Here is a 72,089-nt window from a genome sequence, read left to right as displayed (position 1 = left end):
ACTCCAAAGAAAATGGTGCCCTCCTCCTGACAAAGTGTGCTTAGCATGGCCTCTTTTTAACAGACACCCTCTTCCAATAGAAGTACAAATCCTGCCCCTCTCTCAACCATGTCTCTGTGACAGCAATGACATCATACTTCCATGTGTTAATTTGTGCCCTCAACTCATCTGCCTTATTCGTCAGACTCCTTGCATTAAAATAAATACCATCCAACCTTGACAAACATCCTTGTGCCTTAACTGGCCTATAATTTTTATGCCTTCCAGACTCACTTGCTCTCTCGTCTAATTTTGGCTGTGCATCTCCCCCTGCTGAACCTCCTCTCAGGATCCCATCCCCCTGCCAAGTTAGTTTAAACCCTCCCCAACAGCACTAGCAAACCTCCTCGCAAGGATGTTGGTCCCATTCCGGTTCAGGTGCAACCCGCCTGCCTTGTACAGGTCCCACAGCCCCCAGAAACAGTCCCAATGTCCCAGAAATCTAAAGCCCTCCCTCCTGCACCATCTTTCCACCCACGCATTCATCTGGACTAACCTCTTATTTCTATACTCACTAGAACCCTTACCTTTCTTTAAATTAATCTATTTTAAACTGGAGAAAAACACTTACCCACTACACACCAATCAGCTCTCACCTTTGTGCTGATGTCACTTTTTGAAGCTTCCCCACACTCGCGCTGGTTCTGATCTCTCCGCCGCTCTCTCACGCTGCCTTGTGATGTCACTCTTGTTATTTTCAACAAGAACTGACTGCAGGACACTCTTCCCAGACTGCTTCACCGCGATGCTGACTGCAGGACACTCTTCCCAGACTGCTTCACCGCGATGCTGACTGCAGGACGCTCTTCCCAGTCTGCTTCACCGCGATGCTGACTGCAGGACGCTCTTCCCAGACTCCAAAGAAAATGGTGCCCTCCTCCTGACAAAGTGTGCTTAGCATGGCCTCTTTTTAACAGACACCCTCTTCCAATAGAAGTACAAATACAAAACCACATAAAGGCATCCTAGATCAAAGCATTGGCATCTCCTGGATTATGTCAGTGTTCAGGTCAAAGGTCTAAGCGATGTCTGTATCACTCGATCCATGCTGGGGACTGATGCGTGCTGGGCAGATCAGTGACTTCTTTGGATCGGTGACAAACATCCACCTAGGATCAAGACATCGCAAGACCCAAAAGTCCAAGAGGAAGAAGATCAGCCTTCAACAACAGTGGGATCATATAAAGTCAGCTGTACTAGACTCCTTGTCTGGACCATTGGGTTCGAGCATCACCCTCACCAGGACTGGGTCAATGAAAACGATGCTGAAATATGTGATCCCCTACAGCAAAGCTGGTAGGCTTTTGCTGACATCAAGTCTCCATGCACTCATCCGACAGATTTGAGAGGGAAAAGGACTCTCCCCACTCCCTCCCCCACCACCCCCACCCCCACCCCCACCACCCCCCACCTCCCTCCCAACTCCAGGAATGTGCCAATTGTAACTATCCTCAAGAAGGGAGATGGATCATGCTGTGGAAAGTGTCGGCGTATTTCCCTCTTGTCCACAGCAGGAAATCTGACACGCATTCTCCTGAATCACCTCCTTCCTGTGGCTGAGGAAATCCCCCCAGAGACAAGGCATCTTCAGCCCTTACAGAGGAAACTCCAACATGGGGCAGAATTTTAAAGTTGGTGTGCGCGTGCATGGCTGACCCGTTCGGACGCGAAATCGTGCGAGACAACGTCCGGGGAGCATCCCAACATCGGGGGAGCACCCCAACGTCCGGGGAGCACCCCAACGTCCGGGGAGCATCCCAACGTCTGGGGAGCACCCCAACGTCCGGGGAGCATCCCAACGTCCGGGGAGCATCCCAACGTCCGGGGAGCATCCTGACATCGGGGGAGCATCCCAACGTCCGGGGAGCACCCCAACGTCATCCCGCACTCCCGCCATATTTTGGTCAGCGGGCGCGCACACAATGAAGAGGAAAATTAAAGTTGTTAAAGTTCCAATTGTCCGCGATTTTTCGTGGCCCATCCAACCTTCCGGTTGGTGGGTGGGCGAATCGGCCAGGCAGACTTTGCATTTTTGATGAAACCTCATCCAAGGGCGGGATGAGGTTTCCGTTATTAAATTTAAAAAAATAAAAATCTATGGACAGCATTTTTATCCTGTATATGTTCAGGTGACTGATTCTGATGCTTGGACATTTTTTGCATGATTTATAAATATTTATTTAATTGTTTTGAAGCCCTCAGTTCCCCGAGGCAGCTCTCTGCCTTCAGCGAGCTTTCTCTCAGCGCTCGCCCCGCATTGACCCCAGCACCAGCCCTCTCCCCGCCCCCACCCTGGCAGCGCTGAACGGTAATTGGCTAGCCAACGTTCGGCCAACGTGAAAGTGTGTTCGGGGGCTGATCGCGGTTGGTGGTCCGCTTCCCAGCTGACCCCGGGCCCACCACTCACGCCCGCCCTGCCGAACTAAAAATTCAGGCCACCGAGTGTCTTTGGACCTCACAGAGAAACCTCCAACATGACCTTTGTTGCCAGACAAATCCAAGAACGACACCCGGAAGTCTTCATTGCATTTATCGACCTGGCCAAAGCATTGACTCAGTAAATCAGGAGGCTCTGTGAAATACGCACCAAAGGTTTGGATGTCCCAGAAACTTTGTCACAATCCTGCAATGGCTTCATGATGATATGACTGCAACAGACACCTTCAAAATCCAGACTCGTGTCAAGCAAGGCTGTGCGATAGCCCTCATATTCTTTTACAATCTACCTGACAGCCGGCATGTGGAATGTTGGTCTTTATCGTGAGGGGAATGGAATATAAAAGTAGGGAATTTTGCTACTGATGTACAGGGTGTTAGTGAGGCCACATCCGGAGTACTGTGTACAGTTGTGGTCTCCTTACTTAAGAAAGGATATAAATGCATTAGAAGCAGTTCAGAGGAGGTTCACTCGCCAAATTGCAGAGAGGAAGGGATTATCTTATGAAGAAAAGTTGGACAGGTTGAGCCCATACAATTCTCTCATAGATGTGGGCAACACCAGCAACTCCACCATTTCTCATCTATCCCTAATTGTCCTTGAGCTGGTGAGCTGCTGCAGTCAGGTACGCCCACAGTGCTTTTTTCTGCAGCTGTTTGACACAACAGAATAACTTGCTGAGCCTTTTCAGAGGGCAGTTAAGAGTCAACCACATCGCTGTGGGTCTGGAGTCACATGGAGGTCAGACAACATAAGTGTAGCAGATTTCCTTCCCTAGGTGGTGTTAGTGAACCAGGTGGGTTTTTACAACAATCCAATAGCTTCATGATTATTATGAATTAGACTGGCATTCGATCCCACATTTATTAATTAATTGGTTTTAAATTCCCCCCAGTGCCATGGTAGGATTTGAACTCATATCCCCAGAGCATTAGTTCAGTAACATTGGCATTTTGTTACCCTCCCTCTAGCTAACATCTTGGGAATGGTCTCTGAGCATCAGTTACCAGCTAGTTACTATGTTAGGGTCACATCTGATGACTGAAACTAAGATCCAAAATGTGCTGTAGCAGCAAATGCAGCAAGTTTAATCTGCACTTGTTGCCTACGGTTGTGAAGTGTCATTTTGTGGTTTGCTAATTATATCTGTCAGCAGGGAGGAAGGCTCTGTACCACAAGCTGTCTCTTTCCATTTCTGTTTCACATGTTAAAAACGACCATTTTCTATTTGTGCACTGTGGCTTTCACCTTCTCAGATTGCCAACATTCTAAATCCAATTTCTTTTCTTTCAGGCCTGGGAGGAGCTCTTGTCCTAACCCTCACTTCAGACCCTCAGTTAGATTTGGAATATGGAGATTCTGTCACCAATGTCAGTGGCTGGAAACACGATTTTCCCAAACCCCACACCATGGTCACATCCCCGGCATCCCATCGCGTGGCCAAACGTGTGGCTGGCAGGACAACCTTGGGATTTTCCCATCAATTAACAGCAGCAAGTGGGACAGCTGCCCAATGACATAGGAACATTGGAGCAGGAGAAGGCCATTCAGCCCATCTAGCCTGCTCCACCATTCAATATGAACATGGCTGATCATCCACTTCAGTGCATTTTCTCACACTATCGCCATATCCCTTTACGTTATTGTTAATCAGAAATCTATCAATCTCTACCTTGAACATATTCAATGACTGAGCTTCCATGGCCCTCTGGGGTAGAGAATTCTAAAGGTTCACAACCCTCTGAGTAAAGACATTTCTCCTCATCTCAGTCCTCAGTGGCTTCCTGCTTATTTTGAAATTGTGTCCCTGGTTCTAGACTCCCCAACCAGGGGAAACATCCTACCTGCATCTACCCTGTCTATTCCTTTAAGTATTTTGTAGGTTTCAATGAGATCACCTTTCATTCTTCGAAACTCTAGAGAATACAGGCCCAGTTTCCCCAATCCCTCTTCATAAGACAGTCCCACCATCCCCAGAACAAGTCTGGTGAACTTTTGTTGGTGAACCTCCACCTATGGCAATAATATCCTTCCTATGGTAAGGGGGCCAAAACTGCACACAGTATTCCAGGTGCAGTCTAACCAAGGTTCCATACAATTGAAGCAAGACTTCACTACTCCTGTTCTCAAATCCTCTTGCAATAAAGGCCAACATACCATTAGCCTTCCCAATTGCCTGCTGCACCTGCATGTTAGCTTTCAGTCAGTTATGGACAAAGACACCCAGGTTCCTTTGTTCTTTTTTATTCATTCATGGGATGTGGGCTTCGCTGGCTGGGCCAGCATTTATTGCCCATCCCTACTTGCCCTTGAGAAGGTGGTGGTGGGCTGCCTTCTTGAACTGCTGCAGCCCATGTGGTGTAGGTACATCCCCAGTGCTGTTAGGGAGGGAGTTCCAGGATTTTGACCCAGCGACAGTGAAGGAACGGTGATGTATTTCCAAGTCAGGATGGTGTGTGGCTTGGAGGTGAACTTCCAGGTGGTGGTGTTTCCATCTATCTGCTGCCCTTGTCCTTCTAGATGGTAGTGGCCGTGGGTTTGGAAGGTGCTGTCTAAGGAGTCTTGGTGAGTTCCTGCAGTGCATCTTGTAGATGGTACACACTGCTGCTACTGTGTGTCAGTGGTGGAGGGAGCGAATATTTGTGGATGTGGTACCAATCATGTGGGCTGCTTTGTCCAGGATGGTGTCAAGCTTCTTGAATGTTGTTGGAGCTGCACTCATCCAGGTAAGTGGAGAGTATTTCATCACACTCCTGACTTGTGCCTTGTAGATGGTGGACAGGCTTTGGGGAGTCAGGAGGTGAGTTACTTATCATAGGATTCCTAGCCTCTGACCTGCTGTTGTAGCCATAGTATTTATATGGCCAGACCAGTTCAGTTTCATGGTAACCCCCAGGATGTTGATAGTGTGGGATTCAGTAATGGTAATGCCATTGAACATCAAGGGGTGATGGTTAGATTCTGTCTGGTTGGAGATGGTCATTGCCTGACACTTGTGTGGTGCGAATGTTACTTGCCGCTTGTCAACCCAAGCCTGGGTATTGTCCAGGTCTTGCTGCATTTGGACATGGACTGCTTCAGTATCTGAGTCGCGAATGGTGCTGAACATTGTGCGATCATCAGCAAACATCCCCACTTCTGACCGAAGGAAGGTCATTGATGAAGCAGCTGAAGCTGGTTGGGCCGAGGACACTACCCTGAGGAACTCCTGCAGTGATGCCCTGGAGCTGAGATGATTGACCTCCAACAACCATCTTCCTTTGTGCTAGGTGTGACTCCAACCAGCAGAGAGTTTTCCCCCTGATTGCAGTTTTGCTGGGGCTCCTTGATGCCAAACTCAGTCAAATGCTGCCTTGATGTCAAAGGCACTCACTCTCACTGTTGTCATTTCCTAGTGCCTAGGTCGACCAGCTGGTTTCAGTCCTTTTTTTTTGAGGCTTTGTAGTGGTTTAATATAACTGACTGGCTTGCTAGGCCAATTCTGAGGGCAATTAACAGCACTGTGGGTCTGGAGTCACATGTAGGCCAGACCAGGTAAGGACGGTCTAAAGGACATTAGTGAACAACCGACAATAGTTCCATTCCAGATTTTTATTGAATTCAGATTCCACCATCTGCTGTTGAGGGATTCGAACCCTGATCCCCAGAGCATTACACTGGGTGTGTGGATTACTAAACCAGTGACAATAGCACTATGTCATTGCCTCCCCATTGCCTACGCTTTCTAATCTCTCACCATTTAAAAAAATACCCTGTGCATCTGCTCCTCCTACCAAAGTGGATAACCTCACATTTTTCCACATTATGTTCCATCTACCAGCTCTTGCCCGGGCAAGGTCCACTTTTCAGGTGAAAAGGAATGAGCTGGCTCCCCTTCTTTATTCAGCCTCCTCGGTTTGTTGCTATAAGGTTAATTTAAAAGGGATCCCTCTGCCCCCACCATCGATACCTTTTCCCAGTCCAGGTACATTTATTTTTTAGAAGGAGCCAATTTAACCAAGCTTTCTTCAGTCAAAGAAAGAGTAAGTTTGTTAGTTACTAAAACCTGAGAAAAATAATAAAAATGCAACATGCATACACACAGATTTGAAATGAGAAGTTAAAAGTCAAAACATGAATCAGTCTTTGGCTTGCCCGTGAGGGGTAGATGACAATACGTTGCGGCCATTAAGTTGGGTGATTCCGGTAGAGCTGACTTTGGCAGATTCGCAGTTGGTTTGGAGATACCTGGTTCTGCAGGGTGACTGAAAGGCTGTCCTATTTCCTTTAGATTGTGGTTTCTCCTGAGCTTTGCCTCCAGTAGCAGAGAGAGAGAACCTTTTTCCTGCAACCTGCAGTGGAGTGACTAGCTTGTTTTTCTACTTGCTGTCACACGCACTCACATACAAGTACACCAGCTTTTTAATTTATTTTTTCCCTGTCTATTCTGGAAGGGGAAAACTATGACTCACACCCAGAGTCCATGTTTTTTTTACCTCAGACCATTTACACATTCTGAGATATAAATCAACAGGAGATGGATTTTTGGGTGACTGCTGAGATATGCAAATCAGTCTTTTGACTCTATAACCACAGGAGATTAAAGCTCAGTCATTTGCATCTTCCCTATCTTCCTTTTAAGTGTCTCTGCTTGAAGATGGCCTTATCATGTGTGACATTCCATCTTCTCTCAGGACAGGTCTTCCAGTCTGTCAGGCTGCAGGACATTCTCCTGGGGAAGGGTGATCAGCCAGAGGTTGTGGTCCACATTGGCACCAATGACTATGATAGGAAGGGGGATGTGGTCCTGCAATCAGAATTTAGGGAGCTATGTAGAAAATTAGCAAGCAGGAACTCAAATGTAGTAATCTCCAGATTACTCCCAGTGCCACAGGCCAGTGAGTACAGAAATAGGAGGTTAAGGCAGATGAATGTGTGGCTGAAAATATGGTGCAGGAGGGAGGGCTTTAGATTCCTGGGGCACTGGGACTGGCTCTGGGGGAGATGGCACCTGTACAAGCCGGATGGGTTGCACCTGAACAGAGCCGGGACTGAGTTCCTTGTGGGGCGTTTTGCTAGTGCTGCCGGGAGGGCTTTAAACTAACTCGGCAGAGGTGTGGGAACCAGGAGAGAATATTAGAGAGGAATACCAGAGTGCACGGAATGCTGGGAGAGGCAGATAGCACTAAAATAGAGAATAGTAAGTTAATAGATGGAGTCGGGATAAGGGAGCAAGTAATGAAGTCTAAATCAGGGTTACTATGCATGTCTGTGAATGCAGAGTATAGTGAATAAGATTGGGGAGTTACAGGTGCAGATTGCCATGTGGAAATATGATGTTGTGGCGATAACAGAGATCTGGCTCAAGGAAGGGCAGAACTGGGTGTTAAATATTCCCGGGTACAAGGTGTTCAGAGAAGATAGGAAAGGAGGAGGGGTGTCGTTATTGGTTAAGGAGAGCATTGCAGTGCTGGAGATGTCCCCAGAGGGTTCAAGGACAGAATCAATTTGGTTAGAGCTCAAAAGGGTGTAATTACATTGCTCGGTGTAGACTATAGACCCCCAAATAGTGAGAAGGATGTAAAAGAAGAAATCTGCAGGGAAATTACAGAGAGATGCAGGCATTATACAGTACTTATAATGGGGGACTTTAATTACCCGAATGTAGACTGGGACAATGGTAGTGTAAAGGGTGGAGAGGGACAAGAGTTCCTAGATTGTGTTCAGGAGAATTTTCTACAGCAGCATGTGTCCAATCCAACAAGAAAAGACGCACTGTTGGACCTGGTTCTTGGAAATGAGGTGGGCCAAGTAGATCAAGTGTCAGTGGGAGAACATTTAGGAGACAGTGATCATTGTATTGTACGTTTTAGGATGATGATAGAAAAGGACGATACCAATCCAGAGTAAAAATAATTAACTGGACAAGAGCCGACTTCAATGGGGCAAGAACGGAGCTGGGCCAGATAGACTGGAACGAAAGATTGGCAGGAAAATCAGTAGCTGAACAATGGGCTACCTTCAAATAAGAATTGGCTGGGGCACAGTCAAGGTATATTCCATCGAAAGGGAAAGGTAGGACAAACAAATCCAGAGCTCCCTGGATGAAAAAGGAGATTGAAATTAAGATAAAGAAGAGTGTGCTTGTGACAGGTGTCAGGTAGAAAATACAATTGAGAACCAAGAGGAATACAGAAGGTTCAGAGGGGAGGTGAAAAAACATATTAGAGAAGCGAAGAGGGATTATGAGAAAAGACTGGCAGTCAACATAAAGGGGAATCCCAAAGTCTTCTATAGACATATAAATAGTAAAACGGTGGTAAAAGGAGGAATAGCACCAATTAGGGACCTAAAAGGGAATTTACACATGGACGAAGGGGCCATGGCTGAGGTATTAAATGAACACTTTGCATCCGTCTTTACCAAGGAGGTAGATGCTACCCAGGCCGTGGTGACAGATGAGGAAACTCTGTCATAAGAAGGGTTCAAAATTGATAAGGAGCAAGTGTTTAATAGACTGTCGGTACTTAAAGCTGACAAGGCACTGGGACTGGATAAGATGCATCCAAGGATATTGAAGGAAGTGAGAGTAGAAATTGCAGGGGCACTGGCCATAATCTTTCAGTCTTCCCTAGACTCAGGGGTGATGCCAGAGGACTGGAGAATTGTAAACATTATGCCCTTGTTCAAAAAAGGTTGTAAGGATAAGCCCAGCAATTACGGACCAGTCAGTTTAACTTCAGTGGTGGGCAAGATTCTAGAAACAATTATACGGGATAGAATTAGTAGTCACATGGAAAAATATGGGTTGATGAGGAAGAGTCAGCATGGATTTCTAAAGGGGAAATCATGTTTAACTAACTTGCTAGAGTCTTTTGAAGAGGTAACAGAAAAGGTCGATGAGGGTAATGCTGTTGGTGTGGTGTACATGGACTTTCAAAAGGCATTTGACACAGTGCCACACAACAGACTTGTGAGAAAAGTTATTGCTCATGGAATAAAAGGGACAGTAGCAACTTGGATACAAAATTGGATGAAAAATAGTAAGTAGAGAGTAATGGTCAATGGATATTTTTTGGGCTGGAGGAAGGTTTGTAGTGGAGTTCCCCAGGGGTCAGTATTGGGACTCTTGCTTTTCCTGACACATATTAATGATCTAGATCTTGGTGTGCAGGGGACAATTTCAAAGTTTGTGGATGATGCGAAGCTTGGGAGTGTTGTGACTGAGGAGGATGGTGTAGAACTTCAAGAGGGCATAGACAAGTTGGTGGAGTGGGCAGATAGGTGGCAGATGAAGTTCAATGTGGAGAAGTGTGAGGTGATGCATTTTGGTAGGAAGAACATGGAGAGACAATATAAAATAAGGGGTGAAATTTTGAAGGGTGTGCAGGAGCAGAAAGACCTGGGTGTATATGTGTATAGATCATTAAAGGTGGCAGGACAGGTGGAGAGAGCAGTTAATAAAGCATATAGTATCCTGGGCTTTATTAATAGGGGCATAGAGTACAAGAGCAGGGAGGTTATGCTGAATTTATATAAGACACTTGTTAGACCTCAGCTGGAATATTGTGTACAGTTCTGGGCGCCACATTATAGGAAGGATGTGAACACATTGGAGAGAGTGCGGAAGAGGTTTACGAGAATGGTTGCAGGAATGAGAAACTTCAGCTATGAGGATGGATTGGAGAGGTTGGGACTGTTCTCCTTGGATAGAAGAAGGCTAAGAGGAGATTTGATAGAAGTTTCCAAAATCATGAGGGGTCGGACAGAGTAGATAGAGAGAAGCTGTTCCCGCTCGTAAAAGGATCAAGGAGGAGAGGGCCCAGATTTAAAATGATTTGCAAAAGAAGCAAATGCGAGGTGAGAAAAAACTTTTTCACACAGCGAGTGGTTTGGGTTTGGAATGAACGGCCTGGAAGTGTGGTGGAGGCAGGTTCAATCGAGGCATTCAAGAGGGGATTAGATGATTATTTGAATAGAAACAATGTGCAGGGGTACAGGGAAAAGGCAGGGCAATGGCACTAAGTCATAATGCTCATTTGAAGAGCCAGTGCAGACATGATGGGCCGAATGGCCTCCTTCTGTGCTGTTAAAATTCTGTGATTCTGTGATTCTGTAATCCACACAGGAATTTTCCAGGAAGTGGTCACTTTCCATCATCAGCCATCTTTTGCTCAGTGCCTTTGCTTGTATTTCTTATAAAAAACACGTCTTCTTTAAACAGTTCAAATTACTCACAGGGTAATTGGCACCTGTTAGTCCGGTTTTGTGAAAAAGTAGATGTAGTATATCTGGATTTCCAAACAGCATTCAAAAAGATTAATGGGCAAGATACGGGCTCATGCAATTGGGGGTAATATATCAGAATGAATGCAAGATTGGTTAACGGATAGAAAGCAGAGGGTGGGCATAAGCAAGGCTTTTTCAAACTGACTGGCAGTGAATAGTGGGGTGTCACAAGGATCAGTGCTGGAGCCTCAGCTATTTACAATCTATATTAATGACTGAGACGAAGAGATAGAGAGTAATGTACCTAAGTTTGCTGATGATACCAAGCTAGGTGGGAAGGTAAGCTGTGAGGAGGACATAGAGGGGCTGCAAAGAGATATAGACAGGTTCAGTGAGTGGACAACAAGATGGCAGATGGAGTATAATGTAGGGAAGTGTGAGGTTATTCACTTTGGTCATAAGAATAGAAAAACAAAATATTTTTTAAAAGTGTGAAACTTATTAGTGTTGATGTTCAAAGAGACTTCGGTGTGCTCATACAGGGAATGCAGGTACAGCAAGCAATTAGGAAGACAAGGGCATGTTGGCCTTTATTGCAAGAGGATTTGTCTTGTTCCAGTTGTACAGGGTTTTGGTGAGGCCACATGTGGAATACTGAGTGCAGTTTTAGTCTCCACATTTAAGGAAGGTGCTACAAGTGGGTGAGAAGGAGTGAACTGCCTCCCCTTTATTCAAACTCCTCGGACGATCACAACAAAGGTTTTTTAAAATTTCCTTTTCACATAAATGCCTTTTCCAATCCAAATGTATTTATTTTTCAGTAAGGAGCCAATCAAACTAGGTTTTCTTGAGTCAGGAAAGAGTAAGTTCATTGGTTACTAAACCTGAGGAAAAACAATAAAAGATGCGAGACACACACACACACACACACGCACATGCACACGCACACACACGCACACGCACACGCACATGCACACGCACACACAGATATCAGAAGTAAGAAAAGATAAAGACCAAATGAAAGTTAAAAGAATATATGATTAAGTCCTTTGCTTGTCTTTGAGGTGTAGATTGTTGAATGTTGCTGGCATTTGAGGTTAGCTGGTTTCCTTTTAACTCCTGGAGTTGAACTGAAGTGCAGGTAAATGTGCATTGCTGGAATCAATCTTAGCTTCAGAGAGAGAGAGAAAGAGAGAGGGTGATTTCTTCCTGCAACCTTTAGGAGTGTTTCTGGATAATTTAGATTTTTCTCTCTGTTCCTGGCTTGGCAAAACCAATTCTTAAAACTCTTCTCTGTATATTCCAAGAAGGAATTTAATTAACATGTAGCTATTGTTGTCAAACAAGTGATCATATTTTTGATCTTTCATCTCAGAAACATTTGACACATTTCAGGACAATAGAAACCAATGGGAGATGGGGTTATTTCGCCCTCCACAGGAGGGTTTGAATGTCGGTTGGGTATCTGGCTGATTAGCAGTTCCCATTGTTTTGACAGAATTACAGTTGATTGAAGTCTATCACTTTGCATTTTAGTGCCTTCTTTTCAAGAGTCCCTTTTGAAGTGGACCTTAACGCCCCCAGAAGTGGAACGCCCCCAGGAATGAAACTGGATGGACCACCCGGCATTAACCTAGGCACCAGAAAGAACAACAGCAAAACCAGCCCTGTCGACCCTGCAAAGTCCCCCTTACTAACATCTGGGTGTTAGTGCCAAAACTAGAAGAGCTGTCCCACAGACTAGTCAAGCAACAGCCTGACACAGTCATCCTCACAGAATCATACCTTATATGATAATGTCCCAGACACCACCACCACCATCCCTGGGTATGTTCTGTCCCACCAGCAGGACAGACCCAGCAAAGGTGGTGGTACAGTGGTATACAGTCGGGAGGGAGTTGCCCTGGGAGTCCTCAACATCGACTCCAGACCCCATGAAGTCTCATGGCATCAGGTCAAACATGGGCAAGTAAACCTCCTGCTGATTACCACGTACCGCCCTCCCTCAGCTGATGAATCAGTGTTCCCCCATGCTGAACACCACTTGGAGGAAGCACTGAGGGTGGCAAGGACGCAGAATGTACTCTGGGTGGGGGACTTCAACGTCCATCACCAAGAGTGGCTCGGTAGCACCATTCCTGACCGAGCTGACCGAGTCCTAAATGACATAGCTGCTAGACTGGGTCTGCGGCAGGTGGTGAGGGAACCAACAAGAGGGAAAAACATACTTGACCTCATCCTCACCAACCTGCCTGCCACAGATGCATCTGTCCATGACAGTATCGGTAGGAGTGACCACCGCACAGTCCTTGTGGAGATGAAGTCCTGTCTTCACATTGAGGATACCCTCCATCGTGTTGTGTGGCACTGTCATCGTGCTAATTGGGATAGATTTCGAACAGATCTAGCAACTCAAGTCTGGGCATCCATGAGGTGCTGTGGGCCATCAGCAGCAGCAGAATTATACTCAACCACAATCTGTAACCTCATGGCCCGGCATATCCCCCACTCTACCATTACCATCAAGCCTGGGGATCAACCCTGGTTCAATGAAGAGTGCAGGAAGGCATGCCAGGAGCAGCACCAGACATACCTAAAATGAGGTGCCAACCTGATGAAGCAATAACACAGGACTACTAACATTCCACAAACATTCACTCCCTGCACCACAGACGCACAGTAGCAGCAGCGTGCATCATCTACTAGAAGCACTGCAGGGATTCACTAAGCCTCCTTAGACAGCACCTTCCAAACCTATGACCACTACCATCTAGAAGGATAAGAGCAGCAGATAGATGGGAACACCACCACCTGCAAGTTCCCTTCCAAGTCACTCACCATTCTGACTTGGAAATATATCACCATTCCTTCACTGTCACTGGGTCAAAATCCTGGAACTCACTCCATAACAGCACTGTGGGTGTACCTACACCACATGGACTGCAGTGGTCCAAGAAGGCAGCTCACCACCATCTTCTCAAGGGCAATTAGGGATTGTAATAAATGCTGGCCCAGCCAGCGAAGCCCACATCCCGTGAATGAATAAAAAAAAGATTCCATGAGCAACATGTCAGTGCAATCCACATGGTGACTTTCCAGAAAAGGTCAATTTACAATCCCAGGCATCAGCGTCTTTTCTTGTATTTTTAAAAAACAGGTCCTCTTCAAATAGTTCAGTATGTTTTTGTTTGTGAAGTTATAGGGAGATCTCAATCACAATTTCCTGTCATCGTGACAAAGGATAGACTTGCATTGGAGTCGGCACAGCAAAGGTTCACTGAATTAGTCCCTGAGATGAGGGCGTTGTCCTATGATGGGAGGCTGGGTAAATTTGGATTATTTTTTCTGGAGTTTAGAAGAATGAGGGAAATCTCATTGAAACTCTCAAGATTCTGAAGGGGTTGATAGGGTAGATGGTGAGAGGTTGTTTCCTCTGGTCAGGGAATCTAAAACATGGGGGCACAGCCTCAGGATAAGGGTCAAACATTTATGGCTGAGCTGAGGAGCAATGTCTTCTTCGGTGGTTTTTGAATCTTTGGAATTCCCTACCCAAAAGGGTTGTGGATGCCCCATTGTTGAAAATATTTAGTGCTGAAAAAGACAGATTTTTGGTCCTTAAGGAATTGGGGGATATGGGGAGCAGGCTTGATGGGCCATATAGTCTACTACTACTCCTATTTCTTGTGATCTTGTATGTTTAGTCCTCATGGGTGCCATTTATGACAAACAAGGCTGTGATCTTGCTATTATGAAACCCTCTCGCTTTGCCAGACTGTACCAGGTCATTGAAACACTTCTAGCGCTATCACCCATGTTTGAGCAATCAGCCCAACTGCTGCATTGGACTGCTGCTTTGAGCTGCATTAGAGTGCTTAAGTTGGAGTTTGGTGAGAGAGGGACTGTTAAGGGTTAATTTCTATCTAAAGTCTAATCTTTCTTCAAGTTAGCAACTAACTAAAAGTTGCTCTTTGGGTTGGGAGAAGGGGAGTTTTAGTCCAGCTTTAAAACAGGGGTTATACAGGCTCTGATGGCAATTGCAGCTAGTAAATTAGTTAACTGGCTTAAACAGGTTTTCAGAAGTTAGATTCACACAGCATAAAAGCAAGCCACTTACAGTGCTGCTTTTGTCTGCACTGTGGTGCTGCTCTGGGCTGCATTAGAGTGCTTCAGTTGGAGTTTGGTGAGTGAGGGAGTTCGCTGAAGAGGGAAGGAGGTGATCCTTTCATACAAACATCCAAACAAGGAGCAGGAGTAGGTCATTTGGACTCTCAAGCCTGTTCCATCATTTAATCAATTAATGTTTCAATCAAGTTGCCTCTTACTCTTCTAAACTCCAGCAATTACAAGCCTAGTCTGCCCAACTTTTCCTCATAAAACAACCTGCCAATTCCAGGTATTACTCTGGTGAACCTTCTCTGAACTGCTTCCAATGCATTTACATCCTTCCTGAAATAAGTTGACCAATACTGTACACAGTACTCCACTGGTCTCACTAGTGCCCTGCACAACTGAAGCATAACCTCCTTACTTTAGTATTCAATTCCCCTCGCAATAAGTGATAACATCCTATTAGTTTTCCTAATTACTTGCTGTACTTGCATAGTAGCCTTTTTTTATTCATGCACTAGGATACCCAGACCCCTCTGCAGCTCAGAGCTCTGCAATCTCTTGCCATTTAGAACTTGCAGCTCCCCTAGCCAACCTGTTCCTAGCTACAACACTGGCACCTACCAGGCAATGTGGAAAATTGTCCAGGTATGTTCTGTCCACAAAAAGCAGGACAAATCCAACCGGGCCAATTATCAACCCATAAGTCTACTGTTCTGAATATATATCTCCAAGAACTGTTTTTGTTTTAAAGTTGGAAGGACATTGAATTATTTGGACTTTTTCTTGTGAACTGACCTGGGTTTCTTTTTAAAAATTATAAGTTCACTTTGGACTGTGAGTGAGCTGCTTTCTCCAAGAAGTAACATGACTTCAGCTAATTGACCAGCAAGGCACCTGAAGAGATAAGAACTATTTGTTTACTTGAGTTTCTATTGCTGGATAAAAGAAAAACTACTGTTTTCAGAGACAGAGACCCGGGTGATTTGCTGCAAACCACCTGACTGAGAAGGGTACTCAACTCTCTCTCTCCCTGCCTTGTCTGAATTTCAGTGCAGTTAACAGTATCCAGCTAAAAATTCTCATCTCAGTATAACTTGTCTGCATTTGGATACTTGAGAAGCTGAGATGAAAGAAAGATCTCAAGGGCATTGATCCCTCTCTGTTCTCCTCCATGCCAAAGCTCCTTTGGAAAGAACTTCTGGACAACTACTGTGACCAGCGATCTGTCTTCACATGCAGGAACATCAGGTCGACAGTGTTAAAGCACTTTGAACTTCATCCTGTTTGTTTTGTCCTTTGGGTGTATGCGTGAGTGTGTGTGTGTTGGGATTTAAAGAGGTATATAGTTACACTCCCAGATTACAAATTGTATGTTAACCAGTTTTTGCAAGTTGTTTTTTCAAAACAGGTTTCATTTCACAATTAATCAATCATTCTGAGTTTTTTGAAAGAAACCTGGTTAAAGCCTCTTATTCTGGGTCTAACAATAGTGAAAGTAAACAATTGGCCATTTTGGTGAGTGAATTAAATATTTACACTTATGGTGTGAGCTGTAGAGGTGTGGGGCTAGAGAAACTGTGCACTCCTCCCTTCCTGGTTGTAACACTACTCATCAGCAAAGTGATGCAAGGTATTGTTAACAGTGCTATCAAGTGGCACTTACAGAGGAATAACCTGATATTCAGTTTGGGTTCTGCCAGGGCCATTCAGCTTCTGACTTCATTATACTCTTGGTCCAAACAAAGGACTGAACTCCAGAGGTGAGGTGAGAGTGACTGCCCTTGACATCAAGGCAGCATTCGACCGAGTGTGGCATCAAGGAGCCCTAGCAAAACTGGAGCCAATGGGAATCAGGGGGAAAACTCTCCACTGGCTGGAGTCATACCAAGCACAAAGGAAGATGGCTGTAACTGTTGGAGGTCAGTCATCTCAGCTCCAAGACATCACTGCAGGAGTTCCTCAGGGTAGTGTCCTCGACCCAACCACCTTCAGCTGCTTCATCAATGACCTTCCTTCCAACATAAGGACAAAAGTGGGGATGTTCGCTGATGATTGCACAATGTTCAGCACCATTCGAGACTCCTCAGATACTGAAGCAGTCTGTGCCCATATGAAGTACAGAATTGTTATGGTGTGGAAGGAGGCCATTTGGCCCATCATGTCTGTACCAGCTCTCTGCGCTTTTTAACCTAAAGCCATTGCCCCGCCTTTTCCCCATAACCCTGCACATTGTTTCTATTTAAATAATCATCTAATGCCCTCTTGAATGCCTCGATTGAACCTGCCTCCACCACACTCCCAGGCCGTGCATTCCAAACCCAAACTACTCACTGTGTGAAAAAAGTTTTTCTCATTTTACATTTGCTTATTTTGCAAAACACTTTAAATCTGTGCCCTCTGGTTCTCGCTCTGGTTACGAGTGGGAACAGTTTCTCCCTTTCTACCCTGTCCAGACCCCTCATGATTTTGAAAACTTCTATCAAGTCTCCTCTCAGCCTTCTCCTCTCCAAGGGAAACAGTCCCAACTTCTCCAATCTTTCCTCATAACTGAAGTGTCTCATCCCTGGAACTATTCTCGTAAACCTCTTCTGCACTCCAATGTGTTCACATCCTTCCTATAATGTGGGGCCCAGGACTGTACACAATATTCCAGCTGAGGTCTAACCCGTGTCTTATATAAATTCAGCGTAACCTCCCTGCTCTTGTACTCTGTGCCCCTATTAATGAAGCCTAGAATACTGTATGCTTTAGAGTCAGATCTCTCTACCTGTCCTGTCACTTTTAATGGCTTATGTACGTATACACCAAGGTCTCTCTGCTCCTGCACATCCTTTAGGATAGTTTCCTTTATTTTATATTGTCCCTCCATGTTCTTTGTACCAAAATGCATCATCTCACACTTCTCCACACTGAACTTCATCTGCCACCTGTCTACCCACTCCACCAATGTGTCAATATGCAGCAAGACCTGGACAATATCCAGGCTTGGGCTGACAAGTGGCAAATAACATTCACACCACACAAGTGTCAGGCAATGACTATCTCCAACAAGAGAGAATCCAACCATCACCCCTTGACATTCAATGACACTACTATCACTGAATCCCCTACTATCAACATCCTGGGGTTACCATTGACCAGAAACTGAACTGGACTAGCCATATAAATACTGTGGCTACAAGAGCAGGTTAGAGGCGAGGAATCCTGCGACAAGTAACTCACCTCCTGACTCGCCAAAGCCTGTCCACCATCTACAAGGCACAAGTCAGGAGTGTGATGGAATACTCCCCACTTGCCTGGATGAGTGCAGCTCCAACAACACTCAAGAAGCTGGACACCGTCCAGGACAAAGCAGCCCGCTTGATTGGCACCACATCCACAAACATTCACTCCCTCCACCACCGACGCACAGTAGCAGCAGCGTGTACCATCTACAAGATGCACTGCAGCAATTCACCAAGGCTCCTTCGACAGCACCTGCCCACTCCCTTCCTAACAGCACGGTGGGTGTACCTACACCTCAGGGACTGCAGCGGTTCAAGAAGGCAGCTCACCACCACCTTCTCAGGGGCATCTAGGCTCAGCCAGCGATGCCCACATCCCATAACGAATAAAATGCCACAGCACTGTCACGCCCTGTTGGGTCAGGCTGGGTTGGGGAGTCAATGTCGTTTGCCATGAGGCATTTTGGTGGGTGCAACTATGAGAGGTTTTGTCATGTAATGTGCTATGTCGTATTCGGACTCAATTAGGACTTCTAACACCACAGATTCCTCCTTGAATAAGACAACTGAGATCATCTGGAGGTCAACTAATGTCAGTTCTTAGGTTCTGAGAAAGGTTCCTTGTAATTGGGGAGAAGAATGAGTGTGAAATGTCTATCTTTCCTCTGACTTGCTTATTAAAATCTTTTTATATATTTGAAAAACAGTTGAGCAAGAATCCATTACACAGTCGAGTGAGTGGAAAAAGCTCTGTGTGTTTCCAGGCATCAGGAACAATGACAGGGAACTGACAGTTCATCAGTAATTGCATTTTTTGGAAATCAAATCATGTTTACCTGTTGAGGTTCACATGGCAACAATCAGCGAGTAGATTACTGTATCACAGGCAGTGCAGTTTCCATTACAAAAAACATTTCTGCTAAGACTTACCGTTAGAAATGCAGAATATCAACAATATTATTATGCAATGATGGGCATTTTGCTCAGTGTCAAATCAGAAAAAAATAAACTGCTCTTGGTTTGTAAAGAGTTTACAAAAAAATCACAATTTTTCTGTATGTATATTGGATAGGGAGCTCAAGGGCTTAAGGAAATGGAATTTTCAGCTGGTCTGCGTGTTAATGTGAGAGAGTATGTGAGTGTTTGTGTGTGAGCGTGTGTGAGAGAGTCTGTGGGTGTGAGTGCATGTGAGAGGGAGTGTGTGTGAACATGTGCATGCAAGTGCGTATGTGTGAGAGTGTATGTGTGTGTCTGAGATTGTGTGTGTGTATATGTGTGTGTGTGTGAGAGAATGAATGTGTGTATGTGTGTGTGTGTTTATGTGTTTGGTAGTGTGAGAGAGTGCATGTGTTTTTGTGTGTGGGAGTGTGAGAGAGTGTGTGTGTGCGTGAGTATGTGTGTGGGAGTGTATGTGTATGTTTGTGTGCATGTGTGTCAGAGTGTGTATGTGTGTGTTTATGTGTGTGTGCGTGTGTGTCAGAGTGTGTATGTGTGTTTGTGTTTACGTGTGTGGGAGTGTGAGAGAGTGTGTGTATGAGAGAGTGTGTGGGAGTGTGAGGGAGTGTGTGTGTGTATATGTGTGGGAGTGTGTGTGTGTGTATGTTTGTGTGCGTGCGTGTCAGAGTGTGTATGTGTGTGTGTATTTTTGTGTGTGGGAGTGTGAGAGAGAGTGTGTGTGTGTGTTTATGTGTGTGGGAGTGTGAGAGTGTGGGTGTGTGTATGTGTGTGTGTGTGTTTATGTGTGTGTGCGTGTGTGTCAGTGTGTGAGTGTGTATGTTTGTGTGTGTTTTTGTGTGTGGGAGTGTGAGAGTGTGTGTGTGTGTGTATGTTTGTGTATGGGAGTGTGAGAGAGTGTGTGTGAGAATGAGATTTGGTCGTAATGTAACATTTTTGGAGTGTTTGAGGGGTTGTTTCACTGCTGGGGAATTTCAAGCACATGGTCACAGTCTCAGGATAGGACAGGTTATTTCAGACTTTTCACTCAGAGTGGTGAAGCTTTGAAATTCTCTATCCCAGAGATCTGTCAATGCTGAGTCACTGGGTATATTCAAGACTGAGGTCCTTAGAATTTTAGACCCTAAGAAAATTAAGGGATATGGAGACAGTGGAGTGTTAAGGTTAGGGTTAGGGTTAAGATTAGGGTCAGGACAGTGAAGGTTAGGGTTAGGGTTAGGGTTAGGGCTAAGGTTAGTGTTAAGGTTAGGGTTAAGATTAGGGTCAGGACAGTGAGGGTTAGGGTTAGAGTTAGGGATAGGGTTAAGACAGTGGTGGGTTAGGGTTAGGGTTGGGGTTGGAGTTAGGGTTAGGATCAGGGCAGCGGAGGTGTGGATGAAGAGTGGCCATGATCCTATATTGGAACAGGTTCAAAGGGCCATTTACATTCTTATGTTCACTTGCTCTCAAATCCAGTTTCCAGACTCTGTGGTACACCCGCCGACCAGAATTGAGCCCAACATCTCTCAGTCACAAAATTCAGCTCCGTATTCACACTGGAACCATCTCTATGGAAACTGGAGGCCCTCAGATGGTGTCTGCAGTGCTCCTGTTCACTTCCAGCAGAGTCCACAATGCTCCCCATGCAGGGACAGCACCTGCACAGACATAAAGTCCGTCCACTAGAAGCTTTATTGAGCAGCTTGGGTTTCAGCATCTCTCACACTCAAAGGGGAAAAGGGGTCAAGCCTGCTCAGGACTTCCCGCCAGCATTATTTGAAGGACATTGTCATCCAACCTGCGGCTGAGCTGCTTTGGATCTGCCATCTGCTTTTGGAAAGTTGTTTGAAGTGCGGTGCTGTATTTTGGGGAGTTGTGGTAACTTGCTGGATTTCGAAGGGAGTGGTGCTGCTTCCTCATAGGGAGGACAGAGGATCTAGTGATCTGCCCACACAAAGGTTGGGCTTTAGTTCCTGTGATGGGTTTCCCTCACTCCCCCATTGGCTGGAGAAAAGCTGGGAGCCGTGGTCACTCTTGTGGGGGACGCGGCGCATTATTTAGCAGCACTCAGGCACTTAGCTGGGCTGAGGCAGCTTCCCGGGATGGGGGGTCAAGGATCCCGGAGGGTAGCCAATCAGGGGCTGGCAGATCTTTATTGCCAACAGTGCCACCAGGAGTGATGGCTTTTACTGGTAATACAGGGAGGCCTTGAATCGTCAACTGAGGGCTTGTTAGGCAGCCTTCGGGAGCCATGGGAGACCCCATGTGAGTCCTGTTAAATCCCTGAGCCACCATTAACCTCCAGTGGGCTCAGGAATCATTAATGTAAGATCCATAATGCTCAAGGCAAGAAAAAAAGAGGAATGGATCTGCTGAGGTGGGTGTGGGGGATGGTGGGGACAGAAAGGTCCCGCCCTGTTATGACTGGGCTGCAGTCGCCAGGATTCACGCCAATCTACCAATCAGGTCACAGCAGGAGGGACCCCACGGAAGGTCTGGTGGAGGTTAGATGCCAAGCGGTGTTGGGAATCCCCCATAAGGCCCTGATGGATTCCTCTCCAGCCACTGGCAGCTACATCGACAGCTTCGCAAGGGTCTCGAGACTGCAGCAGAGGAAGAGCAGAGCAGGAGATGGGTGGCCTCTTGGTGTTTGCTGGGCCACAGCGCTGCCCTTGGATTGACATTGTAATATTCTGCCTTTCCATTTGCTAATGTCCCCCACAGGATGTGCTGCACTCCCTCAGTCTGCTCATTGACCCCGCTTGGTTCCGATTGCAGAACATATCCGCACCTCGGATTTTCCCTCTGTTTTCCAAACACGCAGTAATGACCTGGAATCCAACAGGGTGTTGGAAGTGGAGATAATCGATGGGGCAGGGTTTTTCAGATAGCAGGGTTTTCCTTCCTGTAACCCCAAGGGTTGGCAGTGAACCCGCTGATACTTGCTACTGCGCAGCCATTTCACACCCCAATGGGTGTTTATTGGCTCGAGGTGGGACTGTCACTCCTCACTCAGGAGGCAGTCCCACCTCACAGAATTGCCGTGCAATCTGATTGGCTGGCAGAGCCGGGAGCTGCAGTGGGCTGGAACCACGGGCAGTCCCCAGAGTCTCTGCCCCGCGGATCCCGGACCAGGTCAGTTTTGGGGGTCTCAGGGCGGAGAAGGGTAGTGAGGCCCAGTGGGGGGGGGGGGGCAGAGGGGGTAGTGGTGTTGCTGGAGAGGCCGGGGGTGGGGGGGAGCATCTCCAGGAGCCAGATGCCTTGTGGGGGGGGGAGGGCCACCTAATGTTGGAGGGAGGCTGTTGATAGAGGTGCCCCCTCCCCACCCCTGAATTCCTCCAGCAACCTGAAAATTGAGGTTGGGTGGGAAACGGCCTTCATGTGGTCAATAATTGGTCTCTTAAGGGCCCCAACTGGGGCAAGGATGGGGGGTTGGTGTGCTGGGGGGGCTGACCTGGGCCTCTCCTATCCCATGGTAAAGGTTTATCCCATGCGGAGAGGTTTGGGTGGCGGGGAGCCCAGCGCCAAGGCCAGGCAAAGAATTTCACAGCCACCCGCCCGCCTGGTGGAGGAAGGTAAAATTCTGCCCATGACTTCAAAAGCAAATTGGAAGGACATTTGAACTAACTAAATGCAGGGTTGTGGGGATAGAGCAGGAGAATGGTTTGCTCTACAGCGAGCCAGCATGGACCCGATGGGCTGAATGGACTCTGTCATTGCCTCAGTGACTCTATGACACAGGTCTCTGGAAGAGATATCCAATTTAGGGGGCTCACCTTGGCAGGCAAAAGATGTCGGAAACACACATGATGTCATACCGGTTTGGTTTCTGTACAATAGAGGGTGTGGGGTGAATGATTGGTATTAACCACAAGGCTGCAATGAGGGTCTACACTTTCTAAACATCAGGGCCACTGATGCGATTTACAATAAAGTTGTAAAACCCCAAGTTCCAGAGTGAGTTGTTTCTAGATTTACCAGCTCAGTGCCTAACGTGAGTCAGTTCATCGTGGTGTTGAAAAAAATACAATAACGATTATATAAAGAAAACTCAATCCCAAATTGGTTCACAGTATACTCATTTCTGTATTGAATGATACAAATCTTCGTCATTAGCCTCAACAAAAAAAAACACAATTGAGAAAATGTGGAAATGTTGAAACTGAAACAAATTACTCACACTTGTTTTTAAATCCAACTGGGTCACTTTGCAATAAAAGGTAGTCTAATCTGGACTTTTAAACAGTAAAATTGAGTAAATAATGTGAAGCAAATTCTCCTGAGGAGGAGAATGGAAAGGGCGAGCACCATGTGATACATCAATACATTTACTATCCATTTCATCAACAACATTCCAAACAATGAGCTGAGAAAGAATTAACATGGTGCTAGAAAATTTAAACTAACTTGATGAAGATTGGTCTCCATTTTACACTTCAATGTTGGTGTAAAGTTAAAAGGTTGACATTTAATTTTTAGTTCATTCTCGGTTTCAGTACCTGAGGAGTTGCGAATGATGCTGAACATTGTGCGATCACCAGCGAACATCCCCACTTCTGACCTTACGATGGAAGGAAGGTCATTGATGAAGCAGCTGATGGGTGAACGGCACTTGGTTAGGACACAAGCATCTGAGTTTTGGATGAGCTGTGGTTTATGGAGGGTGAAAGATGGGAGACTGACCAGGAGAGAAATGGAATAATTGAGTTTTGAGGTAAGAAGGGCATTGATGAAGGTTTTACCAGCCAGTGAGCTAAGGCAGGGGCAGGAGTGGGGTGTAGGTGGCATTGATGATGGAGGGGGTATGTGGTCAGCAGATGAACTTAAGGCTAAATAGAACTCGGAGGTTCAGCCTGAGGCAGTGTCTCATTTGAGAAAAATAAATCAAAAATTGAGAACATTGCTACATGGAGAACTAACAAGAGCTAAACCTGGACCAGTGTTTGTACATCCTTTTCTTTCGAAGTCTTCCTGACCGCTAGCCTTTGTCAGGTTTATTTGGATCAATAGGTTTTGGACAGAGTGGAGTGAATGAGGCAAGTGCACTGATATTTATGTTGATTGGACTGAATCATAAAGAATTGTTAACCTCCCTCCAGCCCTTCAGCTCCCTCAGAACTCTGCATTCCTCCAGCTCTGGTGTCTTGTGTATCTCTCACTTCCTTAGCTTGACCATTAGTTGTTACCTCTTCAACCCCATTGACCCTAAGCTCTGGAATTCCCTCTTTAAACCTATCCCCCTCTTTATCTCCATTCCTTTAAAATGTTCCCTTAAAACCTACCTCTTTGACCAAGCTTAGGTCACCTATCCTGATAGCTCCTTCCTTGGCTCAGTGTCAGTTTTTGTCTGATTATGCTCCTCAGAAGCTCCTCGTGATATTTCCCTATATTAAATGTGCTAAACAAATGCAAGTTGTTGCTGTTTACCTGCTTTGGAAATGACGGAGTGACCTTTTCCCTATCCTCACCGGGCAGGGATATTACATTTTCAACTGAAATGAATTGCAGGATGTGGAACTACAAGTTTTGAATCATGAATGTGGCAGGATAACGAGAAGCTGAGAACTGGGTGATTCCTCTACCACAGTTTGTGGGGTCTCACTGTGTACAGATATAGCTCTGGCAAACAGCGGTGAGTATTCTTCGACAGTAATTTGTATAAAGCAAGTTCAAATAATTCTCAGAGACTAAAGATTAGACAACTATGCAAATATAAACCTTTACTGAGTTCACACCTCAGGGTACAAGTCTGCAGTTTCATCGAGCCATGGATCCCAGCAAAACCCCAGATGTAAATCACAGGCTCATACTCTCTCCGCGATCCAGTTATTAACATTTTTAAATTCTTTCATGATAGTGAGTGTTGCTCTCAAGACCAGCATTTCTTCCCCATTACTGACTGCCCTTGAGCAGATGATGGCGAACAGCCTTCCTGATACAACAGAGGGGCTTGTTAGACCATTTCAGAGGGCAGTTAAGAGTCAACCACATTGCTGTGGGTCTGGGCCAGACCAGGTAAGGACGGCAGATTAAAAGCAAAATACTGCGGAGGCTGGAAATCTGAAATAAAAACAGGAAATTCTGGAAAAACTCAGCAGGTCTGGCAGCGTCTATGGAGAGAAAAACAGAGCTAACATTTCTAGTCTGCATGACTCTTCCACAGATTTCCTTCCCTAAAGGACATTAGTGAACTGGATGAGTTTTTACAACATTTGGTAGTTTCATATGCCACCATTTTTTAACTTTTAGGCTTCTATTTAGTTCATTGGATTGAAATTCTCTGACTGCTCTGGTGGAGTTTGTGTCACCAGATGATTAGCTCAGGCGTCTATTACTCGTGCAGTAACATGGCCACTGTGTACCTGACGTGTGTTAATGAGGGTGTATACTAGATAATGTTTTCAGTGTACATTTTCAGGGTAAGTCCTGCCAGAGGTTTGTGTAGAAATTTATAGAATTCAGAAACAGACTGATTGTGATCCATGAGTGTGAAATACTGCAATCCAATCTACAGCCTCTTTTTTTATTCATTCACGGGATGTGGGTGTCATTGGCTAGGCCTGCATTTATTGCCCATCCCTAATTGCCCTTGAGAAGGTGGTGGTGAGCTGCCTTCTTGAACTGCTGCAGTCCATGTGGTGTAGGTACATCCACAGTGCTGTTAGGGAGGGAGTTCCAGGATTTTGACCCAGCGACAGTGAAGGAACGGTGATATATTTCCAAGTCAGGATGGTGAGTGACTTGGAAGGGAACTTCCAGGTGGTGGTGTTCCCATCTATCTGCTGCCCTTGTCCTTCTAGATGACAGTGGTCGTGGGTTTGGAGGGTGCTGTCTAAGGAGCCTTGGTGAATTCCTGCAGTGCATTTTGTAGATGGTACACACTGCTGCTACTGTGCGTCGGTGGTGGAGGGAGTGAATGTTTGTGGTAGTGGTGCTAATCAAGCAGACTGCTTTATCCTGGATGGTGTCAAACTTCTTCAGTGTTGTAGGAGCTGCACTCATCCAGGCAAGTGGGGAGTATTCCATCATATTCCTGACTTGTGTCTTGTAGATTGTGGACAGGCTTTGGGGAGTCAGGAGGTGAGTTACTCACCACACGATTCCTAGCCTCTGACCTGCTCTTGTAGCCACAGTATTTATATGGCTAGTCCAGTTCAGTTTCTGGTCAATGATAACCCTCAGGATGTTGATAGTGGGGGATTCAGTGATGGTAATGCCATTAAACGTTAAGGGGCAATAGTTGGATTCTCTCTTGTTGGAGATGGTGATTGCCTGACACTTGTGTGGTATGAATGTTACTTGCCACTTGTCAGCCCAAGCCTGGATATTGCTGCATTTGAACATGGACTGCTTCAGTATCTGAGGAGTTGTGAATGGTGCTGAACATTGTGCAATCATCAGCGAACATCCCCACTTCTGACCTTATGATGGAAGGAAGGTTATTGATGAAGTAGCTGAAGATGGTTGGGCCTAGGACACTACCCTGAGGAACTCCTGCAGTGATGTCCTGGAGCTGAGATGACTGACCTCCAACCACCACAACCACCTTCCTTTGTGCTAGGTATCACTCTAAGCACTGGAGAGTTTCCCCCTGATTCCCATTGACTCCAGTTTTGCTCGGGGTCCTTGATGCCACACTCGGTCAATGCTGCCTTGATGTCAAGGGCAGTCACTCTCACCTCACCTCGGGAGTTTAGCTCTTCTGTCCATGTTTGAACCAAGTCTGCAATGAGGTCAGGAGCTGAGTGACCCTGGCAGAACCCAAACTGGGCATCACAGAATCACAGAATCTCACAGCGCAGAAGAGGCCCTTCGGCCCATCAAGTCTGCACCGACACGTGAGAAACACCTGACCTGCCTACCTAATCCCATTTGCCAGCACTTGGCCCATAGCCTTGAATGTTATGACGTGCCAAGTGCTCATCCAGCTACTTTTTAAAGGGTGTGAGACAAGTGTTTCTCACGTGTCAGTGCAGACTCGATGGGCCGAAGGGCCTCTCCTACACTGTGTGATTCTGTGAGTCCTGATTCATCAGCTCAGGGAGGCCGGTACGTGATAATCAGAACTTTACTTCAGAATTGTGAAGACTGTGGAAAAATACCTTCAGATCTAAGCACAGCTCCTCTCTGACAGTGAGTGCGGGTAAATGTGACCTGGTGGCCTTGGAGCTTGAGTAGCAGTGGATTCTGATGGAGGTCTGCCATTGATACATCATCTACACACACTGGTAGCAACCTGCCTGTCTCTCCCACCAGACTCTGGCATGTTAGTTCCTCCTCTGCTTTGTTAGATTTTCATGCTCCCCCTCTATAACTTCATAAAATCTTACAGCACTAAAGGAGGTCATTTGGTTCATTGTACCTGTACTGCCTTGTTGAAAGGACCTATCCATTTAATTCCACTCCCTCTGCTCTTTTCCCCAGAGCCCTGCAAGTTTCTCATTTTCAAGTATTTATCCAATTCCCTTTTGAAAGTTAAGATTGAATCTGATTCGACTGCCCTGTCAGACAGCGCATTCCAGATCACAGCAACTCACTGTGTAAACATGACATTTTCCTCATCTCCCCACTCTGGTTCTTTTGCTTAACTAAGTTGATTTAACTATCAACTAAACTACTTTAACTATTAGCCAATGTGGTTTAACCATTCCCAGGGCCTTGTGCATGTCTTTAATTTACTGAGTTTCTCCCATCCTGCCTCACACTCCTGTAAATCAACCCTCTCCTGTTCTCCTCTTGATCTTGTTTAGTTCCCCTCTCCTCATTCCCTTGCTCAGCTATTTTCTATAAGCTGCTCACCTGGATTATTCTCTGGCTTCTCAAGAATGATTCTGCTGCAAGAGGGTTTCATTGACTGTGAATTACTTTGGAATGTCATGAGATGGTGAAAGGTTTGGTATAAATGCAAGTCTTTCTTCCTGCTTTCTTTCTGTCCATGGCTGGCACACTGACTTCACTGTGTTTAGCTGAGTGTTTCCTGCATTTGCTGTGGAGCTGCACAGAACATTATCCTCTGCCACATCATCTTATGCTGCCCACACTGAAAATGACCCTGCTGTAGGGCAGCTGGTAACCCTGAGAGCCAGATGGAAACCTGCTGCAGCTATACTTGAACATACGGCTGATATTTATGTTTCCTCTCACTGAAGTTGTGAGGGCTTCACACAGCTCAGAGTTTATGAATGTTTTGATTGATCAGTGATTGTCTCTATATCAGGAAATCAGAATTACATATGGAATTGATTGAAAAGCTACAATATAATTGGCCAATGCTGATGACGCAATTGACCCTGTCCCATAAATGAGAATATAAACTGGATCTTGGTTTTGCTGTGATATTTTCCTAGTGAGTTGAGGGAGTTGGGGACATGGGCCTTGGGGACAATAACTAACGGACATCTATGGCTGCCAATAATAACAGAAATATACTTACACCATTCACATAATATAAAACACCAACAACCTGCATTTATATAAGGCCTTTAACAACATCTTCCATTTCTGTAGCACTTTTAATTAATAACATGCCAAGGCTTCACAGCAGCAACTATCAAACAAAATTTGACATTGCACCACCTAAAGAAATATTGGGACCAAATGCTTTCCTTTTGTTATTCTTTCTTGCAATGCAGGCATCACTGGCTGGGCCCAGCATTTATTGTCCATCTCTAATTGCCCTTGAGAAGGTGGTGGTGAGCTGCCTTCTTGAACCACTGCAGTCCATGTGGTGTAGGTACACCCACAGTGCTGTTAGGGAGGGAGTTCCAGGATTTTGACCCAGTGACAGTGAAGGAACGGTGATATATTTCCAAGTCAGGATGGTGAGTGACTTGGAGGGGAACCTCCAGGTGGTGGTGTTCCCATCTATCTGCTGCCCTTGTCCTTCTAGATGGTAGTGGTCATGGGTTTGGAGGGTGCTGTCTAAGGAACCTTGACGAGTTGCTGCTGTGCAGTGGTCAAAGAGATAGGTTTAAGAAGTATGTGGAAGGAGGAGAAAAAGGTAGAGAGGTTGCGAGGTTTAGAAAGGGAACATTAGAGCTCATGCCCACATGTCTGTCCTTGGCCTGCTGCACTGTTCCAGTGAAGCTCAACGCAAACTGGAGAAATAGCACCTCATCTTCCGTCTAGGCACTTTACAGCCTTCCGGGCTGAATATTGAGTTCAACAACTTCAGATCATGAACTCTCTCCTCTATCCTCACCCCCTTTTTAAACCCTTTTTAAATACATTTTTTTGATTTATAATTTTTTTCTTTGTTTATTATTCCTTCCCCCTTCCCCCCCACAGGGCCATCTGTCACTTGTTTCCATGCTGTACTTTCACAGAGTGCTGACCCTTGTTCTGCTATTAACACATCCTGCTATCTTACCTTTAACACTACCACTAACCACTCCCTCTGTCTTGTGTCCATGTCATCTTTGTCAAATTTCTCCTGAGCTCCCACTTATCCTCGACCATTAATTTTCTCCACCTGCTCCATCCCTTCCTACACAGTATAAAACCCATCACATAGCTACCTCTGCCTAGCTCTGAAGAAGAGTCATACGGACTTGAAATGTTAACTATTCTTTCTCCACAGATGCTGCCAGACCTGCTGAGTTTTTCTGGCATTTCTTGATTTTATTTCAGCTTTCCAGCATCTGCAATATTTTGCTTTTATATTATTGCTTAGGGCCTGGGCAGCTAAAGCCAAGGCTGCCAATGGTAGCGTGGTTAACATTGGGGATGCTCAAGAGGCCAGGATCGGACAAAGGGAGAGATCTCAGGGAGTTGTCGAACTGGAGGAGATTACGGAGATAGGGAGGGGCAAGGTCATGGATGGATTTGAACCCAAAATGAAAGGTTTAAAATTTTAAAATTGAGGTGCTACCTTCGTATGTTGCTGTTTATGTGTTAGTTTGGATCAGTTAATAGGACTTTCCTCAGTGAATTAGAAGGCTGTGGATTCAAGTCCCACAATCAATTTTGAGGACATGATCTAGACTAATGTTGAGGGAGTGCTGCATTGTCAGACAAGCTTCCCTGTATATGAACCATCGAGCCAAGGTAACATCTGTCCATTGAGGGCAATATGAAAGATCCCAATGGTAATATTTGAAGAAGGACCTTGAAATTCTCCTCATGTCACTCCCTCTGTCAACACCGTTACAGATTATTGGCTCATTTTGCAGTTTTGGAGATCTTGTGCATTCAGTGACACAGTGGCGATGACCACTTCCAAAGCATTTCACTTTGGGACACCCGCAAAGATGTGAAAGGTGTGATTGAAATGCAAGTTCCTTCTTTATTGTAAAAGAGGCATAAGCCCCTTTAAAAATAAGATGGTATCCACATTAATATAACAGATCAGATGAAGTTCAGTGTTTGTAATCCTATATTGGTCACCTATCTTCATTTATTAAGTGTCATGTTCCTCTCCTGGTTCTAGCTCATAGTTTAAGGGCTCCCCACATCCTGTGGTGATATCTGATGCCTTGCTTTGTTTGCGCCCTGCAGAGTTCTGTGGTAAACCCACATTTGGGTGTATTATGGCAGGACATTCACAGAAGGGGGATTTAAAATGTCAACGCTCTATGTTTACGGTGAAATGCCATCACCTTAGTAAAAGGAAACTTCATTTATGGAATATACGTACAGAATGAAATGCTGCGAAACACAAATTCCAATGAGATGTAGTTCCATCAAGCTGTAAAAATGAATTAACAATGGCATGCATTTATGTAACACTTTTGAAGTACCAAAACCTCACAAGTCGCCTCAGAGGAGGGTAATCAGCCAAAATTTGACATTGAGCCAAAGAAGAATGTATTAATACAGGTGACGCAAAAGGTTGTTACAATTAGGATATAAATAGCATCTTAAAGGAGGACAGAAAAGTGGAGAGGTTTTGAGAGGGAATTCCAGATCTTAGGCCCCAGGTAGCTGAAGGCCCAGCAACCGATGGCGGAGCAGTAAAAATTGGGGATGCTCAAGAGGCCGGAATTAGAGGAATATGCAGAGATATAGGGACTGGATAAGGTTACAGAGGGTAGGGAGGGGCGAGGTCCTGGAAGGATTTGAACACAAGGGAAAAAGAAAATTATAATTCAGGCATTGCTGAACTGGGAATGATATAGATGGTACAGGTCCCAGCTGTATCATCACTTTGTTCCTCTTTGTACAACTGCAAGACATCAACTGATTCATAAAATCATGAGGAACTCAGTGTTGTTAATACCGATCCAAAACCAGTTGGTGAAATGTGAAGCCAGATGTTAATAATTTTCTTAATGATAGGTTTATTCCCAAAATGCAGCAAATTATACATCTACTTCTTACGCACTACCCACAGGATCCCAACAGTTTCTCTTTATGCTCTTTTTCAGCAAATCAAATGGACAAATTAATTAACAAGCTAACAAATTAAATTAAAGTGATATCCCCTTAAAGGGGAATGGTAACAAAGGAGGAATTTTCCCAAAGGAACTTTATTAAATAAAATTAAAATTTTATTTTGGGGAGTGAGGAAGCTCTCCAGTCCCTGCAATGCCCACAGCCACAAAAGATCCCTCTTTCGAAATGCTCTAAATACTTAAATAGTCAATGCCCTTCGCCTGTGCATCTTAACAACACAATTAAACATGTCATCAACAAGTGTGACAGGCATGGAAAGAAACATTGGGACATTGGACATTGGACATTAGGGGCAGACTTGCTAATGTGTCACTTGGCATAGCCACACTCACTCTTAACCTTGAGTTTATGGGTTCAAATCTCACTCCTGGTATTTGTGCCTGTTAATCTGCACTGATACTTCAGTGTTGAACTGATGGAGCACTTCACTCTCAAAGGTAATATCTTTTTATTCAGATGTACACCAAGGTCTGTCCTCCTGGACAAGACAGAAACATGATCCACATCTGTGAGTGTTTACAGCAGAAGTTAGTAATTACCCAACAATTTAGTGAGCCACTTCAGAAATGATCCTTGCTCTATTCCTCTCTGAATCACCGATAGTCTTCCCTAGCTGCTGAGGGCACTGGTCCAACTTTCTCCTCACAACACTTATCACCTCAGCTGTGACACTAGTTGAAGGTGAACAGGGCAAGTTGACTCACAAGAACACAAGAATTTAGGAGTAGCAGTAGGCCATTCAGCCCCTCGAGCCCCTGCTCCACCATTCAGTAAGATCATGGCTGATCTGGTCATGGTCTCAACTTCACTCCCTCATAACCCTTGACTCCCTTGTTGGTCAAAAATCTAACTCAACCTTGAATATATTCAATGACCCAGCCTCCACTGCTCTCTGGGGAAGAGAATTCTAAAGAGTAACAAACCTCTGCGAGAAGAAATTCCTCATCTCCGTCTAAAATGGGAGATCCCATATTTTAAACTATGCTCCCCTGGTTCTAGGAAAGAGAGGGAAAAGAGAGGGGCTGATAGAGAAACAAGAGGGAAAAGAGAGGGACTGATAGAGAAACAAGAAGGAAAAGAGAGGGACTGATAGAGAAACAGGAGGGAAAAGAGAGGGACTGATAGAGAAACAAGAAGGAAAAGAGAGGGACTGATAGAGAAACGAGAGGGAAAAGAGAGGGACTGATAGAGAAACAAGAAGGAAAAGAGAGGGGCTGATAGAGAAACAAGAAGGAAAAGAGAGGGACTGATAGAGAAACGAGAGGGAAAAGAGAGGGACTGATAGAGAAACAAGAAGGAAAAGAAAGGGACTGATAGAGAAACAGGAGGGAAAAGAGAGGGGCTGATAGAGAAACAAGAAGGAAAAGAGAGGGACTGATAGAGAAACGAGAGGGAAAAGAGAGGGGCTGATAGAGAAACGAGAGGGAAAAGAGAGGGGCTGATAGAGAAACGAGAGGGAAAAGAGAGGGATTGATAGAGAAACAAGAGGGAAAAGAGAGAGGCTGATAGAGAAATGGGAGGGAAAAGAGAGGGGCTGATAGAGAAAAGAGAGGGAAAAGAGAGGGACTGATGGAGAAATGAGAGGGAAAAGAGAGGGATTGATAGAGAAACAAGAAGGAAAAGAGAGGGACTGATAGAGAAACAAGAAGGAAAAGAGAGGGACTGATAGAGAAACAAAAGGGAAAAGAGAGGGACTGATAGAGAAACGAGAGAGAAAAGAGAGGGATTGATAGAGAAACGAGAGGGAAAAGAGAGGGACTGATAGAGAAACGAGAGGGAAAAGAGAGGGACTGATAGAGAAACAAGAAGGAAAAGAGAGGGACTGATAGAGAAACAGGAGGGAAAAGAGAGGGGCTGATAGAGAAACAAGAAGGAAAAGAGAGGGACTGATAGAGAAACGAGAGGGAAAAGAGAGGGGCTGATAGAGAAACGAGAGGGAAAAGAGAGGGGCTGATAGAGAAACGAGAGGGAAAAGAGAGGGATTGATAGAGAAACAAGAGGGAAAAGAGAGAGGCTGATAGAGAAATGGGAGGGAAAAGAGAGGGGCTGATAGAGAAAAGAGAGGGAAAAGAGAGGGACTGATGGAGAAATGAGAGGGAAAAGAGAGGGATTGATAGAGAAACAAGAAGGAAAAGAGAGGGACTGATAGAGAAACAAGAAGGAAAAGAGAGGGACTGATAGAGAAACAAAAGGGAAAAGAGAGGGACTGATAGAGAAACGAGAGAGAAAAGAGAGGGATTGATAGAGAAACGAGAGGGAAAAGAGAGGGATTGATAGAGAAATGGGAGGGAAAAGAGAGGGACTGATAGAGAAACGATAGGGAAAAGAGAGGGGTTGATAGAGAAACAAGAAGGAAAAGAGAGGGACTGATAGAGAAACAAGAAGGAAAAGAGAGGGACTGATAGAGAAACAAAAGGGAAAAGAGAGGGACTGATAGAGAAAAGAGAGGGAAAAGAGAGGGACTGATAGAGAAATGTGAGGGAAAAGAGAGGGACTGATAGCGAAATAAGAGGGAAAAGAGAGGGACTGATGGAGAAACGAGAGGGAAAAGAGAGGGACTGATAGAGAAATGAGAGGGAAAAGAGAGGGATTGATAGAGAAATGAGAGGAACTGATAGAGAAACGAGAGGGAAAAGAGAGGGACTGATAGAGAAACGAGAGGGAAAAGAGAGGGATTGATAGAGAAACAAGAGGGAAAAGAGAGAGGCGGATAGAGAAATGGGAGGGAAAAGAGAGGGGCTGATAGAGAAAAGAGAGGGAAAAGAGAGGGACTGATGGAGAAATGAGAGGGAAAAGAGAGGGATTGATAGAGAAACAAGAAGGAAAAGAGAGGGACTGATAGAGAAACAAAAGGGAAAAGAGAGGGACTGATAGAGAAACGAGAGGGAAAAGAGAGGGATTGATAGAGAAATGGGAGGGAAAAGAGAGGGACTGATAGAGAAACGAGAGGGAAAAGAGAGGGATTGATAGAGAAATGTGAGGGAAAAGAGAGGGACTAATAGCGAAATAAGAGGGAAAAGAGAGGGACTGATGGAGAAACGAGAGGGAAAAGAGAGGGGCTGATAGAGAAACAAGAGGGAAAAGAGAGGGATTGATAGAGAAATGAGAGGAACTGATAGAGAAACGAGAGGGAAAAGAGAGGGATTGATAGAGAAATGAGAGGAACTGATAGAGAAACGAGAGGGAAAAGAGAGGGATTGATATAGAAACGAGAGGGAAAAGAGAGGGACTGATAGAGAAATGTGAGGGAAAAGAGAGGGGCTGCTAGAGAAATGAGAGGGACTGATAGAGAAATGAAAGGGAAAAGAGATGGACTGATAGAGAAATGAGAGGGACTGATAGAGAAATGAAAGGGAAAAGAGAGGGGCTGATAGAGAAACGAGAAGGTAAAGAGAGGGGCTGATAGAGAAATGAGAGGGACTGATAGAGAAACGAGAGGGAAAAAAGAGGGACAGATAGAAAAATGAGAGAGAAAAGAGATGGATTGATGGAGAAACGAGAGGGACTGATAGAGAAATGAAAGGGAAAAGAGAGGGACTGATAGAGAAATGAGTTCCTTTGGTGGACAACCCAGGGTGGTACAATCTTAACACTGGAGTTGAATCATTCAGGAAGTGCATTACCATACGAAGTGTAGCAGAAACTTTACATTATCTCCCCAGAAAGCTTTGGATGCTGGGAATTAAATGGTATTTTGAAAATGAAGATGGGTAGATTTGTCTTAGGTATCAAGAGAATTGGAGCAAAGGTAATTAAGTGAGGTACTGATCACCAGGTTTGATGGGCTGAATGGCTTCCTCCTGCTCCTATTTTCTTGGCCAACATTCCAACATGAAGATCCTGTACTTGGATGTACAGAGCATACTTTCAAAGTTTGTAGATGTCATGAAACTCCGAAATGTAGTGAACTGTGGAGAGGACAGTAGCAGGTTTCAGAAGGACATAGACAAACCTGGTGAAATGGGCAGACACTTGGCAGGTTAAATATAACAGAGAGAAGAAGAGTGATACACTCTGGTAGGAAGAATAAGCAGAGGCAAAATAAACTAAATGGTAGAATTTGAAAGTGAGTGCGGGAACTGAGGAACATGGGGGTGTACCTCCAAAGGTGACAGGATAGGTTAAGAAGGCTTTTAAAGAATGTAGGGTCCTTGACTTTGTTTATGGCAGTTTAGAGTAAAAAAACAAGGGGATTATGCTATCCCTTTGTAAAACACTGAATAGATCCCAGCTGGAGGATTGTGTCCAATTTGGCTCAATTCATTAAGAAGGATGTCAAGGTCTTGGGGACGATCCAGAGGAGATTTACTAGAATGTAGCATGGATGAGGGACTTCATTTAATGTGGAGAGACTGGAGAAGCTAGGATTGTTCTCCTTAGAGCAGAGAAGCTTAAGGGGGGATTTAATAGAGGTGTTCAAAATCATTACAGTTTTGATAAAGTAAATAAGCAAAAACTACTTCCAATGGCAGAAGTTTCTCCTCACATCACCATTGCTTCTTTTGCCAATTACCTGAAATCTGTGCCTCTGATTCTCGACCCTTTCATGGGTGGGTACAGTTTCTCTCTATCTACCCTGTCCAGAACCCTCATGATTTTGAGTACCTCTATCAAATCTCCTCTCAATCTTCTCCTCTCTGAGAAGAATGATGCTAACTTCTCCAATCTCTCATCATAACTGAAGTTCCTCGTCCCTGGAACCATTCTCGTGAATCTTTCCTGCACTCTTTCCAATGCCTTCACATCCTTCCTAAAGTGCAGCACCCAGAGCTGGTCCAGGAGTCCAGCTGAGGTTGAAGCAGTATTTTATACCATAATACAAATCTCACTCACAAATATAAGTTAAAAATCAGCATCCATACTAAGCCAGGGGTACTGTGAAACCTGTGGTGGTGAATTTGCATTAATGTTTAAATGCATTTGGCATTGAACCTGTTGAAAGTAAATCTCTAAACCATTGTTCTTTTAGAAATAGCCTGTACAATAAAACTGAGTGCATTCAGAACATTAACTAATGAGATGTTAACACAAGAGTCAGATTGTCCTGAATGCAGTGATCCTGAGCAAAACTTACTTTAGTAGATAATGTGGGTGTTCCACTCGCACACAACATGGTTGAGAAGAGATCTGTACAGGGAACTAGAACATCGAATGAAACTGAGAACCAAGGCGATGCACAAACGGTTTTACACTTTGAAATGTTAAACTGCAAGTGTTCAGCACTTTCCACATCACAAATACTGAAAAGCAACATGGCTGTATGGAAATAATTTTGGAAGAAAAGCATTCTCATGCAAAGAGAAAAAGAGCAACTTTGCACCCAGTTTGCAAGAGAAAGGTTAGAAAAATAAAAGGAAATAGTTGCTACAGGAAATGCGAATTGATCAAGAGATAACTCCCTGAGTAGTGACCTCAAATAATCAAACCAGCTTTCTGCATTAAAGTGTCAACCAGGGGAAGACATCAGGTTTCATCTTATCCAGTAAGAGGGGAAAAGTCTAGTTGAGGATTAAAGGAAGAGGGAATGGTTTTGCTGGTACAAGAAACTCTGCAAACCTAACAAAAGCGAGACATATTTTCCATGCAGGAAGTGGAGGCTTCGAAGAAATGTGCTGTAGAACTTCTTCGGTTTCCTGAAAGGTGCGAGATGACAAAAGATTGAATGCTGCACTCTGGAACTCCACTGTGACAGGGGGAACTGGACTGACAGTGTCTGCATTGGTTGGTAACATGAGTGAAACGTCAAACAAGTTAACTGAGCAGCGGCAGGTTTGCGAACACCAGCCCTCTGTGTCTGTCCGAGTATTAATCCACCTGATCGTTGTCTTGCTGCTCGGACACATGGTCACAAGTGCCTTGCTGTACGTCTATTTTTCAGTGAAACTTGACAAGGTGAGGAAAATGGAAGGGCTCTTTAGTCCAAGGTGTTAAATTCGTTGTTGATATCTTTACTATTAATTTAACAGCTTTTTTAAAAATTAACTGCAGTACTCTTTCGTTGCATTGAGCCTTTATTAGTTGTCTGTAATATTCGATTGACTAGGTATATATTAAATTCAGAGAACTACTCAGAAGCCAAAATAACGATTTATTATGGGATGTTCAGGAATTCAGCAAAACACAGGGAGTGAAAAGAATTTCTATTCTATTTCTATAAAATTGCATTTCTATAAAATGCAAAAACAAATGGAAATCAGTAAAAAAAAACAAACTGCTAAATACTAAATGATCATCTTTAAGCATCATTGACTGGGCGGCAAATAATAAAATTAGAGCATTTTTAACTAGTTACACAGCTGTTTAACGGAGTTACCAAAACTGTTCCTCTGCCCTGCTTATTAATGGCATTAAAGCGCTGGAGAGGCTGTTTTTAAATGTCCGGACATTGTAGAATCTTATTACATTGAGAAAGGGAAAGGGCTGGGTCGGCCAGAGGTTAACTCCTGTTAAAGATGTGGTGGAAACGTATTGCTATCATCTATCTGTCCTTTCAAACTCTTTCATCAGCACGGGATAGTTTACATATGTTTGTTTTGTAACCTCCAAAAGGTTCAGGAAATTGTGAACACGGATCCAGAATATATGTTCCTGAAAATTATAAAAAAATGTGAAAATAAGAATCACATGGAAAAGGACAAACGTTTTTGTGATGATATAAGATCCGAACTTCAGCATCTGATTCAGGAGGTAAACCCTTTTACACTGTAAAACTTGTTCAACCTGCAATCCTATAGCAGCAAAATATACAAGTACTTTCCAGTGATTGGAAATGACCTGCTTATTGCAGATGGTTTCATTGGGTATGGTCACTTTGTTGGTCTTTTGATGTCTAAACCAGGTCTATTAAACTGGGTCAATGTTTATTTCTGCTTTTCGAGATGGCCTCGCGAGAGCGGGGATCAACATTTTAAACAATAAAGTCGATTCAGAGACTTCGAGAAGAGTTGATTCGTCAGTCAGACCAGAGAGATGATCCGAATGAAGACTAAACAACGGAGTCTAAACCAATGAATGTGTTTGTAAAAATATTGGGTTAATATACGATTCTGTGTAGAACTGAGGGTTGTTCAAAGCACAGGTAGAGATGGTGAAATAATGTGTTGGATATTGAGTTACTGGAGCCTGAGGAGATGCCAACTCAAGTGCAGAGGGCTCAGCTACATGAAACGTTAGATTGAGAAATGTTTTATTTGATTTAATGTCGGACATATTCTACAAAACCTGGTTCCTGGGAAGAAATGGTGCAATGGGAGGACTCTGTAAATGGTACAGACTGCAGACGGGCAGTGCTGAGGGAGTGCTGCAGTGTCGGAAGTGTTGCCCTTCTGAGATAGACATTGACGGCCATTGGATCTCCCAATGCCCTGAACATCATTCCTCCTTCAACTAACTTCACCAAAATTACCCATCAGCTGGGGACTCATCTTGCTTCTTCTGGGATGTCATTCATCCTATTTGAAGATTTGGGGTGGGGGGTGGGGGGGGCGGGGGTTGTCCGAGGTCCAATAGGTGCTATATAAATGCAGCATCTTTTACATTTTTTTTCCTTTTGTAGATATCTGGCAGGCAGAGAACTTGAGGGTTACACGGATGTTTAAAAGCAGCGTTTTTTTAAGGGGAGATTGAAAAGGAAAGTGGTAAACTCTGAAATAGATGAACAGTTGGTGCAGGAAGAAAAACATGATGAACTGAGATAGGCTGAGAGTGCAATAGTGTTGATGGGGAGAGTCCTCCTCTCTGTCTCTGCCTTTTCTCATGCTGTAATCTTCACAATGCTAATTGTGTGATCTTCCCCCTTTTCAGTACTTGGCCAACAACACTGAACAACAGCTACATGGCACAGGAGATCCAAAACAAGAAAAACAGATAGGTATTTCACAAATCAAACTCAACTTTTATTAACTGTATTCACCACAAAGGAAACTGCAGAAAGCCTACAAGTTGACAAATGCTCTAGTCATTTTTAGGGATCACATTTTTATAAAATGTGTCTAAGATTCAATTTTTGGAAATGTTGTAGATGCTCTGGGAGGGAATTCTTTGGCAAGATCAAAGAAACAATTATAAATTGATAAAACCTGTAGGTCAGCCATAAATTAAAGGCTATCCTTTTTAAATACCAATGTAACTTATAGAAATAAGCCTGTGAAACATGAATCATCTTGAGATTGGACTTGTCCTGCAGCAACCAGTATCAGACTGTGTGATGCATTGTCAGCAGAATGGAATTATACCACTACCTGTGCATCATTCAGGGTCACACTGTCACTCTCTGTACGTGTGTCTCAGTGCGCACTGAAAACTCCTGGCAGATTCATTTTTAACATTATGATCATGGGAGGTGGGGGTGGGGTATATTAAAAAGATCCCACATAAAGTTTTAAAAGTTGCCAACACTTTACACCAGTCAGGAGTTATATTGCAGTCAGGGTAAACCGGAATGGTGGTGTCTTACACCACTTGACTTTTATGTATTGCATATACAAATCAGTGTCTGATTTTAAAAGCTGATTCTCAATGATACAGTATTCACTGGCAGCATGTGGAAATTACCAGTAAGGCTCCCCCATAACTGCCCTAAATTTGATGTAACTGAGTGACTTGCTCAAAGTAGGTGTGGGTCAGGTACAAGTCAGACCAGCTAATCACTACAGATTTCCTTTGCTTCTATTACAGTCCAACACATTAGTAAAACAAAATAAAAATACCTGGAAAAACTCAGCAGGTCTGACAGCATCTGCGGAGAGGAACACAGTTAACGTTTCGAGTCCGAATGACTCTTCAACAGAACTAAGGAAAAATAGAAAAGAGGTGAAATATTAGCTGGTTTAAGGGGGGTGGGACAGGTAGAGCTGGACAGGGGGCCAGTGATAGGTGGAGATAACCAAAAGATGTCATAGACAAAAGGCCAAAGAGGTGTTGAAGGTGGTGATATTATCTAAGGAATGTGCTAATTAAGGGTAGAAAGCAGGACAAGCAAGGTACAGATAGCCCTAGTGGGGGTGGGGTGGGGGGAAGGAATCAAAAAAGGCTAAAAGGTAGAGATAAAACAATGGATGGAAATACATTTAAAAATAATGCAAATAGGTGGGAAAAGAAAAATCTATATAAATTATTGGAAAAAAAAGTGGGGTCGGAAAGGGGGTGGGGATGGAGGAGAGAGTTCATGATCTAAAATTGTTGAACTCAGTATTCAGTCCGGAAGGCTGTAAAGTGCCTAGTCGGAAGATGAGGTGCTGTTCCTCCAGTTTGCGTTGAGCTTCACTGGAACAATGCAGCAGGCCAAGGACAGACATGTAGGCAAGAGAGCAGGGTGGAGTGTTAAAATGGCAAGCGACAGGGAGGTCTGGGTAATGCTTGCGGACAGACTGAAGGTGTTCTGCAAAACGGTCACCCAGTCTTTGTTTGGTCTCTCCAATTTGGTCTGTCCGCAAGCATGACCCAGACCTCCCTGTCGTGTGCCATTTCAACACTCCACCCTGCTCTCTTGCCCACATGTCTGTCCTTGGCTTGCTGCATTGTTCCAGTGAAGCTCAACGCAAACTGGAGGAACAGCACCTCATCTTCCGACTAGGCACTTTACAGCCTTCCGGACTGAATATTGAGTTCAACAATTTTAGATCATGAACTCTCTCCTCCATCCCCACCCCCTTTCCGATCCCCCTTTTTTCCAATAATTTATGTAGATTTTTCTTTTCCCACCTATTTCCATTATTTTTAAATGTATTTCCATCCATTGTTTTATCTCTACCTTTTAGCCTATTTTGATCCCATCCCTTCACCCCACCCCCAATAGGGCTATCTGTACCTTGCTTGTCCTGCTTTCTACCCTTAATTAGCACATTCCTTAGATAATATCACCACCTTCAACACCTCTGTCCCCTTTTGTCTATGACATCTTTTGGTTATGTCCACCTATCACTGGCCCTCTATCCAGCTCTACCTGTCCCACCCACCCCCCCTTAAACCAGCTCTTTTCTATTTTTCTTTAGTTCTGTTAAAGAGTCATATGGACTCGAAACGTTAACTGTGTTCCTCTCCGCAGATGCTGCCAGACCTGCTGAGTTTTTCCAGGTATTTTTATTTATTTTTGTTTTGGATTTCCAGCATCCGCAGTTTTTTGCTTTTACGTTAGTAAAACATTTGTGTGTTTTACAACAGCCCCATTTTTAACTGCTTTATTTTAACTGAATCCAAAGTCTCAAACTGTCATGGTGGGATTTGAAATCATATCTCTGGATCATTAGGATAATCACCACTGTACCCCAAGTAGCAGTATAACTATTTTCTAAAAGCCTTAATAGTTGATTGCAGCAGACAATTGTTTCATCAATTACTCACTACCTAAACTCAAAGGCAGTGAGTTGCTGCTTTGAATGAGGTTTTGAAACTTGCTTTGATCTCCCAGATAAGTAATACTCTCTGCTAACTTACATTGAAATAATCCCCTGTGTAGGCCAATGTACCCACTTGCTGCACAGTGCACACAGTGGCCATCAGTATTTGCATTTCCACCACAGAGAAATCCAAATGAAGAAAGTTTTATAAACCATAAAGCCACTGTAATACAGTCGTATGGTTAATGTGTGATATGTGTCAAGTTAGTAAGGGGCTCTACATATTCCTGCTAAAGACCAAAGGCCCTTTCTTCACCGATGGATTGTTCATTGATTGTACAGTAATTTCCAATTTATTAATGGGATGTGGGCAGCACTGGCAATGCAGCATTTATTTCCTGTCCCCAGTTCCACTGAAGGCAGTTAAGGGTCAACCACATAGCAATGAATAAGTATAGGCCAGACTGGTAAAGACAGCAGATACCTCTCCCTGTGAGCTATTAGTGAACCAGCTAGCTTTTTCAACAATGACTTTTATCGTCAGATTTCTTCAATACAATTTCATAACTTGTCAAGATGGGATCTAAATTCATCATCTCCAAGTTTTTAATCCAGTACCATAATTATTAAGCTACCCAATAACTGTAAAATCCTAACAAATACCTTAGAAGTACTGTGTGTAATACATCCCACTAAGCGCTAATGTGCTGAATTTTTGTCTGTTTCATTGTACTATGAAATAGCACTGACTAGATCGTGGACTTCAGTGTCCTTTATAAAGAGTTTAGTATTGTTTAGTTTTGATAACCAATATAAAAGGACCAATTTTCTTTCAAAGAAAGCCATGTGGTTTGCATTATTCTAACAGCAGATTTTGTCCCTCAATATGACACAGTTCTGCTGCTTTATATGCTGCAGGATTTGGCTTAAATTCCTTAAGGCATTAACTGTACTTTACATATTTTCCCTTGCCCGAACACTCAATCCTAAATGTCTATTGCTGTCGTGTACTTTATCCCATTAAAGGTTGGTGGGGCTGCCTGATCAGAGTGAAGGGCAGCCCAGTCCAGGGTAATGGCGTCTCCAAGGCTGCCTCTTAGACCTTTGGGCTGCTACGCAGTCAGGCCAAGGAAGGCAATTATTGATGGGACTGGCCAGTTATTTCTCAGTTCCTGGAGTTTGAGAGACTGCAAAGTGCTTTCCTGAACTAGTAATATTTCACACACGGAGCACAACTGAGTTGTAATGTTGGCGGAGGCTGAGGTCTGATCTCTTACAATCCAGAACTGCTTCAGTGGTTTTTGTTCCGGCCTTCATTGTCGCTCAATATCTTGCTTCCTTCTGACATCCTTTCTCTGTGGCAACAAAATGACATATTATCCACATTGATAATCGCAGCCTTCACTCAGTTAGTAACACCCTCTCTTCTGAGCCAGAGGTTGTGGGTTCAAACCTCCACTCTAAAAAAATCTAGGCTGACAAACCACTGAGGGGTTGCTGCACTCTCAGATGAGACATTAAACTGAGCTCCTATTTTCCCTCCCAGATGGATGCTATTTGAAGCAGAGCAGGGGAGTTATCTCTGGTGTCCTAATGAATCTCAATCCCTGAATCAACATGGTTAATATAGATTATCTGATCATTATCACATTGTTGTTTGTGGGATCTTGCTGTGTACAAATTGGCTGCTGCATTTCCTACATTATAACCGTGATTACGCTTCAGGAAGTATTTTGTTTGGCTGTAAAGTGCTTTGGGGCATCCTAAAGATGTAAAAGGTGCTATTGAAGTGCAAGATATATATACAACATATATCTAGAAATGCAAAAGATTTTGCAGACTGACTGTGGGTATTATGTGTGGCATTGTTTTAAAGTTTTCTTCAATGTTGTTTATCTTGATATTTAGGTAGCCACCCTGATACAATGACTGACAGCATCAACAACCTGCACCGCACTGCAGCTCATCTCATTGCTACAAACAGAGCTGAAAATACACCAGGTAAGATCCAAGGATCATTTGAAAGATTGGTTCACTATTGGGAGAGTTACCTGCACTGTGCAAAGTTTACATAGGAATTGTGTGTTATAAATACAGACCTAGGAATTTATAAATGAATAAGTCAATGGTAAAAGCACATCAATGTAAGATTTCTAATATATTGAAATAGATAAAGATGTGATATTTTATATATCATGACTTTAATATATTTGGCTCTTATACTCCTGGGGAATCCCCTTGCTTTTCACTCTCCATCTTGTGATATAGTGGGCATTAGTTAGAAATATATTAAACTGATGTATGTCACACACTCCATATGTGATGTGTAGTCACGCCAGCAGTTGGACACATTTAGCATCAGGAGGATGGTAAGAGTGCTAGGATACTGCTCTTTTTGATATGTATAAATGACTTGGATACAGGAATACAATACCCAGCTGGGAGGAGTGGCAGACAATGAGGATGAGAATAATCAACTGCAACAGGACATAGATAGACTAGCAGAATGAGCAGGGAAGTGGCAGGTGGAATTTAATACAGAGAAGTGTGAGGTGTTACATTTTTATAGAAGGGACAGGGAGAGGCAATATAGACTTAATGAGTGTGCAGGGACAGAGGGACTGGGGGTGCATGTACATGTGTAGGACATATTGAGAGAGCGGTTAGCAAAGCATATGGGATCTTGGGCTTCATAATTAGAGGCATTGAGCATAAAAACTGGAAAGTTAGGCAGAACATTTATAAAGCTCTGATTAGGTCCTAACTAGAGAATTGCATCCAGTTCTGTTCACCACACTTTAGGAAGGATGTGCGGGTCCTTGAAAAGGGGCAGAGGGGATTTAGTAGAATGGTTCCAGGGATGGGGAATTTTAGTTCCAAGGTTAGGTTGGAAAAGCTGGGGCTGTTCTCCTTGGAGTAAAGGAGATTGAGAGGGGATTTGATAGAAGTGTACACGACTCTGCAGACAGTAACTTACATTCTGACCCCCAAAGCCTGTCCACCATCAACAAGGCACAAGTCAGGAGTGTGATTGAATATTCCCCACTTGCCTGGATGAGTTCAGCTCCCACAACACTCAAGAAGTTTGACACCACCCAGGACAAAGCAGCCCATTTGATTGGCACCACATCCACAAACATTCACTCCCTCCACCTCAGTAACAGCAGTGTGTACCATCTACAAGATGCACTGTAGGAATTCACCAAGGCTCCTTCGACAGCACCTTCCAAACCCGCAACCTCTACCATCTAGAAGGACAAGGGCAGCAGATAGATGGGAACACCACCACCTGGAAGTTTCCCTCCAAGTCACTCACCATCCTGACTTGGAAATATATCACCGTTCCTTCACTGTCGCTGGGTCAAAATCCTGGAACTCCCTCCCTAACAGCACTGTGGCTGTACCTACACCACATGGACTGCAGCGGTTCAAGAAGGCAGCTCACCATCACCTTCTCAAGGGGCAATTAGGGATGGGCAATAAATCTGGTCAAGCCAGCAAAGCCCGCATCCTATTAAAGAATTTTAAAAAATGGTTATAACAGGTTTAGATAAGGTTAACAAGGAAAGGTTGCTCCCTTTGGTTGATGGTACAAGGATTAGGAGGGGGGTCTTGGGTAACGTCTCTGCCCCTGAGCCAGACGCTCTGGGTTCAAGTCCCAATGCAGGACCTGATGGCTAAGGAAGGTGTTTTCATAACACTGCGAAACAGGTTGAGTATCAATCTGCAAATCCCGCTAACACACACCAATGACAGGCGGGAAGAGTGGGGGAGATTCCTGGTCAGTCATGTGATGGAAAGAGCGTTGGAGCCTCTACCTTCACCATCCATAGGCCCAGACTACAAAGAGCATGTTGCCACAGCAACACATACTCCCTGATTGTCTGTAACACCCCATCACTAGGACTGGGGGACACAGATTTAAGGTTTTGCACGAGTCATGCAGGGGGGATGTGGGGAAGAGAGTTTTTAAGCTGCGAGTGGTAATGGCCTGGAACTCACTGCCCACGAGGATGGTGCAAGTGGAAACAATCAATGATTTCAAAAGGAAATTGGATGGGCACCTGAAGGAAATTAAATTTACAGGATTACGGGGATTGAGTGGAGAGTGGGACTGACAGGATTGCTCCGCAGACAGCTGGCATGGACCCGATGGGCTGAAAGGCCTCCATTTGTGCTGTAAATGACTCTATGACTATGAGGGGTCTCATGAGTGTAGGAAACTGTACCCCCCCTCCCCCCCCCCCTACACACACACACACACACACACACACACACACACAAAGCTGCAGCCTCACTTGCGCAGTCTAAGGGGTTTGCTTTCCTGGACTCTTCACACAAACAGTCAATGGCATTACCATCACTAAATCCCCCACTATCAACATCCTGGGGGTTACCATTGACCAGAAACTGAACTGGACCCAGCCATATTAATACTGTGGCTACAAGAACAGGTCAGAGACTAGGAATCCTGCAGCGAGTAACTCACCTCCTGACTCCCCAAAGCCTGTCCACCATCTACAAGGCACAAGTCAGGAGTGTGATGGAATATTCCCCACTTGCCTGGATGAGTGCAGCTCCCACAACACTCAAGAAGCTTGACACCATCCAGGACAAAGCAATCCGCTTGTTTGGCACCACATCCACAAACATTCACTCCCTCCACCACCGATGCACAGTAACAGCAGTGTGTACCATCTACAAGATGCACTACAGGATTTCACCAAGGCTCCTTCAACAGCACCTTCCAAATCCATGACCAGTACCACCTAGAAGGACAAGGGCAGCAGATACATGGGAACACCTCTGCCTGCAAGTTCCCCTCCAAGTCACTCACCATCCTGATTTGGAAATATATGGCCGTTCCTTCACTGTCGCTGGGTCAAAATCCTGGAACTCCCTTCTTAACAGCACTGTGGATGTACCTACACCACATGGACTGCAGCGGTTCAAGAAGGCAGCTCACCACCACCTTCTCAAGGGCAATTAGGGATGGGCAATAAATGCTGGCCCAGCCAGCGAAGCCCACATCCCGTGAAAAGAATAAAAAGAATATAGTTTGGAGAGGTGGGGTGTTATGACATCAGGAATGAGAAATGACTCCCTGCTCCACCTCCATTTATTATTCCCTGTGCACCTGCAGGATGCATAGTCAGATCCCACTGCATTGTCGACAGGCCATGGGAGGTCAATAACATCTTGAAATGAATTTGAAAAGAACATATTTCGGAATGAAAACCATTCATAACCTTAGAATTCTGATACTTGTTGTAACAAACGTGAAGTAAATATACAGGATTTTTCCTTCTGAACCATCTTTGTGCTATTAAGATGCAAGATGTCAATGGAATACTTTTTAGGCCAATGTCAGCATTAAACATTCTCAGGTCAAGTGTAGTGTGAAATGCGAATAATGTTTCTTCTCCACTATCACACACTGCGCTTTAACCTCAGGCATAACCTCAAAGGAGTCGACTGTACTAATGTGACCTTTTTCATTTCACAGCTCAGCCCCATAGGGATCTCTGAGTCAGACTATTAAACGCCACCAAATTACGGGCAGTTTTGTTCCCTGGGCTATTTACAACTCATGGCTGAATTGGCCCCACGATCTTCAGGCCAGGCAGCAGAATCTGGGGTAGATTCTGGGGCAATTCCATACTGTCTCTGCCCCTTGTTTCCTGTCCCAGGAAAGTCCAGTGGAGGTGTATGTAAATGGTGTCTGCTGCTCCCCCATTTCCCCAGCCCCATCCCCTCCCCATCCCCTTCCCCTTCCCCTTCCCCCATCTCAACCCCCAATCCTCCCCATCCCTCCAGCTCCTCCCCTCCCCTTCCCCCACTTCAACACCCACTCCTCCCCTCCCCTTCCCCCACCTCAACCCCCACTCCTCCCCCAATCCCCCAGCTCCATCCCCTCCCTTACTCCACCTCAACCCCCACTCCTCCCCTCCCCTTCCCCCACCTCAACCCCCACTCCTCCCCTCCCCTTCCCCCACCTCAACCCCCACTCCTCCCCACCCTCCAGCTCCTCACTTTGCTCTTCTCTCACTTCTCCCCTCCCCCACACCTCCCCGTCCATGCGGACATCATTAGAAGGTTGAGACTGATGGAATGACATCATTGATCAGAAATGGCCACCTCCAGGTGCCAATGCTCTGTTGTAAAATCCACAAACAGGTCACATGGGCCCAGTAGAACCACAAATGCAGTTTCTGAAAGGCAACTTTTTAAAAGAAAAACAAGGTGATGCTGTGAAATTTGTGATTTCATCGCCAATGGCTTGAAGCCATTGATCTCTGGACCTGCTCTTGATCCACTGTTCCAGCTCCTGTTGTAATTGGCCCCTCAGCAAACCGCAGGATGTAACACTTGTCACCTCGGGCAGGCCACACGTTTGATCAGTACTGAGTTAACCAATTTGAGCTAGGGCAATTGTGGAGCTCCTCTCATTGGCTGAAATGCTCCTGGGTCAACAGAAGAGCCGAATAATAGCAAAATAGCCGGGGTTCCCACTCCCAATTTCTCTCCAATAGCCTCTACAGTAAAGCATGCTGACATAGATTCTGGGTGAAGATTGTATGAGATTTGGCTATGGTGCCTCTGAAGTCCAATAGCCCATTGACGTTGTCATGATTCATTCATAAAGACAGACCTCATATCTCTGAGGGAGCAAAGAGTCTGTCTGCCAACATCTGAGAATCCCCACATGGAGAGTCAGTATTTTAATTGGCCTCTGAAACAAAAAGTTGGGTGTTTAAGCTTCACTTCTGGTCTTGAGTTCATAATGTCAGCTGATATTTCATTGCACCACTGAGGGAATGCTACATTGGCAGAGAGGTGCTGCCTTTTAGTTGAAGCATTAAACTGAGGCCCATCTGCCTGTTCAGATGAACATAAATAACCCCAATGTACTATTTGGGGAGCAGGCGAGTATGTCTAGTTTTCTGTCCATTAATATTCCCTGAATGAACACAGTCAAAACTGATTAATGTGTCATTATATAAGTTGCTGTTTGTGGGATCTTGCTGTGCATCATTCGGGTTACGGCATTGCTCATGTGACAACACTGATGGCACTTCAAAAATAATTAATTGGCTGTGAGCATTCTGGGGTGCTCTGAGGACGAGAAAGGCAATACATAAATGCAAGTTCTTCCTTTCTAGAGGAGATAATGAATTAATCATTTAAATGATTGTGAACCTATCACAATTACAATGCCCTGTGTACGGATTGGAATACATGCTAAGGAAGAAAATTTGGGTTGGATTTAAATGATTCTGTTCTGGTGAAACTAGTCTGCTGAAATCATGGTTCAATTCATTCAGGTTAGTCAGTATTTAACTGTCACAATCGAGGAAGGAAAAGGCTAATTAGAAAAAGAACTGTTTAAAAAAAAAAGTCAAGCATTTAAGAGTCTAGTGTTTGGCTCATTATTGTGGTTCTAGTCACTAGTCTGAGACAATTGGCTTACATTAGATGCACTTTATTACATGTCCTAGACAGGTTGAAACTATGCAGTAATTCAAACAGTGGTGATTCTTTGATGCTTTCTATAACAATTGACTTTCTTTTCTCTCATTAGACTCTGCCTTTCCTAATGACAAAGGACAACCAATAAAACAATGGATGGCTAAAGGGTTTCCTGCTTTTACAAACAACATAAATTATACCAGTGGTAAGCTAGTTATAACTGAGCCCGGATTTTACTATGTGTACTGTCAGATTAGTTTTCGACTATCCAGTAACAAAAGTGAGAACTCATCCAGTGCACCGTTTCTTCAGTACGTCTATTTGCAAAGAATAAAGGGGCAAGTGACTCTACTAATGAAGGCATCCAAAACACCAGTGGACAAAAAGGAGGCTGCTAGTTTCAACTCAGTCAATCAAGGAGGAGTGTTTGAGTTGAAAACAGGAGACAAGCTGTTTGTGACTGTTACTAAAACAGATCTGCTCAGCTATGACAAAGCCACTTACTTTGGTATCTTTCAGCTTTAAGTCCTTCTGCTAAAACTTGACTTAAAGTTTGCTGTCAGATAGAAAATTGGTTCCATTTCTCAACAGCTCAGGTCTTTTGTCAGTGGCTCATTGCTTTAACTGCTTCCTCGCAGAGTTTTCCCAAAGAAATCTGCAAGGTTTTATAATTCTACAGTCAGCAACAAAATACAATTCAGTAAAAAAAATTCCAGCTTTTCAACACTTCTTAATCACCCCTCCCACTGCTAGCAGTCTCCAGTTCCGCTGTAAATCAAACATCCCATTTCATTCTTTTAAGATTTCCATAGAAATACAGAAAAATTACAGATCTTAACAGATCAACATTCTAAAAACATTGCAAGATATTGAGTGGGCGCAGTTCCTCAAACTCCTTCACATTTACTCACACCAGTTCTCCACTAGAGCAACACGTGCAAGAAACTGATACTGAAATATCTGTTCCCTGAATCAATACTCGGTGATGTTTGAGGTCAGATTTTAGCAGTTGGGTGCGAATTGCAATCACCTTTACCCCAGGACCTGCAATTAGATATTTATTCCTTGTGCTTCGAGCTGACCTCGGGCTCAGCTGCAACGCCTGGTTTCGGAGTCAGCCACCAACTGGGTTGGAAATGGTCATTTCGGCGGCTTTTACCCCCCTTTAAACATTCAGCTTTTTGTTTTCGTTGGGAGAGGGGAGGGATTGTCAAATCCTGCAAATTGAGAGAGGAGAGAGAGGGGGGGGGGTGTATTTTGATTCACCGAATTTGTGATTAAACTTACACTCTTGAACAATGACTGATTTTAAGTGCTGACTGGAGATGGTTGATAAATGCATCCTGTGTAGAAACAGCAGCCTCGAAGCCTGTAAACAGAAAACCACAGGTCGACAGCACTGGGGCAAAGCTTCCGAGTGAGCATTGCATGCGCTGCATGTCCCTCGTGTTCTTGCCTAAGCGGAGTTCGTATGAAAAATATAGTGAGCAGGTTAAAGAAGGGGAGTCAATCTGATTGAACTGACATTGAGGGAAAGCTAAGTACCACCGATCGCAGCGAACAGGTTCATTTCTAATGTGGGAGTAGCACCATTGTGGTGAAACCATCTCATTTACATCATTTTTCAAAAATGTATTTAAGGTAATATTCTAATTGCATGCATAAAGCATCATATTTGAAAGGGCACATTAAACGCCCCAGTAACTTTGCAGATAAACAGCCCTAAATAGACTCGTTCTATTCCATTGTTCTTATGAAGTGGTTTAACAATCGAAGCGATGCCTGCTCGATAGCTGAACCATAGACACTCAGGAGGAAGTGAATCTTTTAAATAATGTGTTACCACTTCAGCAGTTCTTGCTAAACAAAATTTTGTTATTGCAAAGTAATTTTTCCTCCTAAATTTGCTACTGACTTTATTCTACATCATCAAGATCAACCGAGCTGTCCCGTTGTAACCAGTTCCGACAGCACTAGAGTTTTTTTTTTAAACACCGTCCGTCCATCAAACCAAACTTTGCAGATTGTCAGTGTGATGTCTACTCCCCACAGGGAGCACCTGTCAGGCAAAATGCACTGGAACAGCATCTCTGGCCTGCCGTTCCTTTTTTTTTGCACAAAGCACTAATTATTCCCATCACCCCCTGTCCTGTGAAAAGTGTGTCACGCAGTTAAATAGTTGAAAGTCTTATTGTGAGCTCCGTGCTACCATGAATGTTTGCAAGAAATGCTAAAATAGCACTTAGAATTTCCATGTGCATTTCAGGGATTTCTGAAAATGCTTTTTTTTTTGTATCTTATTTATCATATTCTGGAACAGGACAATTAAATTGCACTTGTCAAGTTAATAATTACAAAAGCCTATTTCTTGTCTGTGTGTGTGTGTGTGTGTGTGTGTGAGGGTAGGTGTATTTTTTGAGTGTATTTGGTATTTTGTGCAGAATACAAATCTCAGGCTAATACACTTCAAAAAATAATCGCAGCTGAGTGACTACAATACTTTTCCAATTGTCGGTTTTGCCTGTTGTTTAATAATATTAAGATTATCCTATTTATTTGATTAAATTGTTCACATTTCATGAATTGTTTTACAGTATTGCTTATTTTTGTGAATATTTATATAAGAAAAGTTACTTTTGGATAAATTCATTGTATAATTTAGCTATTCATGTAAAATTTAGAAACAAATAAAGATTTTCTTTTGCCTTCTGGATGAGGTTTGGAATTCATTTGCTATTGTTGGGAGTCAGAATGTATTGAATGTGCACACAGCCATTTGTACTTCATTTGTTGAGTTGGATAGTGGACCTTCTGCTTCCTAAGTAGAAACCTTTCACGCAGAAGATCATCAGATCAAGGAATCATAGAATCCTACAGCACAGAAGGAGGCCATTCAGCCCATTGAGCCTGTGCCAGCTCTTTGCTAAAGCTACCCAATTAGACTGACTGCCCTGCTCTTTTCCCATATCCCTGCAAATTATTCCCTTCAAGTATTTATCCAATTCCCTTTTGAAAGTTCCTACTGAATCTGCTTCCGCTGTGCGCTCAGGCAGACCCCTGCCGTTCCAGATCATAACAACGCAGCGTGTAATCTTTATTTCACGTCCCACCAATCTGTGTCCCTCTGTTTACTGAGCCTCCTGCGTCTGGAAACAATCGCGTTCTACTCAGTCAAAACCCTTCATGATTTTGAACACTTTTTATTAAATGTCCCCCCTAACTTTCTCCGGCCCTTTGAGAATATCCTGCTTCTCCAGTCTCTCCGTATAACAGTTCAGAAACATGCCCAGTGTTCTCTTCCTTGGTACTCCAATCGGAGTGGCTGGTCAATCTCTAAGATGGGGCTTCCTCTCCATGGGGATGGTATGTCTCCCTGTGCAAATTAACACCCTGCCAAGAATTAAAATGGTGCTGCAGGACAGTCAGGTTTCTCATTGGCAGCTCCCAACTGATTTTTTTGCCCATTGTGTGCAATCTTATTGAGTTATCTCAACTCAATATTTCCATATAAATGGCATTATTTCAGTGCCAGTTTGCTATTAGTTTTATTAGCCATGATCTGACATTGGGGTGGGTTTCAACTTGATTGGGCAGTGCCCTGGTCACCAGATCAATGGGATGAAAACCAGATGTGTTCAACCATGAATGGGTGGTTCCCTCCACCAGGTCCTTGGAGGGAACCATCTAGAAGAACAAGGAAAATAGGAACAAGTTACTCACCATCCTAGCTTGGAAATATATCACTGTCCCTTCACTGTCGCTGGGTGAAAATCCTGGAACTCCCTCCCTAACAGCACTGTGGGTGTACCTACACCACATGGACTGCAGCGGTTCAAGAAGGCAGCTCTTCTTATAGGCAGTTAGAGGTGGGTAATAAATGTTGGTCTAACCAATGACACGCACATGACAAGGATGAATATGAAACAACATAGCGCTAATACAGACGGGGAAATTAGAGGAAAATTACTCCACAAGTATTCACATCTCTGTGTTCCTTCGCCTGTCTCCAGTAAATTCTTCCACTTTACTCCATGTGTATAATCCCACAGTCTCTGTTTCTGTAAAAGTCCATTCCCCCCCACCTCCATGGGGACCCCTGTGTATGAGGGAGAAAGTTGTGCTGGGTATGGAGTGGGATATCAGGTCACAATGTGGATGAGGTAGCAGGTTTGAAGCACACGTCACATTAGCAGGAAGATGAGAACTGAAAGATGCACTGTGGGTGATGCGACTGACAGATAATGAGGTTGTAAAATCAGAAAAGGGAAACAAAATGTTAAAAATAAAAGAAACTGTCAACAATACCTAACATTAGAGGCATCCAGCCTAAAACGGAAACTCTACCTGGAAGAAGGTGCTAAACATTATTACCCATTTTCAATTCCACCTTATCGGGAATCTTGCAGGCTTACACACACGTGGAAGGTAATGATTCTCATTCCTCTACCCAACATAATCTCACAAACGACATTACAATCATATTTTCCCCCACAGCCCATACAATGGAAAATGCTGCAAGGTAACACGGTGCAGCTTTTAGAGAATGCCATCTCATCTTCACTTACCATTGCAAGAACAAGGGGAGGGAAAAAATATGTCATAAAAGATTAGAGGGGGGACACTAGGCTGAATAATGTGACCTCTTACTGCACATCCGCATTGAAATCTATCCAGAGGTAGCTACAACATCAGATGTTGAGAAGGAGAAAAGAATCTGTATTTTAGACTGCCTTCCATGACCCCAGGACATCCCATAATTTTTTTTATAATCAATGATTACTTCTGTCACTGTTATAACCAACATCAGTAAAACATTCCTCCTGACTCTTCAAGAGACTTGAGGTGTTGTATTACTTTAAAGGTGCTATATAAATGTTTGTTGTTGTTGTAAAGCAGTTTAATTGGTCATTTGTCTCACTGCTATCTGTGGGAGCTTGCTGTGCACAAATTGGCTGCTGCATTTCCTACATCACAAGAGTAGTTACATTTCAAAAATAACTCATTGGTTATAAAGCACTTTGGGACATCCTGAGGTTGTGATAGGTGCCACGGAAATGCAAATGTATCTTGCGCTAGTGAAGACTGTTAAACATTACGCTTTACCTGGGCTTGAGTAATTCAGCCTCTGCATCTATTTGAGGCATCAGCTCATTACCCGAGAAACTGATGAGTCATTGAGCATGGGTTTGGAGTATGCAAGAGTACATTGCACAGTTAGCAAGTTCAGTACTTGGAGATTTGAGGTCTGCAGCCTATGAAGATTAACCTGAGCTGTAAAAAAGATAATAAACAATGAACTCTGCCAAATTCTCAGGTGAGTTAAGGATGCTACAATCATGGTTAAAAACAAATGAAAGTTTATAAAGCTTTCCCAAAAAGGGCAGAGCACATGCAGGACAGACAAGATTCTAGAGGTTCTAAATACAAGATAGTGACTGACAGATCCAATAGGGATTCAGGAGAAAGTTCATTACCCAGAGAGCAGTGAGATTATGAAACTCGCTACCACAAGGAGTGGTTGAGGTGAATAGTATAGATACATTTAAAAGGGAAGCTAAATAAGCTCACAAGGGCGAATGGAATAGAAAGATGTGCTGATCGTATGAGATGAAGTGGGCTTGGAGGAGATTGCTGCTGCATAAACACCAGCCAGATTCCGTTCTGTATATTCTCTGTCGGACAGTCCCAGAGAAGGCAAAAAAACAAAATACTGCAGAGGCTGGAAATATGAAATAAAAATAGAAAATGCTGGAAACACTCAGCAGGTCTGGCAGCATCTGTGAAGAGAGAAACAGAGTTAACGTTTCAGGTCACTGACCTTTCATCAAAAGTTGGAAATGTAATAGGTCTCAAACAGGTGAAATGGGGGGAGGATGGAAAAAGATTGCTGAGCTATTGCCCCATGGGAGTGGCAGGGGCCCTGGCATTGGAGTGTAAACCTGATATGCTCTCTCAGGATCACACCGTTTACCATCCCACCTCTGCCACTCTGCCAGTGTCCTTGCTGTTGGCTGTGACCCAGCTCAGACGGCTCCCACTGCCCATCTTGAGGCAGTGCAATCTAAAGCCCAGAGCTGCTTGAGGGTTATAACCTACAGGGCTACAGGCCAAGAGTGGGATTAGGCTGGATAGCTCCTTTCCAGCCAGCACAGCCACAATGTGTGCTGTAACACTCCATGTTTCTATGTTTCTAGATGGTGGACAGGCTTAGAGGAGTCAGGAGGCTAGTTACTCACTGTAGGATTCCCAGCCTCTGACCTGCTCTCGTTGCCACAGTATTTATACATATTGAATGGAATTCTATGTGGAGGTGGAGACCCTGCCTGGAGGTTCACTTGTGAGAGTGAGCGAAGATGTAAACACCAAATACACCAAGAGGAAGGAGAGTGTGAAATGCAGCTTCTTCTCCAATTGTTCAATTGCTTCTTATATTTTGTGATTTATTGTCTAGAATAATATTGAATTTCCAGAGCAGAATCAGGCCATTTGGCCTAACTTGTCGCTGTTTATGCTGTTCACAAGGTCCTGCAATCCCACATCAGCAGAATCTCCTCTTTTCTACCTCATATTTATCCAACTTCCCCTTAAATACATCTTTAAATCCACCCACACTGTTCACCTCAACTCCATGTGGGAGTGAGTTCCACACTCTCACCACCCACTGCCTAAAGGAGTTGCTCTTGAATTCTCTATTAGGTTGACTACTGAGTAGCTTATATTGACGATCCCTGTTTGGCTCTCTCCTACAAATGGAAACAGTTTCTTTTTAACCTTGTTTTTATAAAAATAGTGCCTGCTTCTGCAGGCAAAGCTCTTTCTTGTATCTCATCTAAAGCTGAGTGGATGACAGTGCAAAGCAGAAATGGGGCCACAGTAGGAGTGGAACAGTATGGAGGTTTAGTGAAGCTACCAAACAGAAGACGTGTGGGTTCACCCACCTACATGCAACTAGATTGAAAAAATGGCACAGGTTATGTATAATCTAGTTTGATTATGTAGTGAAAATGTAGGCCTGGCTGTTGTTGTGTTAGTGCAGAGTGGGGAAAGGGCTAAAGTGACTCACATGTTGTGGGAATTGTGCAACTAATTTTAGAATTTGTTGTTTTAAACCACAACAAGAAGTACCTTTTAAGGAAAATGATCTGAAGACGGATTTAATTTTTCTAAGGTTGCAATTTTAGCACCTGTTTGGAAAATGGAAGAAAGTTACTATGGAAAGTTGCCACATAAGCAAGAAGTTTGTTTTTGTAGCTACAGAAATCAAGATGTAAGTGAATGTAACTCAGCATAGATCCAACTTCACCTCCCGTCTCAGAGATAATCTCATTCTACTGGCTCTATGCAGGGCAGCCAGAGTGGTGAACACATCCTCACACCACCCAAGCAAAAAGACCAATGCTGTTGCTTTGAGGGTCAAACCAAAAGGTTTCTTTTGGCTGAAAACAAAATTCAGTCATTCTCAGAGTCAGGGACACTGAGAGACAAACAGAAGTGGATCAGCTGTACCAAACCCTGGTCAGACCCCCAGCTAGATTGACCGTCTTCAGTTCTGGACACAGCACCTCAGGAAGGAGGGACTGGACTTGGGGACAGTGCAGTGTAGATTCACCAGAATAAACTGGGGATAAAAGGGTTAAATTATGAAAATCGTTTGTGTAAACTAGGCTTGTGTTCCATTGTATTTAGAACATTAAACAGTGATGTAGTTGAGGTGTTAAAACTGATTAAAGGATTTTCTAGGGTGTTACAAATGATTACAACACAGAAACAGGCCATTCATCTCAACTGGTCCGAGCTTGTGTTGCTGCTCCAGACCAACCTCCTCCCAACCCCTCTTCATCTCATACCATCAACACATCCTTCTATTCCTTTCTCCCTCGTGTTTATTTTTGGCCCTCTCGTTTTGGTTTCTCCCACAAGTGAAAACATTGGGTGTTAAATTGGTTAACTCTGGAACACAGGTGTGGGGAGAGCAGTGTGTGATTGGCCCACGGCCATTGAGAGCGGAATCTGCACTGCGATAGTTTGAAGAACATGAAGTGAACACCAGGGTTTCCAAACATTGCACTGGAGGTCACAGGCAGGTAGAAGGGAAGATGCCCTGTAATTGAAGGGGGTGCAGGAGGTGCTCAGTGGGGACAAGTTGTGCTGGAGATCAGTGCCCTGATTGGATGCAGTGCAGGAAGAAGTTTAACAATCTGACATGAGCTATCAAGCTGGGTGAGTTCATCTTCGAATGACCAATCCTACTAAGGGCACCATTAGCTTCATTCACACAATTCACTACTCCCCCATCACCCACCTGCCAATCAGGACTCAACCCTAAAATTCAGAAGCTTTTCCTCAGCTTCACACTCAACTCTCTCACAAGCCGGCAGCTAATCCAACCCCACAGCCACAATGTCCATCCTTGCAGGAGAAGGTGATACAGAAGAGGAGACAGCAAGGGACTGGAGGAACAAATAGGAATGTCTGAGGAGAAGGGACATCACAGCACCTGTGCTGGGGGATCACTGGTGAAGGAATCTGCATCCAAAATTGCTTTTAACTTTAGGATAGAGGAGTGATCTGCTGTGGTGGGATTCAAACCCGGGTCCCCAGAACATAACCCTGGATTACTAGCCCAGTGACAATACCGCTAAGCCACCGCCTCCCCTGGGTGGAAGGTGAGTAGAAGGGAAGGTGTCCTGTTTTTGAAAGGCTGCAGTGACATTTTCATTTCAGATACCCAAGAGTCATATCTTTCCCAGTCAGTGGGTGAAGAGGAAGAAGACAATGAAGATGAAGAGGCACTGAGACCTGATCTCACACTCGTAGCCACCAGCTTAGGGGCTGACACCAAGGGTATGTTAGTGGATAGGCTAGAGGAGGGACCTGCACCTGGTGGGTCACCGGGCGGGGGTAGGCAGAGCCCCAGGGCAGGGGGTAAAGATAGGGTAGCCCACACAAGGGTAAGGTCATTTACAGGTTCTACTGCAAAGGGCTCAGATCAGGACTTTGATGGGGCCAGGATACAGAAGAGGGCTGAAGGGTGTATGCATCAAATACTTGGTGGGCCAGCAGCTCTGACAGAAAGCCTGCTCTCAACATCAAGAAGCTTGGAGAAGTCCAGCATCAACTTGACACAGAGCTCTGAGTCAACAGGTTCCAGCACGGTGTCCACTCTATCACACTTCAGGAACTCACAGGGTGCAGGCTCTAAGGACCAATGTCTCAGACTCCATCCCAGCATAAGCAAAAAAACCACACAACATGTTGAATTGTATGAGAAGTGGATTCCCCAATAGCCCCGGCTAAAAGTTTGGCAGGGGTGAGCCCACTGAGTGGAACACTGGCTGCCCCCCAGAAATTTAATGACCAATTAGCTGTTAATCGACAAGAGGCAAAATCTCCACCCTTCTGGGTCAGGAGGTCCCGCGTCAGAGAGCTGTCAGCCAATCGGAGGCTGAACGCTCTCCAGCACTTTAGGATAAAGGTGTGAGGAATTGGGATCAGGATTTGGGCCAGTGTTTGGGGGTCTTGCTGATTTCCAGGGTGGAAGGTCCTGGTGAGGGGGTTCGAGGGGCCATTGGGGGGGCAGAATAACCTGGGCGGGGGTGATCACTGGGGGCCTTCTGATGGGTCAAGGAGGACCCCCACCAGCCTGTGAATGGAAACCCCCTGGGCTGGCTGCTGGGCATCAGCATCTCTCCCACCGGTTTATTCCCAGCAGCAGAGGGAAGGGTCCTTCAGTGAGCACTAATTTCCCACTTAATGGCCTCAATTGTTGACAGGGCATGAAGGCTGTCTAATGCCACCCGCCCACTTGTATAACTGGGGTGGGGGCAGGGAGGGTGAGTAGGAGGCAGCCAGGCCTCCTGCTGGATTTACTGAGCACCCCCCGCCCCCCTCTGACCATCCATGGGGAAGCATTAAATCCAGCCCAAAGTCTGGATGTTCTTGAGCCCTTGAAATAGCAGCTTGTTGCCATGCAGCCTCAGACTGCTGCTGTCATGGTTGTGGATCTCCGCACTCAAAGGGACATGCAGACTCACTCAGCAGTCCAGCAATCTGTGCCCCAGCAGCTTTCTAGGGTAGCTGAGGGGCTGACCCAGGGAAGTGACAGTCTCTCCATGGCACTCGGACCTGTTGTTCTTTATCAGGGTGACCGTCTATATTGTAGCCTCTCTTCCAGCTTTTTTATTCTTCCTGCCAAAGTGGACAGGTTCACATTTTCCCACATTATACTCCATCTGCCAAATTTTTGCCCACTCACTTAACCAATCTATATCCCTTTGCAAATTCCACATGTCCTGTTCACAACCTACCTTTCCTACTTATCTTTGTGTCATCAGCAAATTTAGCAACCAGGCATTTGATCCCATAATCCCAGTCATTGGTATAAATTATAAATAATTGTGGCACCAGCACTGATCCCTGTGGCACACCACTTGTCACACCTTGCCAACCTGGAAATGACCCATTTATGCTGACTCTGTTTCCTGTGAGCTAACCAATCCTCTACCCATTCTAATATGTTACACCCACACCATGAGCTCTTACTTTGTGTAGTAATCTTTGATGTGGCACCTTGTCAAATACCTTCTGGAAATTCAAGTATAGCATATCTACATGTTCACCTTTATCCATTTTGCTTTGTTACTTCTCCAAAGAATTCCAATGAATTAGTCAAACATGATTTCCCTTTCACAAAACCCTGTTGACTCTGCCTGATGACATTGAAATTTTCTAAATGCCCCGCTATAGCCTCCTTTAAAATAGATTCTAACATGTTCCCAATGCCAGATGTTAAACTAACTGGCCTGTAGTTTCCAGCTTTCTGTTTCTATCCTTTCTTGGACAGAGGAGTCACGTTCACTATTTTCCAATCTGATGGGACCTTTCCAGAATCTAGGGAATTTTGGAAAATTAAAACCAACGCATCTACTACCTCAGCAGCCACTTCTTTTAAGACTCTAGGATGAAGTCCATCAGGACCTGGGGGCTTGTCAGCTTTTAGCTCTAATAATTTTCTTAGCACCCTTTCCCTGGTGATTATAATTGTTTTAAGTTCCTCCCTCCCTTTCATCGCCTGATTCACAATTTTTTCTGAGATGTTATTTTTACAGTGAAGACAGGCAGAAAATATCTGTTCAGTTCATCAGCCATTTCCTTATGTTCCATTATAAATTCTCCAGGCTCACCAATGTAGAGCGGGATTTGGGTGTCCTCGCACATGAATCACAAAAAGTTAGTATGCAGGTACAGCAAATCAGGGCCCGGGAGAGAGGGGTGCAGACAGTGCCAAACACCAGAGCCTGGGGGCTGGGGGTCCTGGGCTTGGTGTTCTGACTGAGCTGTAGACCTGAAAGATGGGCTTTTAAAAAAAAATTGGAACCATCACCGACCGTTCCGATTTCTTTCAGGTCAGTTTCACAGGGAGTTGCTGTGCTTCTTTGGGCAGCTTCGTGGTTCCAATTTTTTTTTTTGAAAAGCCCGCCAAAAGCCACGAAGCCCAAAGATCAGCAGCAGTAGCATTTCCTATTTGCAGCTACCGTCAGGAGAGCACAGCTGGTTGAATATCTGCCAAAAAATGGTAAGTCCCTGTAATCATTTTACAGCCAATTTGATGGTATGTGTCTGTGTGTGTGTGTGTATGTGTGTATGTATGTTTGTGTGTTTGTGTTTGTGTGTGTGTCTGTGTGCATGTTTGTGTGTGTGTGTTTGTGTGTGTATGTTTGTGTGTATATATGTTTGTGTGTGTTTGTGTGTGTGTGTGTATGTTTGTGTGTGTATGTTTGTGTGTGTTTGTGTGTGTGTGTGTATGTTTGTATGTTTGTGTGTGTATGTTTGTGTGTGTATGTTTGTGTATGTGTGTTTATGTTTGTGTGTGTATGTTTGTGTGTGTGTCTGTGTGCATGTTTGTGTGTGTGTGTTTGTGTGTGTATGTTTGTGTGTATATATGTTTGTGTGTGTTTGTGTGTGTGTATGTTTGTGTGTGTATGTTTGTGTGTGTTTGTGTGTGTGTGTGTATGTTTGTATGTTTGTGTGTGTATGTTTGTGTGTGTATATGTTTGTGTGTGTGTGTATGTTTGTGTGTGTATGTTTGTGTATGTGTGTTTATGTTTGTGTGTGTATGTTTGTGTGTGTGTCTGTGTGCATGTTTGTGTGTGTGTGTTTGTGTGTGTATGTTTGTGTGTATATATGTTTGTGTGTGTGTGTGTATGTTTGTGTGTGTATGTTTGTGTGTGTTTGTGTGTGTGTGTATGTTTGTATGTTTGTGTGTGTATGTTTGTGTGTGTATATGTTTGTGTGTGTGTGTATGTTTGTGTGTGTATATTTGTGTGTGTATATTTGTGTGTGTGTATGTTTGTGTGTTTGTGTGTGTGTGTATGTTTGTGTGTGTGTGTTTGTGTGTGTATGTTTGTGTGTGTTTGTGTGTGTGTGTGTATGTTTGTGTGTGTGTGTTTGTGTGTGTATGTTTGCGTGTGTGTATGTTTGTGTGTGTGTGTTTGTGTCTGTGTGCGTGTTTGTGTGTGTGTGCGTGTTTGTGTGTGTGTGTGTTTGTGTGTGTGTATGTTTGTGTGTGTGTGTTTGTGTGTGTGTGTGTGTGTGTGTATGTTTGTGTGTGTGTATGTTTGTGTGTGTGTGTATGTTTGTGTGTGTGTGTGTTTGTGTCTGTATGCATGTTTGTGTGTGTGTGCGTGTTTCTGTGTGTGTGTGTTTGTGTGTATGTTTGTGTGTGTGTATGTTTGTGTGTGTTTGTGTGTGTGTGTGTGTTTGTGTGTGTGTGTTTGTGTGTGGGAGTGGAGGAGCTTGGGGTATATGGAGCTGTGGGGTCTAGTGGTGGTTGGGGTGGGGATTGGTGGGTTGGGTGAGAGGTGGGTGGGTGGCTAGGGGGTGAGGAAGGGGGTTGGGGGATTTGGGGGGGCGGGGGGGGATCACTTTTAATGTTTAGTACCACAAAATTAAACACTGTACACTTCTCAAAATTCTGTTCTAAAATTAAACCAGCATATCAATAGCAGTCTACATTTTCTCTAAAAATTAGGAGTGATTCAGTACAGGGTGTTGACTAACTATCACCCGTTTTATCACTCCGACAAAGTCTGGGAATGAAATCCTATCTGTCACTGAGAGATTGCTTAAAGAAAGGCTTTACAAATCTCTAATCCATCCTGGCTTCACCCCAGATAGGCTGTAAATTTACAGCGTACAACACCATTTTAGATGTGGTCACCCCACAGCTTACGGAAGTGCAGACAGAGGGGGAATGGGTGACCATCAGTCAGGAGAAAGGTGTCAGGCAGGTAGTCAGGAAATCCCCAGGGTGCATCTCACTCGAGAACCGTTTCTCTGTGTTGGAAAACGGTGAGAGTGACGGTTCCTCTGGGGAGTGCAGCCACGCTCATGGTACTGAGAGTGGCTCAGCTGCACAGGGAGGGAGGAAAAAGAGGGGAAGAGCAATAGTGGCAGGAGACTCAATAGTAAGGGGAGCAGACAGGCATTTCTGCAGCCGTAGACGTGACTCCAGGACTGTATGTTGCCTCCCTGGTGCCAGGGTCAAGGATGTCACTGAACGGCTGCAGGGCATTCTAAAGGGGGAGGGCAAACAGACAGAGATCGTGGTACATATTGGTACCAACGACATAGGTAGAAAGAGGGATGGGGTCCTGCAAGCAGAATTTAGGGAGATAGGAAGCAGATTAAAAAACAGGATCTCAAAAGTAGTAATCTCTGGATTACTTCTGGTGCCACACGCTAGTGAGTATAGAAATAGGAGGTTAATCCAGATGAGTACGTGGCTGGAGAGATGGTGCAGGAGGGAGGGCTTTAGATTTCTGGGACATTGGGACCGTTTCTGGGGGCGGTGGGACCTGTACAAGGCGGACGGGTTGCACCTGAACCAGAATGGCACCGACATCCTTGCAGGGAGGTTTGCTAGTGCTGTTGGGGAGGGTTTAAACTAACTTGGCAGGGGGATGGGATCCTGAGAGGGGGTTCAGCAGGGGGAGATGCACAGCCAAAATTAGAAGAGAGAGCAAGTGAGTCTGGAAGGCATAAAAATTATAGGCCAGTTAAGGCACAAGGGAGTTTGGCAAGGTTGGATGGTATTTATTTTAATGCAAGGAGTCTGACGAATAAGGCAGATGAGTTGAGGGCACAAATTAACATATGGAAATATGATGTCGTTGCTGTCACAGAGACATGGCTGAGAGAGGGGCAGGATTGGCAGCTCAATATTCCAGGATTTAGGGTCTTCAGGCGAGACAGGGAAGGAGGTAAAAGAGGAGGGAGTATCACAATATTGATCAGGGAATCAATTACAGCAGTAAGGAGGGATGACATCTTAGAAGGCTCCTCAAGTGAAGCCATATTTAGAATTTAAAAACAAAAAAGGAGCAATCACATTGCTGGGAGTGTACTATAGCCCCCTAAACAGTCAGAGAGAAATAGAAGAGCAGATATGTAGGCAAATTTCAGAGAAGTGTAAAAATAATAGGGTAGTAATATTGGGAATTTCAACTTCCCCAACATTAACTGGTAGTGTGATAGGTTTAGAGGGAGTGGAATTCTTAAAATGCATCCAAGAGAGCTTTTTAAGTCAGTACGTAGAAGGTCCTACAAGAGAGGGGGCGGTCCTGGACTTAATTTTAGGGAATGAAGCTGGGCAAGTGTTAGAGGTATCAGTGGGGGAGCATTTTGCAGATAGTGATCATAACTCCGTTAGATTCGAGGTTGTTATGTAAAAGGACAAGGATGGGCCAGAAATCAGAGTTCCAAATTGGGGGAAGGCTGATTTTAATAAGATCAGATATAATTTGGCCAGAATGGACTGGGAGCAGCTACTTTGAGGTAAATCTGCATCAGAGCAGTGGGACTCACTCAAGAAGGAAATAGGGAGAGTACAGGGCCGACATATTCCAGTAAAGACAAAGGATGGGACCAACAAATCCAGAGAACCCTGGATGTCGAGGGATATACAGGATTGGATAAAGAGAAAAAGGGAGGCTTATGGCAGATACCAAGGGCTCAAAATAGAGGAAGTCCTAGAGGAGTATAGCATGTGTAGGGGGGAACTTAAAAAGGAAATTAGGAGAGCAAAAAGGGGGCATGAAAAAACATTGGCAGGTAAAATAAAGGAAAATCCAAAGCTACTTTACAAATACATTAAGGGCAAAAGGATAACTAGGGAAAGAGTAGGGCCCATTAAGGACCATAGTGGTAATTTGTGTGTGGAGCCGGAAGATGTACATAGGGTTCTAAATGAATACTTTGTGTCGGTATTCACAAGTGAGAGGGACGACGTGGGTATGGAAATCAGGCAGAAGGACTGTGATATAATTAAAGAAATTAGCATAGAAAGGGAGGAGGTTCTAAGTGGTCTGGCAGGCTTAAAAGTAGATAAATCTCCAGGCCCGGATGAAATGTATCCCAGGTTGTTGAGTGAGGCAAGGGAGGAGATAGCAGGGGCACTGGCAATAATTTTCAACACCTCTCTGGCCACAGGAGAGGTGCCAGAGGACTGGAGGACAGCCAATGTGGTAGCGTTATTCAAGAAGGGAGGAAGGGATAAACCAGGGAACTACAGGCCAGTCAGTCTAACCTCAGTGGTAGGGAAACTATTGGAAGCAATTCTGAGGGACAGAATTAATCTACGCTTGGAGAGGCAGGGATTAATCAGGGACAGTCAGCATGGTTTTGTTAAGGGGAGGTCATGTCTGACCAATTTGATTGAATTTTTCAAAGAGGTGACCAGGTGTGTAGATGAGGGCAATGCATTTGACATAGTCTACTTGGACTTCAGCAAGACTTTTGATAAGGTCCCGCATGGGAGGCTGATAACTAAGGTAAGAGCCCATGGGATCCAAGGCAATTTGGCAAATTGGATCCAGAATTGGCTGAGTGGCAGGAAGCAGAGGGTGATGGTCGAGGGGTGTTTTTGTGACTGGATGCCTGTGTCCAGTGGGGTTCCACGTGGATCGGTGTTGGGTCCCTTGCTGTTTGTGGTACATATAAACGATTTAGACTTGAATGTAGGAGAGTTGATCAGTAAGTTTGCGGATGACACGAAAATTGGTGGGGTGGTAAATAGTGAGGAGGATAGCCTTAGGTTACAGGAGGATATAGACGGGCTGGTCAGATGAGCTGATCAGTGGCAAATGGAATTTAATCCAGATAAGTGTGAGGTGATGCACTTGGGCAGGACAAACAAGGCATGGGAATACATGATGAATGGTAGGATCCTGGGAAGTACCGAGGATCAGAGGGACCTTGGTGTGCATGTCCACCGGTCCCTTAAGGTAGCGGGACAGGTAGATAAGGTGGTTAAGAAGGCATATTATTGCCTTTATTAGCCGAGGCATAGAATATAAGAGCAGGGAGGTTATGCTGGAACTGTCTAAAATGCTGGTTAGGCTGCAGCTAGAGTATTGCGTGTAGTTCTGGAATCCGCATTATAGGAAGGATGTGATTGCACTATAGAGAGTGCAGAGGAGATTTACCAGGATGTTGCCTGGGCTGGAGAGTTTTAGTTATGAGGAGAGATTGGATAGACTGGGGTTATTTTCCTTGGAGCAGAGGAGATTGAGGGGGAACATGATTGAGGTGTATAAAATTATGAGGGGCATAGATAAAGTAGACAGGAAGGAGCTTTTCCCCTTGGTGGAGGGATCAATAACCAGGGGGCATAGATTTAAGGTAAGGGGCAGGAGGTTTAGAGGGGATGTGAGGATGGATTTTTTCACCCAGAGGGTGGTGGGAATCTGGAACTCTCTGCCTGAAAGGGTGGGAGAGGCAGAAACCCTCATAACATTTAAGAAGTATTTGGATGTGCACTTGCGATGCCATAGCATACAAGGCTATGGACCTAGTGTTGGAAAATGGGATTAGAATAGTTAGGTACTTGTTTGACTGGCGCAGGCTTGATGGGCCAAAGGGCCTTTTTCTGTGCTGTAGACCTCTATGACCCTATGGCTCCAGGGCAATTTGTATGACAGCTCCTGGAGGAAGGGGAAACAATCCAGTCCCAAGTTGAGGCCGTACTGAAAGTTTGTACCATGTTTATAGCAAAGTTTCAGAACAAAAATTCAATCTATATTTTTCCTGAGCTACTGATAGATGTCAGATTGTAAAACGGGCAGATATACCATTTATGGTATATTGTGAGTTGACATCAGAGAAGCCAGAATGGTAAGGTTGTATTAGCCACAGATTTAAATTGTTTTGTAAATGTAATTATCTCTTTATAGCCACTTTTCTAATGTCACTTGATTGCTCCGTGATTAATTATCCTGAGAGAATTAGCATTGAGTCTTCAATTTCACCATTGCTCAGTCACTCTGCCTACTGCAGGCAGGTGTATTGAAAGAAAGACAAAACCTATATTTATATATCACCTTCCACAATTTCTCAAATTGTTTTATAGCCAGTTCAGTACTTTGGAGTTGTAGCCACTGGTATAATGTAGGAATTGTTATTAAATGGCAGGGAAGGGGAGCTGATGGTGTAGTAGTATTGTTACTGGACTAGTAATCCAGAGACCCAGGGTAATGCTCTGGGGACCTGGGTTCAAATCCCACCACAGCAGATGGTGGAATTTGAAGTCAATTAAAAAATCTGGAATTAAAAGTCTAATGATGACCATGAAACCATTATTGATTGTTGTAAAAATCCATCTGGTTCACTAATGTCCTTTAGCGAAGAGAGATCTACATGTGACTCCAAACCCACAGCAATGCGGCTGACTCTTAAATGGCCTTGTAAGCCACTCAGTTGTATCAAGCTGCTACAAAGCCTCAAAATAGGAATGAAACCAGATGGACTGCCTGGCATCAATCTATGCACTGGAAGTGACAATGGCAAACTCAACCCTACCCTCCTTAATAACATCTGGGGGCTAGAGCCAAAATTGGGAGAGTTGTCTCACAGGCTAGTCAAGCAACAGCCTGACATAGTCATCATCAGGGAATCATACCTTACAGGTAATGTCTCAGACTCCACTGTCACCATCCCTGGGTATGTCCTGTCCCACCAACAGGACAGACCCAGCAGAGGTGGCAGCACAGTGGTATACAGTCGGGAGGGAGTTGCCCTGGGAGTGCTCAACATTGACTCTGGACCCCATGAACTCTTGTGGCATCAGGTCAAACATGGGTAAGGAATTGGGGTGTTTTAAAGTGACTTTGGCCTCATTTGGAGATTCTGGCTCAGGTGCTAGCACAACTGGGGAGTTCCAGCTTCTGTTGCTAGGCACTCTAGGTTGGCACGGCGAAAGGTGGGCAGTCAGCCCCTGAACTTGGGCCAGCCTTTCTGGCCCTGGATGATAGGAAGATGGCCTTCTGGGAGGGGCCTCTCCCGCATCCATACCCGGTGGGGCTACAGTTCTGTAGGTTAGTTGCCACTCTTTTTAAATGGAGGGGGTAACTCTGCCTGGTTGCCTCATGATCCTGCATTGAGGTGGGTGAGGATGGGATCCGATCTGGTTGGACCTCTTTTAACTTTCCTAGCCTAGCTTCGGTCTTGGTACCTTTGAGCAGCCCTCACTTAATGTGCTATCTGGCCCCTTTGGGCCTCTGGACCTTCCCCATCTTTCTTCTGTCCTGCAGATTTCTACTGGCTGATGAGGGGCGGGGTGGGGGGGGGGGGGGCTGGGGGTGGGTGGGGGGGGGGGGCGGTGCTGGGGGTGGGGGGGGGGGAGGGGGGAGGGGAAGCGGGTCTCTTTTCTTTCACTGGTTAGCACCAGGCTGCCAGCCAAATCATTTCTAAGGAGGAAATCGACTCCTGCTCCTGGTGGTTCAGGGACAATCCCTACTGTAACAGGGCCACACACTAGGTGGACCTGAAGGAGGACTGCAAATACAGACCCTCCTCCCACTCCACTGATCAGGGACAACACAGCGGGTGCAGTAGTTTTCCGTTTCCCTCCAACATTAAGGACTGATGTCCCTGTGTCCCGGAGCAGCACAACAGACTTGCTCACATTTCGGGAGAGGGGTCACTGTTGCTGTAAGGGCAAAACTCCGATAGTGAGAGTCTCTGCCTGCTCTGCCCCTTCCTTCAGGAGACTGTTCATATGGAGCAACAGGCCTCCCTCGCAATTTCCAGCACTCACATCTGGAATGGCCAGTTTTATTGCAGTGAGAACACACCAGCATCCAGGAGTTCTCTCTTTCAGGCTGCAGCACAAGGGCTTCTCACACCCACCTTTAGGTATTTGTTTCTGGGTGAGAGGGCATTTCCTGTCCCAATCACACTGCTTATCTTTCAAATGCTTAGCCTACATTTCCAGGCCTATAGGTGAGATTATAGCTGTGTTTTTTTTATTAATTCAGTGTGGGGCTGGCTAGACTAGTATTTATTACCCTTGTTCAGAGGGTCTGCAGTCACATGTAGACCAGCAGATTTCCTTCCCTAAAGGGGTGAACCAGATGGGTTTTTACAACAATAGTTTCATATCATTGTTATTAGACTTTTAACTCCAGATTTTTTATTGAATTCTAATTTCACCACCTGCTGTGGCAGGATTTGAACGCAGAGCATTACCCTGGGTTTACTGGATCACTAACCCTGCAACAACACCACTACGCCATCATCTCCCCTGCTGTAACTGCTGCATCTCTGGCTGTGAGGATTTCTCCTCTCGCCACCTGCCCATAAACAGAAAGGTGTTTTTGATTTGCTTCCCTCTTTATAAGTGGTGGCATATTTCCCAACTCTATAGTTTTGGTGTGATCCAATTTTAAATTAATAGCCCCACAGCAAACTCAAGATAGGATGAACTCAAAGGGTTAGTTTATTGCACACACACAAGCACAGGAGGAGGGTCACAACGTATCCTCCTGTGCACTCATACAGTAAAAGAAGCATAGAGAAAAGAAAGGTTTACAGATCAGAAACTAGTGTAAAGAATGATCCTTTCACATGAGTCCAGAGTCCAGAATCAAAGTCCAATGAGATATTCATTCACTGAGGTCAAAGATTTAAAACTAATGCTGTATAATTCATTTTTCCAGTAAAGTTGACTTCCACAATGAGATAGGCACACAGAGATGAATTAGTCTTGTTAGCGATGGTACAGAAGTTCCAGTAGAAACAGTGTATATGGGGCCAGGTATTCAATCTGGGCAGAACCCCTTTTCAGTGTTGCTGCTGCCTGTAGACTAAACCTGGTATTGTGCAACGAGACAGGATTAATGATCTCCTAGGCAGCAGTGATCATAATATGATTGAGCTCTACATTCAGTTTGAGGGAGAAAGGAATGGGTCCAAGACTAGCATCTTAAACTTAAATAAGGACAATTATGAGACATAAAAACAGAACTAGCTAAAGTGAACTGGCAGATTAGGTTGAGGGATTAGTCAGTAGAGATGCAGTGGCAGACATTTGAAGGGATATTTCAGAATACACAGAATAAATACATTCCAGCGAGAAAGAAAATTTCCAAAGTTGGGGCGGGGGTGGGGCGGGGGGAACCCACCATCCGTGGTTAACTAAAAAAGTTAAAGATAGCATCAGACTAAAAGGAAAAGCACACAATTGTGCACGGGAGGGTAGCAGGTCAGAAGACTGGACAGGATATAAAGAACAGCAAAGAATGTCAACAAAATTAATAAGCAGGAAACACGAGGGTACGAGAGAAAACTAGCCAGAAACATTAAAGCAGATGGTCAAAGTTTCTAAAGGTATTTAAATAAGAAAAGTTAACAAGGTGAGCGTTCGCCCTATAGGAAGTGGGTAGAATTTTGCCCTCGACAGGGGCTTGGCAGGGGGAGGCTGGGGGTGATCAGAAACCTGACCACCGCTGGCGATCAGCATGACACCGATACTTCACCCTGCCGGACCCAGTGTGAATGGCGTCTGGGGAAGCTCCGAGGAGAGGCTGGTGGGGGTGGAGCCATGATGTCCACCAGGGGCCAATGGCCACCCAGCGGCTGATTCAAAAGCGGCCCAGGCTGCCCCGGGAGGACTAGATTCCCGTGTGGGTGGACACGGCAGGCAGGAGGGCAGGTTGGCTGGGCAATCGGCCCGCGACTCTTGGGTGAGTGTCTCGCTGCCCTCCTGGAGGAGGTGGCAGCCAGGGGGGAAACCCTTTTCCCCAGGGACGGGAAGAGGAGGCCCCCCACCCCCCACCATCCCCCCCCACCCCCACCTCACCAAAAAGGCCTGGGAGGAGGTGGCATCCAGGGTGAGCAGCCACGACGGGGTGAGGCACACATGGGTGCAGTGCCGGAAACGCTTCAATGATTTGCTGCCATCCCAGATCCACCAGGGGATGGGCAGCCCTTAACTGTTCTGCACTTTGACCCATGTCAACATGGTATTCACATGGAGGGCAGTGCACTGAGGCGAGAATGTCTGTAACTGCAACCATTCCAGTGTAGTCTCTGTATTGATGGGAGCCTCAAAACTGGAGTCCCCATTGATAATGGATAGTCGTGGGCACCATGATGCAGATCTCCATTGTCTCACCAGGGTGCCTGGCCTGCACAGTGACAGTGTGATGACTTAAACTGATGACATGTCCGTTTTGTCCCTTTTTGGTTCACCAGCAGGCAGTCGCTCTGAGGATCCTGAAGGCCCACCCTTGACCCCAGAGGATCATCATGCTCACCATGCACCAGTGTCACACCCTCTCTGTCAAGCAAGCACCAGCACAGATACCAGCACCTCGGTGGGCATTAGATTGCCATCTAGTATCTCGGTAAACATTGGTGAGGGCACTTCACTCTCTCTTGAGGTGCAGGCAGAGACAGAGAGTGCCCAGGGCGCCGGCAGTCGGAGGGCTGCTGGGAACCAGGAACATGCTCAGTCGGTGGCTGATGATGAGCCTCTGGAGTCGTCCCTGAGGAAGCAGACGCTGGAGGTCCAGCAGGATGTGTGGGAGGATCTGGCGAGGATACATGAGGGAATGTGTGGCATGGTCTCCATGATGGAGGAGTCCATGCACAGCATAAGCACTGCATTGACCCTCGTGTCCGACCGCAATGCCTCCTCCATGGGGAGAGTGGTGACCCTCATGGAGAGGCAGCTCCAGGTATTCAATCAGGGGTCCCTGGGGATGCACTTGGACCTGCAGCCCTCACACAGGCATTGACCTCAGCTGGTCAGTGTCAGTGTGGGAGATGGATTGGGCACCCAGTATCCCAGCTAGGTGCCCGTTCATCAATGGTGAGCAGGGAGGTCCACAGCGACCTCACGATGGTGCACGAGCTGCCTGTTGTCTCTGCGGGTTCCTGTCAGAATGCTCCAGATGACGGCATCAGCTCCTCCACCCCTCTGCCAGTGACCGCGGCATCTGATGAGGCTGCAGCAACTGGGGAGATGCCAGACGTGGAAATGTCCGCTCCCTCCCAGGCGGGGCCAGCACAGGCTCCACTGGCCAGAGGACGACTGCCAAGGTCATCAAGACCAACAAGCCAGCAGAGTGAGCAGGCTGTCTCCAATGCTGGTGCCAGCGAGGGGGGAACACTAAGACGTAGCACTTGCAAACGTAAATGTAAAACATCTTAAGCACAAGACGGCCTTATCATGGGCGATATTTTGTTTCCCCATTTTGGTTTAATTTTTTTCATGGTGTGATTAAAAACACCGATTAATGTTCATTTCAGCTCCGTGTCACATTCACAATTATGTGAGATGTTATTTTGTGCTATTGGTTTCTGTAAGCTGCTCTTGTTCTGTTGGTGCAGGGAAGGCCATTATGTAATGATGGACGTGTGTCTCCTGCAACTTTATTGCACAGGCACAGAGTGTATGTTGTTGGCCAAGGAACTGGTCCTGTCAGGGATCGAGTATGGAGCCTGCAGCCCTGGCTCTTAAGGTGGTGTCTCTTATTGACAGGCCAGCTGAAGGATCATTGGATCAAAGCATCCCAGGTGTCCCTGTCTCCCTGGAGGTTGCCCAGGTCAGTGTCCATGGCCTCAGCGTTCTCGCAGTGCTCGCCCTCGGACTCACTA

General features: G+C 44.9%; 1 protein-coding gene across 1 annotated transcript; it reads left to right on the top strand.

Annotated features, from left to right (window-relative positions):
- Positions 1-36,780: 36,780 nt before the first annotated feature.
- On the top strand, positions 36,781-50,367 carry LOC144683347 (CD40 ligand-like). The gene is made up of 5 exons (XM_078546282.1): positions 36,781-37,236; positions 37,894-38,031; positions 39,148-39,214; positions 43,590-43,682; positions 49,264-50,367. Exons 1-5 carry the CDS (start codon positions 37,075-37,077, stop codon positions 49,674-49,676), a joined length of 873 nt encoding a protein of 290 aa, XP_078402408.1. The 5' UTR covers positions 36,781-37,074; the 3' UTR covers positions 49,677-50,367.
- The last annotated feature ends 21,722 nt before the right edge of the window (positions 50,368-72,089 follow it).

The sequence above is a fragment of the Cetorhinus maximus genome, chromosome 8 (genome assembly GCF_964194155.1).
Source record: "Cetorhinus maximus chromosome 8, sCetMax3.hap1.1, whole genome shotgun sequence".
NCBI lineage: Eukaryota > Metazoa > Chordata > Chondrichthyes > Lamniformes > Cetorhinidae > Cetorhinus > Cetorhinus maximus.
Note: the sequence above shows the minus strand (reverse complement) of the source record. Positions and strands in the feature narration are given on the sequence as shown.

What these genes read in the sequence shown, in the direction of transcription:
- LOC144683347 (XM_078546282.1), top strand. Translation starts at nt 37,075, where the DNA reads ATGAGTGAAACGTCAAACAAGTTAACTGAGCAGCGGCAGGTTTGCGAA. An exon ending in TTTCAGTGAAACTTGACAAG is followed by an intron (nt 37,237 to 37,893) that starts GTGAGGAAAATG and finishes AACCTCCAAAAG; the next exon opens with GTTCAGGAAATTGTGAACAC. An exon ending in CAGAGCTGAAAATACACCAG is followed by an intron (nt 43,683 to 49,263) that starts GTAAGATCCAAG and finishes TTCTCTCATTAG; the next exon opens with ACTCTGCCTTTCCTAATGAC.